General features: G+C 42.2%; 1 protein-coding gene across 1 annotated transcript; it reads left to right on the forward strand.

The window, feature by feature from the left end:
* Positions 1-2,661: 2,661 nt before the first annotated feature.
* LOC138750487 (microtubule-actin cross-linking factor 1-like) lies at positions 2,662-33,342 on the forward strand. Its single transcript, XM_069912558.1, has 8 exons — positions 2,662-2,996; positions 13,372-13,581; positions 17,802-18,030; positions 18,263-18,579; positions 19,442-19,609; positions 22,287-22,410; positions 23,937-24,032; positions 29,476-33,342. Exons 1-8 carry the CDS (start codon positions 2,799-2,801, stop codon positions 29,481-29,483), a joined length of 1,350 nt encoding a protein of 449 aa, XP_069768659.1. The 5' UTR covers positions 2,662-2,798; the 3' UTR covers positions 29,484-33,342.
* Positions 33,343-72,089: the final 38,747 nt, after the last annotated feature.

A 72,089-nucleotide genomic window follows, 5' to 3' on the forward strand; every position in this document is an offset into this window, starting at 1 on the left:
CACCGGGGGGAACAGGAAACTTATCCCGCATTGCCCTTCCTATTGCCGTAGCATGGTTGGCAAATGGCTCAGCGTAATCAAGTGCAATCTCCAGTCATTCCATGTCAACCATACTGACTGGGGGGACCTCGCCGAAAAAATCGCACTGCATGGCATTCTGCGATTCGCAGTGGAACATCACAATGTGCCAACGACTACAAAAAGTTCCGTGAGGGCAGAAGAGCGACAAGACACCGTGTTCATGTTCACTTGCGAAGGGATGGGCCACGATGTTGTCAATGAATTGAACAGGAGACTGTGCAGCCGCAGAGGCTGAGGGAGCATAGGAGGAGAATTCACAGACCGTGGCTCTGAACAGAGATTGTTTTGATTCCCTTTCTACTCCAATAGCTCAGTGCTTAGAGCACTGGCCTTGTCAACCATTCCTTGCTGGGGCCTCATTTCTGCAAGGGGTGCTGGACAAAGTGGTGACTCTCCGTCTGCCTAAAATAAAAGGAGTCTTGAACCTTGAACCTCAGTCAGAAGTGAGGAGCTGTTTGGAAAGGCTGGGTGCTGAAGCCTATCAGCTCCTCTCTGAGCGGTGAAATGGATCGGTTCCAATTTGCAATCGTAGCAGTAGGTCTATGGTGGATGCCATCTCACTGGCACTACACAAAGCCCTGGAACTCCTGGACAGCAAAGATGCATACTTCAGGATGCTTTTTATCGACAACAGTTTGCCATTTAACACCATCATTCCCTCAAAATTGATCAGCAAACTCCAAGACATTGGGACTCAACACCCCACTGTGTAATTGGATGCTGAATTTCCCTCTCCTCCTGTCCACAATCAGTGAGGATCAGTAAGAACATCTCCTCTACAATCTCCACCAGTACCAGAGGGCTGTGTTCTTAGTCCCTGCTTTCTCTCTATAAACTTATGACTGCGTGGCTCAGTACAACAAAGCCAATGCAACTGATGCTACCATGGTAGTGGATTATATATAATGGGGCGATGAGACAGCATACAGGAGGGAGAATGAAAACTTGGCTGAATGGTGCACGAACACCCAACTCCCACTCAATGCCACCAAAACCAAGGAGCTGATTGTGGACGTCAGGAAGGGAAATCCAGAGTTGTATGGTTCAGTGATCATCAGGGGATTAGTGGTGGAGAAGGTGAGCAAATTTCAGATCTTGAGAGTCATTATCTTGGACCCAACACACAAATGCCATTGTGAAGAAAAGACATCGACACCTGTACTTCCTCAGGGATTTGCGGAGGTTTGGTACGACATCTGAAACCCTGGCAAATTTCTACGGAGGTGTGGTAGAAAGTGTGCTGATCGGCTCCATCCCAGTCGGGTATAGGCACATCAATACCTTTGACTGAAAAGCCCTCTGAAAGGAAGTGGACACAGCCCAAGACATCACAGGCAAAACCCTCCTCACCAACGAAAACATCTGGAACTCTGCCATCGGAAAGCAACAGCAATCTTCAAGAATCCACACCACCCAGCACACGCTCAGGAAAGAGGTAGCCACAAGACCCACACCATAAGTTTCAGGAACAGCTGCTACCATCAGACTCCTCAACAACAAACTCAGTCAGGGACTTATGTAAGGAGGGTACTTTTACACTTCATTGATGTTTTTCTCTCTGTATCGTACAGTCGGTTTGTTTAAATTTCTTTATTTGTTTACATCTCAACGTTGAGTCAGTTTTATATGGCATTGCCAAGAAGGTTAATTCTGCATGGCCCGCAGCAAAAACTATTTCAGGGATCGATGTGACGTCATGTATGAACTCTGACAAAAAATCTGAAATCCGAAATCGGAAATGTCAGATGTTTTACACGTCTGGACATGGCAAAAGAAACCTTTCCAATGCACTGTTGCCAAAAGTGACTTTAGTTAGGGAATCTTCTGGGGTTTGGAGCCTTCATAATGTGACAAAGACAAGGCCATTTCCTAACCCCTGTTGATCTAAGTAATGTGAATAAAACATCTGGGATCCTAGCTCCATGAAACAAGCCTTAGAGAAGTTGGGTCACTCTATGGTGCCATGTTCTCCCAGAGTAAATCATGTCTGATACCAAACTTTTTTTCCCCTCCCAGAGCAGTTTAATGATTTTGGGAGATGTAATGGTGTAAAATAAACATTCCATCATCTGGAATCCAATGAAGTGGTTCAACCACATCAGAAATGACCACAGCCAGAGTGAGTTGGGGCGGGGGAGTGAATTTGTCCAATTTGCGAAAACATTCACCACGTGTCATTTTTCTTACAGACAGGCCAGATTGGGCTGTCTTATCACACCCCCTCATAGAGGAGGGTATCAATCACTTCCCCGATCTCCTTATAGCCCCCTGGCACCCGATCCAGGTGGGTGCAGACTACCTGGGAGGGAGGGGCAATGACAAGAGGAGTCCACCTGGCTGCCCCGACAACAATGGTTGGCGGGAGACCCTCAAATATAAACTGCCCCTTGAGTACATTCATTCCGAGAATGTGGGGGGGTTGGGGTCTCATTGTGACATCATAGCGAGAGAGTAAATATTGGGAGATTACCATGGTTTCACTTGTCTTTCTGTATTATTGTGTAACAATAAACCCATTGATGACATCACACAGCCAGCAAACCCAGTTGCTGAGACTGCAGTCGTGTTCATTGTGAGGGTTGAATGTGGTGCGAGCGCGTGGCACAGTCTTTGCCGAATACCAGGGCTTTTTGGCCAAGTGAGGCTCACGGTGGTGACGTATTTGAATTACTACATCACACGTCACTGGAAACACCTCGCGTGTGACTTGCAGGAGAATGGGCAATGCCTTGTGCTGTCTACGAGTGGCACGAGTGGCTGGGGAAGAGGAGCAGAGTAGGAGATCCCTCACTCCTCGGAAAAGAATGACGTGCAACTGCTGCAAGAAGATCAGAGGCAGGTGGTTTCATTCCCGAGTTGCTGCGGAGGAATCGTCAGACTTCAATGTCGACCGCAGGGAAGAAAACACGCAGCAGGTACTCTCGGTCACGTGTGAAACCTTCTATGAGGCAATGTCGAAATGAACATAAGTTGTACTGTGTGCACAAGGTTCATTACTCACGTAAACATCAGACACTCATCCTATAAGGAGAGTTTGGTGTTTCGCAGCTAATTATCTCCAATTCAGTGTTGGTAAATCAGTTATGCTTTGTCTTATCTTTTTCCAAAGCATCTACAGATTGGGTGCTTCATTTATTCTGAAACTTAAACAAGGTCATCAACAAGTGAATCCTACTTGGAATTTATACATTCCTACTTAATAAATGGGTCCAGATAGTCTTATTTTTGTAAATTAAAATGAAAAACATTCTCTTTCCTTTCACAGCACAAAGGATCCCCAAGCTTTAAAGTGTAAATGATAAAACTGGAATTACTGGATATTTCAATAAGAACAGAAAAGGCTGGAAACTCCCAGCAAGTCAGGAGGTGACCAACCTGCTGACTATTTCCAACATTTTCTGTTGTTACATTTGAAGTATAATTATTTTTAATATTTCTTCTGGGAACAATTGGCTGTCAAAGGCAGGAATTAAATTCTCTTTATTGTTTTGGAGTAGGGAGAGTTTAGTGCTTTTTTTAGGAAGGAATATATGGGTTGGCACAACATCAAGGGCTGAAGGGCCTGTACTATGCTGCAGTGTTCTATGTTCTGTGTTTCTGCCATGGTGATTTAAGAGTAAATATTAACCAAGGACCCCCAGAAGAATGTACCCTTTCCTTTGGTTTCTGCCCTGGAAGAAAGACTGATGAAAGACTGGAGTCCTGGTTTTCTGGCTGAAATCAAAACAAGAGTGTTCTTCGTAAAGATGCACCAAGAATCTGTGGTTTGCCTTTCATCAAATTCAAGTCAGAAACCTCAGCCTTGAGTGTATAGGTGTAAAATCTGAATGTCTCTGGGGATTGACCCTGTGCCATGTGTTCAGTTGCAATGCCTTCAGCAACCCTTGAACCAATGTTCATTGGGCCAATCCTGAAAGGTGTTTTGCCTTGCTTTTTCCAGATACTTTTGTTTTGTTCACTGCCATGGTTCACATGATGAAGATAATGCTTTGCAGTGGATTTGAAAATAGTCATTAAGTTTTAACTGTGACTTTTACCTGCAAGACCACATGCTTGTTCTTGGTAAAATGTTTTTATTGAGTTTAACATATAAGCATACATACAGAAATCTGAAAACCACGTGACAATTCATTCCATTACGAGTAAGGACACGCGAAGAAAACAAAGTTAATGAAACTACATTCAGGATGACTTGTTAACCTCCAAAACAATTACACTCCAACTCCAATCATCCAAAATCAGATTCGCTGAAATCCTCATTTATCCAAAAGTTTACAAAAATTCAAATAAATGAAGATATCCAAAACAAATCAGGAATCTTCATTTATCTGAAATATTTTTCAGAGACAAACTAACCTCTCAGGTTGAAAAAAAAATTATTGCACTTGAAATTAGAACATCGATTGTTCTCGTTTCAGGTAACTCCCTCCCCTCTCTTTTTCTATTCCTTCTTTACCTTCCCCTATTGACTTTTCTCTCCAACTCTCCCATCAAACTGCACACCACTCACTCCCAGCAAGTGGTTGGAAGAATTCCTTGTCCTGCCGTCGTCCAGGAGAGCGGCCTCTCGGCAGCAGCCGGTTGGTCACAGCCCTTTCAGATAATCGGAGTTGTAATGTAATAAGAAATAATCTATATGGTGAACCCATTTATTGAAATAAATTGTACAAAACAAAAGAATAAAAAGAAAAAGAAAACAACTCGAAAAATTAAATCTAAAAAATACATCTAATCTAATGCCTCTCTCTAATCAAGGTTACCTTGCAGACAGAGTAAAATGGGGATTTTTGTTTAAGGTATTGGAAAAATTTAAATTTGGGCCACTCTTTATTGGTTGGGTGAAGGCCTTATATAAAAATCCATTGGCTCGAGTGGTGACAAATGGACAAGTATCTTCTTCCTTTATATTATCTAGATCAACTTGACAGGGTGTCCTTTGTCACCGGCTTTATTTGCTTTGGTTATTGAACCGTTAGCGCGAATGATTAGACAAGATAGTGATATTAAAGATATTAAGGCGAATGAGGAAGAGTATAAAATGAATTTATTTGCTGATGATGCTTTGATATATTTAACAAATCCTACGCAGTCGTTAGGAAGGTTACATGCAAGGTTGGAACAGTGTGGTGCATTATCAGGATATAAGGTTAATTGGGATAAGAGTGAAATGATGCCTTTGACAAGAATGGATTTTGCAAACTGCAGATATTGTTACATTTAAGCGGTTGGATAAAATTAAGTATTTTGGGATAAATGTAGATGATAATTATAATCATTTATATGAGTTGAATTATAGACTATTATAGCATAAAATTAAATTAGATTTAAATAGGTGGAAAGATTTACTGATAACTTTAATAGGGCGATGTGGCGGCGCAGTCTCCCATGGTGTATAACGCCACATGGCGGAGCAGCCATGGGAAGATGGCGCTGTCAAGGTTTTTTCCCTGCCTCAAGTCACCTGCCCAGCGCACGCCTGGGGCAGCGATTCTGATATCACAATGCACGAGGTGACTGAGCTTAGGCTGCCCTTAAGCGGGCGTGGGCTGAATTTGAATAAAAACGTCATTAATGGCTTTCAATGTGGTGGCTGAGTCTTTCTTGGTTGTGTCCATCACGACAGTGTTTTAAAATGAATGTTTTCCCCCGTATTCAGTATTTTTGTCAATCAATTACATGTGGGATTCCTAAAAGGTTTTAAGGATTTCCATGTGCTGGGAAGATCTTTATTATGAAAAGGTAAATTGGCAAGAGTATCTATACAAAAATTGACTTGGAGTTTTATAATTACCACATTTTCAGGATTATTATGAAGCGGCACAATTCAAGTTTATTAATAGAATGGTTGGATCACAACAATGTTTACGTTGGGCTAAAATCCAAATGGCTCAGCTTCATGAACAAAGAATGATACAGTTTATTTATAAATGGAATGCTCAACTTTTCCAAAATTATCCTTTACCGGTGTTAAAACATTTCATGGAAATATCGGACCAACGTTGCTATTGGTGCTGAGGGCAAAATTTCGGCTAAAACCCTTTGTATTAAAATAAGCTTTGTATAAAAATAAATCACGTATTCCTGAATATTTGGGAAAAGAAAGGTATTATCTTGGCCGAAGATTGTTATGAAGCTGGAAATTTTGTTTCATATCAATGATGGAATGAAAAATATGGATCAGGTCCATGCTTAGTTACCAACTTTGTTACTAGATAATTTTGGACACAGTTTGAGATTACCTCGAAGGAAGAGATTTGAATGTTCAATTATTGAAGGAGGGGAAAGGGGATTGATTACACAAATGTATGCTTTATTACAAAATAAGATGCCTAAGTCGGATATTTATAAAGTGAGAAGTAAAAGGAAGAAGGATCTGTCGGTTTTAATTTCTCAGGATGATTGGATGACATTATGTGAGGACAGTGTGACTAAGCCAGTAAACGTAAGATAAAGATTCGTTCATTATAATTTTATTCATCAACTTTACTTAACACCTGAGAAGTTGAAGAGGTATAGATTTATCTCTTTGGATATGTGTTTTCAATGTGGGGAATAGATAGGGTCTTTTTTACATTCAGTATGGTTAGGTGATCAGGTGAAACCCTTTCTGAATGGAATTATGGAATTTTTATTGGGACATATGAAGTAAAATGGAGTTTGGAAATGAAATTGGATACATTTCAAATTGCATTTATTCAGTTGGAATAGGCAGTAGCGAGAAAATGTAAAGCTATAACCTGGAAAGATTAAATTGAATTAAGTATTCAGAGATGGGACATGGAACTGCAATCATGTATTCCATTGGAAAAGATAACTTACAATTTACGCCATGCGTCTACCATTTTTGTTAATGTGCGGGTCCCTCTGTGAAATGTATGGGTCTAAATATGTCATGGTTTATTGGTGACATCAAACCCGACTATGATGGTTTGTTTCTTTAGTTTGAGGTTGTAGAGGATGGGAGGGAGCTAAGAGAGGGGATGGGAGGGGGGTATATATGGGGAAATTATTGTATGTTAATATGATGTATTTTATTGTGGATTTTGAATTTGATTTTAAATAAAGTATACAAAAAGAAGGTTACTTTGTAGACCACATGCTAATAGTTCCTTTCATTGTTGTTCAATAACATCTGATCCTTTCCTGCTTCTAAACTGTATTTCTGTGAAATCTCCACACAGCGGCTTCTCTGTGTATTTCCGGCACTACCTGATCCAATGCACTAATTGATAAAGTGGTGTCTGCAACCTATCTTAAGGAAGGCTGAGACGACCACAGATCGCTAGTGATTGTTGTTTACTTTCAAGCAAAGTTGGCTCGGCCAAGGGTTCTTCTCAGATCTCTGAATGTGCAGTGTGACAAGAGTTTTAGAGGTAGCTTGGAATGAATTACTCGAGCAGCTTCCACACACACACATTTGAAAAGCCAGAATTTTAGCAGGATTATTGCATCCTGCTTTTTGCAAAGGAGCAACAAAGTATCCACATACAGCTTGCCTAGGAGAGCATGTGGCGTTAGCAGGCAGAGTTAGAACAGCTTTGCTCTCAGAGAGGGAGGGAGTGAGAGAGAAGGAGTCAGAGAAATCTGTTCCAGAGGGACAAGCTGCCAAACTTTGGAAGGCTGCCTGGTCAAAGGAGAAGACTGGTGGTCTGAAAGATGACCTGAAAGAAAAAGGATCATCCGGAGAACCCTGAAGGGGGCAAGTTCTGTCAGAAAGACTAATTAAGAAGAAATCAGTTGCAGATGCTCTGGAAATGGAATCTCTCTCTCTGAAAACCAGCAAGAGCCCTTCTGAGTGGTAACCATTTGTCTGTTAAACACCAAAGCTTGGTGAACTTTGTTAATGCTAATGTATGAGCACTGTTGCAAGAATTGCCTGCAACCAGTGAGATTGGACTGTGATCCAAAAAACTTTTCTAATCTTCAATACACTTAGTATTTGAGGGCGGATTAAGTGGGTTATGTAGGTTAAGTAATAAGTTAAAGTTCAATTCTGTTTTCATGTTCAAATAAAATTCTAAACTACTTTTGTTTAAATAACCCTGTGTTGTCGTGCATATCTATTGCTACTGGTTTTTGGGGTCATCTGGACTCCGTAACATTTTATGGGGGCTCATCCTTTAGGATTTGAACATTGCAGTTTCATGATTTATTAGTTGATTGGGATGTTTTTGCAGGCTATTTTTACAAGCTAACAGAAAGCTTGTGTCTGGAAAAACTGCAGCAATGGATGTTGATACATTTTTGTTACAACCATCACCTGCAGAACTGCAGAAGGTGAGAAAATAGGAACTGATGGCTATTTCTGAGGCATTGAAAATTGTTGAAGTTAAACATTGGATGAGAAAAGTACAAACGTAGAGGATTATAATAGTGAAATATTACATGTGAAGGAAAATTTGTTGAGGAAGACTCACAAAAGGACATTCCAGAATAATAGGCATTTTCAGAGAGCTCATGTGGACCAGATTAATAAACCTGTTCATAAGGTTAGGATGGAGCAGGATAGTAGGGCTGAAATAAAGTCTGGAGAAAATGTTCAGAAAAAAGATGAAGGAAAGGTAGGAAAGGACAGAACTTCTGTATTTATATGCCATTTGTGTAAGAAAGCTGGTCGTGTGACTGTCTAGTCTTGAAACAGAAAAGGTAAAAACAGGTTTAACCAGAACCATGTATACAGAAACAGTGGAATTTAAGGAGAGCAGAGGTGCATAACCTGATCAGTAGGTCATGGATGTTTTCAAGCCTTTTGTGTCAGAGGGCTTTGTCTCAATAAAGGAGGGAGAACCACAGGTTCCAGTTAACATTCTTAGAGATACTGAGGCTGCTCAGTCATTGTTGTTAGAAACCGTTTTAACTGTGGATCAAAGGACAGACACAGAGGAGACAACTTTGATTAAAGGTGTTGGAGATGAGGTAGGGTCAATATTGCTTCACAAGGTTGTGCTAAATTCAGAATTAGTCAAAGGAACTGTTGTAGTAGGAGTTACCCATGCAAGGTGTCTCGTTTTTGCTGGGGAATGATTTGTCAGAGAATAAAGTTGGGTCAGTTTTAAGATTGACAAATTGGCCTAGTAAGGATGTGGTTAGAGAGGATGGTGAGATATATCCTGCATGTGCGGTAACTAGGTCTGTGACTAAGAAAATGATGACAGCTGAAGATGATCCAGTTGGGGGAGTCACGTGATGGAGTAGTGGCCGGTCAGGGAATTCCAGCCCTCTCCGGAAAAGTTAAAAAAAAACGCACAAAACACAAAGGTACAAGATTAAAATTTAAAACAAAGTAAAAATAAAGGTGAGAAGAAAATGGCAGCGAAGAGAGAAAAGTCGAAAACAACGGGAAGAAGAGAAGAAGAAAGAACGTCGGAAGAAGAAGGTGAAGGCCTTACCTGTCCGAGGAGGCCCGCCGCGGAGAGAGAAGCCCGCTCCCTCAGGTCAGTGGAAGTCCCGGGCTCGGGACTACAAAAATGGCTCACAGAGCCGAGTAAAAGTGCGCAACCGCGCAAGAAAAAAAACACACTGACGGGAGGGGGAAACAGCTGCGGAGTCCATCTCCACAGCTGAGAGAGACACCTGCAGCACAGCAGCTGGTGCAGAACAGAGACAATAACAACAACAAGAAAGAAGATGGTAAAAAGAAAACAAGGAAACAACAGATAGTCAATCCAGAGGAAGAAGAAGAAGAAGAACAGAAAGAAGTGGAAGAAGAAGAGAAAGGCAAGACAATGGATGTATCTTTTTTCAAAGAATATATGGAATCAGTGAAAGAATGGCAATTACAAGAATTTAATGAGATAAAAAGAAGAATTAAGAATGCAGAAGAAAATTGAATAAAATAGAAATGGTCATATCAGAGATAGGAAAAAGAGTGGAGAATGTGGAAGAACGAGAAATAATCGTAGAAATGGAAGTAGAGGACAAAAGAGAAATTAGAAGAATCTAATAAAAAAGTTAAAGAGGCACATGAGCTGTAAGCTCAGAAGACAGATATAATGGAAAACTACATTAGAAGAAATAATATAAAGATTGTGGGCCTTAAGGAAGATGAAGAAGGCAAGAATATGAGAGAATTTATAAAAGATTGGATCCCCAGGGTCCTAGGAAGACCAGAATTACAGGAAGAAATGGAAATAGAGAGGGCACATAGAACATTAGCCCCGAAACCACAACCGCAGCAAAAACCAAGATCCATTTTAGTAAAATTTTTAAGATATACAACAAGAGAAAATATATTGGAGAAAGCAATGAAGAAAATAAGAGAAGACAAAAAGCCACTGGAATACAAAGGTCAAAAATTTTTTTTCTATCCAGACATAAGTTTTGATCTCCTGAAGAAGAGGAAGGAGTTCAATACAGCAAAAACGATCTTATGGAAAAAAGGATATAAATTTATGTTAAAGTACCCAGCGGTACTTAAAATAGTTATTCCAGGGCAACAAAACAGACTATTCTCGGATCCAGAGGAAGCACGAAAATTTGCAGAACAACTACAAAACAAGCAGAGAGATGAAGACATGTAATGAGAGTAAAAATGACCACGAACTATATGTATGTGTGTATATGGGTATATGTATGTATATATTATATATATATATAATATATATATATTTTATATATATATATATATATTAATATATATTTATTATATATATATATATATATATGTAGATGTGTATGTATGTGTGTGTATACATGAATGTATACGTATTTAGAGGAAAATATATAGAGTATAGATAAGAATTAATAAGGGAATGAAAGGGAATAGAGGGAATAAGGAGGGAATTAAAAGAGTGACCTTTGTTACATATGAAAATTGAAATCTTTTCCGGTGGGGGGCTGGGTGGGGATGAGTTATGGTCACTGCAAAATCAGTTGACATTTGCGAGTGAATTCGCAAATCCAAATGGAGAGGGGAGATGTGTTTGCCCAACAAGAGATAAAGGGCAACTCAGGAGGGGGAGGGGAGAATGGGGTTAAAGAAGTTTTAAATAGGAGAATAAGGAAAATGTTTGATGTTTTAGAAATGTTGTCTTATAAAGTGTTCAAAACAAGAAAACAGAAATGGATAAGAAGGAAAGATGATGATGGAGAAACGGAAAGGGAAGATAAACAAAGTATGAAATGGCTACGTTGAACTATATGACTTTAAATATTAACGGAATACATAACCAAATCAAAAGGAAGAAACTGCTAAATTTACTGAAAAAAGAAAAAATTGATATAACATTTGTGCAAGAAACACATTTAACTGAATTGGAGCACAAGAAATTAAAGAGAGATTGGGTAGGTCATGTAACAGAAGCGTCGTACAATTCAAAAGCAAGAGGAGTAGCTATATTAATCAGTAAAAATGTACCAATTAAAATAGAAGAGGAAATAATAGATCCAGCAGGGAGATATGTAATGATAAAATGTCAGATATATTTGGAGTTTTGGAATCTACTCAAGGTATATTCACCTAACGAAGAAGATCAAAAGTTTATGCAAGATATTTTTTTGAAGATAGCAGATACGCAAGGGAACATATTAATAGGAGGGGATTTCAACCTTAATTTGGATACAAATATGGATAAAACTGGGAAAAAAATTAACAGAAAGAACAAAGTAACCAAATTTATAATTAAATCGATGCAAGAAATGCAACTTTTGGATATATGGAGGAAACAACACCCAAAGGAAAAGGAATATTCATATTATTCGGGTAGACATAAAACATACTCAAGAATAGACCTATTTCTGTTATCAGCTCGTAAGCAAGATAGAGTAAGAAAAACAGAATATAAAGCTAGAATATTATCGGACCATTCACCCTTGATATTGACAACAGAGTTAGAGGACATCCCTCCAAGAATGTATAGATGGAAATTAAACTCCATGCTACTTAAAAGGCAGGATTTTAGAGAATTCATTGAAAGACAAATTAAAATGTACTTTGAAATAAATACGGAATCAGTGAAAGATAAGTTTATACTATGGGATGCAATGAAAGCGTTCATTAGAGGGCAAATAATAAGTTATGTAACCAAGATGAAGAAGGACTATAATCAGGAAACAGAGCAGTTGGAAAGGGAAATAGTAAATATAGAAAAAGAATTAGCAATGAAGGAAGATACAACTAAAAGAAGAGAATTGGCAGATCAAAAAATAAAATATGAAACACTACAAACATATAAGGTGGAGAAGAACATAATGAAGACAAAACAGAAATATTATGAACTAAGGGAAAAAACGCACAAAATCCTAGCATAGCAGCTTAAGACAGAACAAGCTAAGAAAATTGTATTGGCATCAAGGAAAAAAGTAAACAAATCACATATAATCCAACGGAGATCAATGAAAACTTTAGAGAATTCTATGAACAATTATACCAAACTAAAAACGAAGGGAAAGAAGGCAAAATAGATGAATTTTTAACTAAAATTGAACTACCAAAATCACAAATAGAGGAATAAAATAAATTAACAGAACCATTTGAAATAGTAGAAATACAAGAGATAATAAAAAAAAACTACCAAATAATAAAACACCAGGAGAGGATGAATTCCCAATAGAATTCTATAAAACATTTAAAGATTTATTAATTCCTCCCCTCCTGGAAGTAATCAACCAGATTGACAAAACACAAAGCTTACCAGATTCATGTAAAACAGCAATAATTACAGTAATACCAAAGCAAGGGAAAGATCCACTCGCACCAGCATCATATAGACCAATATCATTACTTAACACAGATTATAAGATAATAGCTAAACTATTAGCAAACAGATTAGCAGATTATGTACCTAAAATGGTAAATCTAGACCAAACTGGATTTATTAAAAAAAGACGCACAACAGACAATATTTGTAAATTTATTAACTTAATTCATGCAGTAGAAGGGAGTAAAGCGCCAACAGTAGCAGTTGCTTTAGACGCAGAGAAGGCCTTTGAAATGAAAGGGGAGGGATTAGACGAAGGGGCCCGAGAAATGAAGGCAGTGTTAGGGAGACATGAGCAGGGAAATGATGAAGCGGAATTCCGTCGATGCCCGTGTGTGTGTATAGGAGGCTGGTCTTTAGTATTTTCCATCCTTTTCGTATTGATCCAAGACTGGGCAAGACCACGTGTTGCCCATGTGCATATTCCGATGAAATGGTGTGGAATGGCCCCTGTTTATAAACAGGCATCTTCCACTCAAGTGGTTTCACATCCTCCTCAATCCCAAGGGTTTGCAAATAGATGAGGGAATATGGAATTGCTGCCAGGAAAGTACAACACGTCTTCAAACTAACAGGATTTTGCAATTTGTAGGAAACAACAGAAGATCACCTACAAAAACATAAGAAGACAGTAGGTGATCTTCTGAAATGGTTGGCAGTCGAGGGTCACTATGGAGTTCATATCACCGAAGACGAATTCTACGCATTAGGTGATGGTTTCCAGCTGGAGGAAGAGGACGATGCGATGTGGTCATTTGCTGAGATGGGCGAAAGACTGAATGACCACCAGCAAGGCCTGAAGGTATGAACACTTCCAGGTGTTTTGGATAAATGTATATTCGAATAATTGTAAAAATATTTTGGATTGGACTTTTCATCAGAACCTCTGATCAGTACAGATTTGATGAAAGGCGACTGACTAAATTTCACTTAAATAATGACTAACACAATTTCCAAATGAGGTTGAATTGAATTTTGACGATCTTCTCCCAATCCTATTCAAAGATCTAGCAGATCCTCTTTCTAACTCAGTCCTACTTTCTGTTCTTTGCTCTGGCCCAGTCACGCAAGTGATGAGAGATGACGGGAATATGATTAACTTACTTGTGAAGGGGCAGTGATTGACGATGGTCACAGAGACCCTTCACTAACAATCTCACCATGGCAGCTTCTTAACAAAAACTCTTCACCTCAGTAATGCTGTATTCACATATAATGTGGATATTGATGTTGTAAAGGGAAGAACCTCCTCCCCTATTTTGATAACTCCAGCACCCACTCATGTGATTAACTCTTTATAACCCATTGAATGGGCCATGCAAGCTATTCACAACCAAAAAGGGTTGAGGAAGCATACACCACCGGAATGAATTCTGGCGTAGCAACGTCACTGTTCGTCCACTCAACCAGGCCAGATCCTTGTGCAGATCTAGGGATTGGTTTGGAAAAGAGAGTGAGTAAGGCTACACCCCCTCACTACCACAATTTTCCTGTTGTTGAAGCAACTGTTGGTGACAGCAGGAGCAGAAAGATCCATCCCATGTTTCTCCAGGGGCTCCCTCAATTCTGATGTGTGGTAGCACCATTGTGCTAAATGGGATAGATTCAGAATAAATTGACAGCTGGAATCACAGTGGCCAAAAGGTACGATGGGCCTTTAACATTTGCAGCAGGAAAGTGTTACTTACCATCGTTAGTTCTCCCATTACAACCAAGACAAGTCATCACCATGGTTTAATGGGGAATTCAGATGCACATGAGGTGCCAGACTGATAATCTTACAACATTGGACAGTGGGCAGGCAATGCAGAAAAAAAAATAACATTCCAAAGACAGAATTAACCGCTGATGAAATTTGAGCTCTGTCGTCATTCCAGCTGGATCATGAACAGTAAACAGGAAAAGAGGGACCAAGGGTCACCTCATTCTCAGTGGAGGTAGGCCTCAGCTTCTGAATAACAAAGTTGGGGTTAAGACACTTTCTAGCATGTTCCATCAGGTTCTTCCGACACCATCACAGAAATCACTTTCACCCCATTTATTTTACTTTGGAACACCAAGTGCAAATAGGACTAGACTGAAGAAGTTCAGTCCAGATTTTTTTGCACCTCTTGTCACAGTTGATGCACTGACATCTTTCTGACAAAGTGGCAAATTCTTCTGGTATCTGGTCCATCTACCAAAAGCAGACACAGCCATACTTTAATAATCAGCTGCCCGATGGAAAGTGTGGCCCACACACTGTGACATAAAGTGGCATTGTTCACCAATAACCTGCATAATGGTACTTCATTTGGGTGTTGTCACATGACTCCAGGTCTCCTTCTCACTGTGGTCCTAACATGGACCAGCCATTTTGAGTACTGTAATAACCAAAGCAGATCAGAGGCTACCTGTCAAGCAGTAGGTGGCGAACCTTTGCTCCGCACTTGCCTGGATGAGCACAATTCCCAAAGGGCCCAAGGACCTCAACAGCAGAGCAAAGCAGTTGGCTTGATTGGCCCTCCATTCATTCTCTCCACTGAGGTGGTCCTGTATCCTATCAACGGAGTGAACGACATCTACTCGACTCCAAGAATATGTCCAAAGAGGTGCCACCTGACATGGACAGGGACGTGCGGTAGGTCTGTAGGAACATTACTACCTGCTGATTCCCCTTTACACTCCTATCCCTTCTCAGGGGCTAAATTCAGAACTCCCAACCTTATAACTTTGTAGAAAGACCTTGACAAGTAGCATGACAGCTATTCAAGAAGGTGGTCCATGATGATATTGCCGGCAGTGAGGCAGAACTAATCAGTTTGGGCCCTGGCAGGGACACCTGCATCTTGAAGTACTAATGTGAAAATGATAATAACCCAGAATGTTTTCACTAAAATGGGGATAGATTTTCATGTTTGTCATTCCTTAATATGCAGTGCTCAAGTCAGATTTTCATCGTTAAAAAAGAGCAAAGAACTTTAAACATTTACCAATTGGTGTTATCTTCTTTTCGTAAAGCATTGCTTAACATATATGCAAATTATTGCCCTGTGTGTGCTTGACAGCCTGGTTTGTTTTGGAATAAGGCGACTTGAATAAAGTCTTGTCAAGTCCAAAGGATGTTGAACAAAATGGTAAAGATAAATACAATAAAGTCACCGTTATGTCTCTGTGTGGGAGGCTTCTTAAATAACTTAGAGATGCAAGATTCAAATAGCAGAAGAGATTTTACTTATTGATGCCTTCCACCATGCCAGGAAATGTTCATACTCACATAGACATGCACCCCACATTGGTGCACGACATTTACGACAGTGAGATGGGTGTGTTATCTCGTCAGGATCATGTGAACTCTTTTGTAACTTCCTAGGAATACACCCTTCTCACTGTGGTAACCGTCGTGCACTACTGGGGGGCACCTATACATGAGTATGAGTGTGAACAGTTTCCTGAGATGGTGGAAGGCATCAGTAAGTAAACTCCCTTCTGTTATTTGAATCTTGCATCTTTAAGTTATTTAAGAATCCTCCCAGGTAACACGGAGACAGAACATGTTGGCAGTGGTCGGTCTAAGAGAACAAGAATAAAACTATAAAATTGATTGGAAGTGACTGAAATCTGAAGGGGAAGAAGAGAAAAAGTACACCTGGAAATGAATGGCTGGTGCAACAGCAGTTCACCCAGTGATGGACGGGAGGCTGAAGACATTGTTGAATCGTTCAAAACGTTTCAGCAGATGTACAATTTAGTAGTGAAAAGCTATTTTAAAATTGCAACAGCGAGGAGAAGGTTAGTTCTATACATGTCTGGACAGGGGAGCCAGGCCGTGACTTATTTAAAAGCTGAGAGCTTACGGGGTGGAGAAAAATGATCCAGAGCAGATATTTGCAAAGGTTGTTTCTCACCTAAAACTCAGCTCTAATCCTAGACTTGAATGCAATGAATTTCAAGGTTTTGTGTAAGAGACTGATGAGACTGTTACTAACTTCCTTACTACACCAAAAATTAATGCTGCAAAATGCAGATGGAAGGATATAGAGGAAAGATTAGCTGATCCACTAATATGCCCATCCTGAATGCAAAAGTCTCTTATAGGGAAGGATAGCTTGAAACTGGCCAAAGATATAGAAACAGGCAGAGTCTTCGAATCCACGAGGACACAAATGAAATCCCTATCAATGCAGACCTACCCACAGCAAAGAGAAGGAAGGGTTGATGCTATAAAAAATACAATCAGAAAAGTGCCACCCCCAGGACCTGTAGGAAGGGCAGCAGACAACACCCCTCCGTGACCAAAATGATTGTCCCGCATATGGTTCTGAATGTGGAGCCTACGGCATAGCAAACCACTGGGCGAAGATGTGCAAGTCTGGGGTGAAGGAAACAGTGATACCAGTGAAGAAAAAAAGACAAGAAGATCCACCATCTCTTGAAACTGTTCACACACTCATATACATAGACACCCACCCCACAGTGGTGCACGACAGTTACTACAGTCAGAAGGGTGCATTCTTACACAGTTACAAACTAGTTCACATTCTCCTGACTAGATCACAGTCAACTCTAGTTAGATTTCACGTGTTCTCTTTTACATCATGAAACAATATTAAATCCCTGAATAGAAAGATAAGGATGAGATCATTCAAATGACAAAAGTTTAATGTGCTTAAGTTTAAAGTAAGTCTGTTTGATGGGGAAGGGACTGTGTACAAATACTGAAGGAGAGGATTTATTTTCTTGTCAGTCAAATTAAATATGGAATATATTCTATTCCATCTCAGCAGGATTCATCCTTTGACACAAGCAAAGAATTGTAGATCAAGATAGTTGATTAAACCTCCGAAAGGATAAAACCGTTTAGGTTTCTAGACTTGAAATACGTTTCCTGTGTGTATTTAAGGGTGTTTTGGTACCCTGATTTTTAATAAATTGGGAAACCTGAATATTTTATTTCAATTGCAAATGCAATAAATAGAAATCTTACCTCCCCCAACACAACTTGGAGCAATAAAAATGAACCTAGGATTGTTTCTTTTCTAGGAACATCGCCAAAAGTTGTCCCGGAAAGAGCAAGAGTTGGTTTTGGCCACAGAGGCAGCTCAGACTTTCCTGGAACAAAATGTCCAGGACCCTTTGCGAGACGAGGAAGTTGCACTGCAGGAGAACTTGAATGTCTTGATGGAGGAGTACGAATCCGCTTTATCAAGTGCAGATTCTCAATTAAATGTGATTGAGGATCTGCATCTAGAATTGCAGAAGTTCCGAAAAGGTGAGGGAAAGTATTCATTTATTTTCCAGATTACTATAAAATACTATTTACTGAGAGTTGAAAAGAATTCTAAGTAAGACAACAGAAAGCTACATGTGGTTTGGAATAACCCCAACTTGTAATTATTACAGGATCCTGTCAATGTGTCAAAGTCTAGATAATCTGGTATTTTTTGACCATTCTGAATGCTTTAAAACATTTAAATATTTGACCATTATATTCCTTTAAACAGATCACGATGAATTTGAAACATTCATGATTCATTTGGAGAAGGAACTAACAAAGATTAAAGCTGGGGAATTTGACTCCACGTCATTGACATTCAAACTTAAGAAGCAGCAATTCCTCTTCAAAGATCTTCAATTTCACAAAGGGGATCTAAGACACCTCAGACGATCTTGGAAAAGTGTCTTTGATGCTGCCTTTCACTTTGAAATCAGGAATGCAATTGAAAGCTACAAGATCCAAATTGATCCTGATGCCATAAGCCAACATGTGGAGGAGACGGTTGAGAGCGCCGATGCTCGCTTCAACACACTTCGATCAGAAGTATGACATATCTTCATTTTTTTTTAGATTAATAGCATTTAAACTCCAATTTTACTTAAGATCAGTAACTTGAGAGCATTTTGATAGACTGAGCAACTTGTGTAAGTTTTAGTCTTAGAAGGGTGGCTCTGGAAAAGGTTTGCGGCTGTTATTAATAATACCCATGAAGAACAGGAACAATGATCAAATCTTTCCAGTATTGTGGAGCTCTCTTGGTGGCCGAACTCACTCAAGTTGGACGGAGACCATTGCAGAAAATAAGTCGTGATCTCATTTCCTTTTAATAAAATCAAATGTCGAACAGATCATAACTGGTGAAGATTTTCCAGACTGGCCTCCCACGTGTATTTGTCACTGAACAAGGTGTAATGTGTCCAATCCACAAAGGTCACATCGCTGGTTCAATATTCCTAAACTCAACGGTGAGGCTTGAATGGCATAACAGAAATGCAGCGTGTTCGGCTGGAACAAGCCCAGCCCCAAAAAAATTTCTGTCTAATCTTCACTGACACACTAAATTTGTGAAGGTTTTCAATGCTTCTGATATATTCCTGACAATCAGTTTATTTTGAAAGCAAACTCAAAATATTAATTAAAAGAATTATTGACATAATAAGAAAATGGAACAGTACGGCAGGGTAACAGGCATTTCACCTTTGGTGAGAAGTGAACATTGCCTTTTTGTCTGTGACCCTCAAAAAACTTGATGCAGGGAACAAAAAAATGATAGTTGGCATAAGTAATGGACCAGTAATGTATCGCTTGACCCATTTTGGATCGATTGGACACTCGATATTTGATAGCATCACAAAATCGTACATTTTAAAAATCCACATACTCATTCATTTCTTTCACTCTATAGTGCATTGGACTTGGATCCCGTCTTGGCAAAAAGTTGTTTGAACAATGGCAAGAGAAGGCAGATGAGCTGCGTTTGTGGCTAGAGAGAATTGAAACAGAAAGACGAATGGTTCAGCTGGAGGCCATCTCTAATCCAGAAATCTTGCAGCAAGAACTTGAAAATATCATGGTAAATTAAAGTTGTTATTTCATAAATCACTGTGTAATGTTGCTTATTCTAATTTACGAGTAGAATAATGAATGCTTTGAAATAATGTTAATGTGCACATCCAATAACAGTGGTGAAGGCCACATGGGAGGTTGTAAGTTTGGCACCTGAAATAGGAAGTTGAGCTCCATTCATTCCACCTTGATCAGGTTTTAATGGGAGCCTGATGAAGATCCAACAGCCAATTTGCTTCCAGATGGTGGGGGCAAGATTGGAAACTGTAACAAAGAAGCCAAACAGTTCTGCTCTCATTGTGTGTCTATTTTCAGTATGGGTTTCCTCAGACCTTATCCATGTTTAATGGGGGCCTGGTGACTAAGGGAATGGTGGCAGAATTTTGGACGACCTCCAAGATTATAACAGCAGAGCAAAAAATCTCAGCAAATCATTAATGGAATCATCAGGTGCAGAGACGATAACTCCATAGATGGGGGTTTCAGGAACAGGTGAAGGGAGGTGGGAGGCAAGTGGTGACTTGGAGCACATTTGGAGGTAAGATTTGTTTGCAAAGTGGCAGAGATTGATTTATTTCAAAGAAGTATTCGAACCATAGAACCTTACAATATTACAGAACAGAAACAGGCCCCTTTGGCCCTTCTTGTCTGTTCCGAACCCTTTTTCTGCCGAGGCCCTCTGACACACCCAGTCCATAGCCCTCCATACCTCTCCCATCCATGTACCAGTCCAAATTCTTTTCAAATTAAAAATTGAGCCCACAGTTACCACTTCAACGGACATCTTGTTCCACTCTCCCACCTCTTCACTCTGTGTGAAGACGTTCTCCCTCACCTTCCCCCTACATTTATCCCCTTCACCCTTATCCTATGTCCTCTGGTTTGTATTTCACCTGCTCTCAGTGGAACAAGCCTACCTATATTTACTCTGTCCTCCATATCGTTTTAAATATCTCTCTCAAATCTTCCCTCATTCTACACTCCAGGGAATAAAATCATAACCTGTTTAACCTTTTCCTACAACTCTACTCCTGAAGTCCAGGCTACATCCAAGTCAATCTCTGCACAATTGCCATCCTTCCTGCAGTTAGGTGATCAAAACTGCACACAATAATCCAAATTGGGTCTCACCAATGTCAATTATACTTTATACTTTGATTTATCAAGGTCAATGTGCAAAAAGTTCTCTTTTCAACCCTATCCACATGTGACACCATTTTCAGAGAATGAGGTATCTGTATTCCCAGATCCCTCTGTTCTATCGTACTCCTCACTGCCCTACTGGTTACCATGTATGTCCTTTCTTGGCTTGTCCTTCAAAATGCAACACCTCACACTCATCTGCATTAAATTCTATCTTCCATTTTTCAGCCCATGTTTCCAACAGGTCCAGATCCCTCTGCAAGCTTTGAAAATCTTCTTTGCTGTCCACAACACCTCCTATCCTAGTGTCACCTGCAAACTTGCTGATCCAATTTACCGCATTATCAACCAGATAGCCTTGCTATCTTCATTGAGGATAACTTCACTGAGGTTTTTTCTTGCATTTTCTATACTCTTCAAGCACCTCATTTGCTCTGTGATGTCTATACCTGCTGCACACCTCTCTACTTCCAAATGATTCCTAAGCCTGTTAATCTTGACAGGAACATGCAAAGTCTGTACTTTCCAAATTTCACCTTTGTAGGTCTTCCACTGACCCCGCACATACTTTTCCAGGTCAACACCTTCTCAATCCTTTCTCATTTCCTCAAAATTGGCCTTTCTGCAATTTAGAACCTCAACCCGAGTCCCAGACCTATCCTTCTCCATCATTAACTAAACTAATGGCATCATGTTGACTGGAGTTGATGTTTGAGGAATTGGAATTTGAATCAGAAAGACAAATCACTAGTTCCAGTTTTGCTTTTCTGAAGTGGAGGGCTTTTCTGCTCATGCAGTCAGAGAAAAGTCGGACCATTTATTGCAGTAAATGGCCTGGGATTGATGGTCATGGAGAAAAGCTGTGGTCCATTAAGTGCTCGTGGGAATAGCAGTTGCAAACGGGTCAGATTGCTGAGGGAGAACACATATTTACTTTTGAAGGATGATGGATTGAGGAGAGGGGTCATCCGGAGTAAAAGTAGACGGACGGGCCGAAAAACGATAATGCAGAATAACCCTCTGCAGCCAAATCTATGTCCATTAGTGGTGAAAAGCCAAATGAGTTCTTCAGCATTATTTTATCAATGCTGATGTAAATCTAAGCATCAGAACATTTTTAAATATTTTCTTGTGACCTTGATGGTTTGCAAGGGGACTTCAGGGCCGGTCAAGAGATGTAGACAAGATAAAGATGATGAGCTCAACAGCATCAGAAAATGCTCAAACATCAGGCGTATTAAATACCTCGAAGTATTAATGAGTAATGAGTAATGATCAATAGAAAGTTTGATCTGGTTGTTTGAGAAAATTCCAATATCCTGTGGTTATTGGGTCCTTGAAAATGTTTGCCTCCTCACCCCAAAGCAGGCCAGAGAGTTGTTGGTATTTATGATAATTTATAGAATCGTCTTCACAAGCTGTTTATCTCCTTGACCCAAAGACAATATCGAAATTAACCAAAGTATCGGCAAATCTAAGATATACAGAAAGAAATATTAATTTTATTGTGAATGAGTCATTGTGTCATTTTGAAATCACAGGTCCTTCAGGGAGAAATTTCTGAACATGAAGATGGTGTCGAAAAGTTACAGGAGGCAGCAAAGTGCCTGCTGTCCTTGAGCATTGACGTTGTTCCAAATGTACTCCAGCTTCGAAAGACCACAGGTACCATTTCAACATTTGCTCCTTAGATCAAAAAATGGTTCTCTAAACAAATACAAGTGATGCTTCCAGCTGGAAAATTAGACATTTTCAAAATGTGCAAATTACCAGTGGGGACCCACCAACCTCTTTGAACTATTCTAAAATATTTCTTGCAATTGATTGGATTTCAAATGTTGAATCATCTTTACCTAGCACGTCATAAATAGGCTATCATTTCATAAACAGCTCTGAAAATGACCATTAACTAAAGAACTGTGCACACTTCAATAAATGTTTTAATAAAATGCAGTATTTAAGAAAGTTCAATAGAACTTTCTCCAGTGAATTGTGGTCAGTGATTCAGACTCGTAGGCCAGAATCACAATAGTATTGCAAAATGTGTGTTTATTGAATGAAATTTCTGCTCGAGTGGTGCATCTTAGAAGTGTTGGGTCTTATAAAATTGTTGCATTGAAGGTACTGAATTAAGAACCATACTTGGAGCATTGGTAATGAAAATGGCGGCAAATGGGAATTCTTGCAGTGAATTCGTTGAAAGTGATGCTCTGCGATTATTTAATAAAGCAGCCAGGCTCCAGTCATGCATACTTGTCCGTGGCTCATCAATTGAAGAGGAGATTGAATGATTGGAAACCAGACAACTTCCAATCATAGAAACAAGACTGGAAATAGGAAACAAATGTTAAAATATGCCAGCAAGGCAGTGAAGTCACGAGCTCCATCGAAATGTTAATGTTGCTTTTCTTTTTTCCAGATGCTCTATCAGCTCATTTATTTTTATACATTTTTGTTTTCTTTCCTAAATCTCAGAAATTCTATATTTTCTGAAGAGTGTGTTTGTCTTGTTGATCAGTTATTAATAGAAATAGAGGGTATGTAGAAATGGTAGAAGGTTAAGCAGCGGCCATTTACCAAGTAGGAACATCTGGCAAACATGCAGCCAAGGAAGTGTTTAGGGCTGTGATGGCTCAAAGACCCCCAATGAGAGGGGATTTCTCGTGCTGTGCTGGGAGGGCACTGAAGATCCATGCATCTGAGCACCCGAAGGGCGGGATACAGTTCTGGTGAGAACGGTTGCAGCTGCTCTCAGAGTCTTCTCTATTCAGCTTTGATTGTTGTTCCTGCTCCTCCCTGGCCCCAGCTCCCCCCCACTTCACCTGCTCCTCTCGATGAGTAAAAGGCCTTGAATTCAACATGTTTTCAACAAAGAGTTGCACAACTGTCCCTCTCTTTCTCTCTCCATTTCCTTTTGCAAATGTCCCTTCCTTTTCACTGTTCCTCATTTCACTCGTCTGCTATTTCACGCTGATTCCCTCCAAACTTTTTTGATTCCTTGCTCACATTTTTGCCCCTACTTTTTGCTCGTCATCTTCTGTTCTGCATTGCTTTAAATATTACTAAACCCACAGTTCTCCTTTCTCGAAAACAAAAAATGTGTTTGTTGGGATGAAAACACCGGAACCTTGTGGTAAACCTTTGAAGAAACTTTTAAATGTATGTGTAACAGAACCTTGTGTTCATTTTAGCTACCATCGAACAGAGATTCCAGCGTTTGCGTGAGGAAACATCAGAGCAGAAGAGGACGTTGGAACGGACAAATGTCCAAGTGGAAGATCTCGAAGGTTTACTTTTACCTGGCACTTCTCACCACTGCGATTTTGGAAATGTTTTATTTCTGGATTGATGAAGCAGGGTCGTTGACCTAGTTGAGAAACATTGCTATTTTGCACACATAACTGGTCCCTAATAGCAATGCAGGAATGACCTAATGATGTTGATTGCAAGATAAATCTTGGCTGGGACAATTACAGTCCGGATACAGGACTTCTCGGCCCCTCGAGTCCACACCGATTTAAGTGAGCTCCTCTAGCCCCACTTACCCGCTCCCTGTCCGTATCCCTCCAATCCCCTCACATCCATGCAGCTATCCAACTTGTTCTGAAATGACACAAGAAGTTACATCCCAGACCCTGGCACCAGGGAGACAAACTACCAATCTGTTTCCTTATTCGTATCCACAGAATCCCCAATTTGTCCTCCTGACCATCGAATCCCCTATAACTATTACCCTCCTCTTCCTTTCCCTACCCTTTTGGGCAACAGAGGCCGACCTTATGCCAGAGATACAGCCATTGATTGCTTCCCCAGCCTGAATGCTCCTCAAGGAGGAGTACAATTTGTTGAGTGCTTCAGTCACAGGGGCCCCCTCCTGTATCTGTCTCTTCCCTTTTCCCTCTCCTAAATGTAATCCACTGATCCTCCTCCTGTGGCCCTGTTGAGACCACCTGGCTATAGCTCCTATCTATGACGGCCTCACTCTCAATGACCAGGTCGAGGTCATTGAGCTGCAGCTCCAATTCCCTAACACGGTCCCTGAGACACTGCAGCTCAGTACACCTAGTGCAATCGTGGATGTCCAGGAGGTCGAAGACTCCAGGACCTTTCACATCTGACACTGAAAAGAGCAAACTGCTCTCACACTCAACCCTTCTCTCTCCCCCTCACCTTAGAAAGAGAAAATAACAAAAAAATATAGTCTTACCTTAATCTAGATACTCGACCTCAGCCCCTATACGGTGAAGCCTCTCGAGCCAAAGCCTCGAAGCCCCACTCTTTCACCAGGCCACTCTCTCATTGGGCCACTCCTCTCTGGCTTCTCCTTTGCCTTTTCCTCCTTTTATTGGCCTTGACCAATTAAACCTGTCACTCTCAACTCGCTCCTCCTCCGAACACTGCCCAAACTCTGGTCTCCGTCTCCTCCGACTCGCTGCTCGAACCGACTAGGCCCGAGGCCGGGTAAAGAACAGAATTTATTGTACGATAGAATCTTGTATGTTCTTTAAAAACCATATAGGATGTGGTTTAAGGTCTCATCCAAACCAATTGCATCCACTCATGCAATTTGATTTCACTACTTCCCCAATGTGCCATTTAGAAATGCACAGAATGACGTGGATGTTGATTCTCTTCACCATCTGAAACAAGTAAATGGGTTCTTACAATTGAAGCTCCTGCCTCGCATGTTCGAAGTTTGAAAAAGATCAAAGCTGGTGCATAGTTTCATGCATCCACAAGTGTATAAAAAATGGGTTGTGGCAAATCAACGGCAATTATCCATGCCTGCTACATCCAGGCATATTTGAAGATTGGAGCACGACTGCAACACCATGTCAACTGTGGCGGATTAACTACCACTCCAGGCTGAGCTTTAGTAAAGCCCCCCTAACCTTGCCTCCCTGCCCCACTCTCTGCTGAATCAAATAAAGTGACATTAAGTTACTTTAAATTACATATTAGGGGTCTCCAAAGTGTTCGATATCGACCCTTGGTGAAGGGGTGGGGGGGTGGGTTGGAGAGGCAGCAGCGTGACCCAGATGTGTGGGGGGGGGGGGTGAGACAGCAGCACCACTCACGTGGGAAAGGAGAGTGATAGACGGCAGTTTGACTCGGGTGGATTGGAGAATGGTAAATGGAGTCCCCTTGTTTAAAAAAGGTAATAGGGAGAATCTTGGGAATTAGGGTTAGTCTTACATTATTGGTGAGTAAACTAATGGAAGGGATTCTTAAGGATGGGATCTATGAAGATCTGGAGAAATACACTCTACTCAAGGATAGTCAGCATGTCTTTGTGAAGGCAAGCTTTGGCCTCACAAATCTAACTCAGTCTTTGGAGGAGGTTACAAAAGAAATTAATGAGGGTAGGGTGATAGATGTGGTCTACGAGGATTTTAGCAAGGCATCTGACAAGGTCAGTCACAGGAGACTCCTTCAGAAAGTCCTGAGTCATGGGATGAGCGAAAAATTACCTGCATGAAATAAAAGCTGTCATGTCGGAAGAAAGCAGAGAGTCGTAGTGGAAAGAAAGTATTCTGCCTGGAGGTTGGTGCCGCAGGGATCTGTTCTGCGAACCCTGCTCTTTGTGATTTTCATGTCACCTGGATGAAGAGGCAGATGGATAGGTCAGTAAGTTTGCGGATGTCACGGAGGTTGGTTTGGAGGAGTTGTGGATGGAGATGAAGGCTGTTAAAGGTTACAAAATGATGAAGGTGGGATGCAGAGTTAGGCAGAAAAGTGGTAGATGGATTTCAATCCAGATAAGTGAGAGTTGATGCATTTTGGAAGGACAAACCAGAAGGCTGAGTCCAGAGTTAATGGTCGGTTACTTAAGAGTGTGGATGAACAGAGGAACCTTGGGTTGCAAATCTACACATTTCTCAAGGTTGCCGCACAGTTTGATAGGAGAGTGAACAAGGATTATGGTGTGCTGAGATTCCTTCATAGGGGGTTTGAATTCAGGAGTAGAGTGGTCATGTTACAAATCTATAAATCTTTGGTATGACTCACTTAGAATATTATGTTCAGTTCTGGTCACCTCATTATAGGAAGGAGAGGGGACAGAGGAGATTTACCAGGATGCTGCCTGGATTGGGAAACAATTCTCATGAGGCAAGGTTCGCAGAGCTGGAGTGTAGAAGGATTAGAGGAGACGTGATAGAGGTCTACAAGATCTTCGACATCCTTCCGTGAATTCAGGGACCAGAACACTACGTAATATTCCAAATGCGGCGAACCAAAATTTTATACAGCTGTAACTTGACTCACCAACTTTTAAACTCAGTGCCCCAAATCATGAAATCCAGCAGGCTGGATGTTTCTTTACCATCCTCTCCACCATGTTGTCTCTTTCAGGGAGCAGAGAGCGTTCAGCTCAAAATCCTTCTCTCCATCAATGCTAGAAAGGATATATTGTAGACTTTCCCTTGCATTTGACCTCACCCCTCCCAAATCCAGCACCTCACTCAGGGGAGGGAGAGGGGAAGAGCAGGGAGAGGGGAAGGAGATGGAGAGGAAAAGAGAGGGAGGGAGTGTTGTCGAGGAAGGGGGAGGGATATAGTGAGAGGGTGAAGGGAAGAGGAAAAAGAGAGAGAGTGGGGAAGGAGAGGGAGGGAGAGTTGTCAAGGAAGGTGGTGGGATAGAGGGAGAGAGGGTGAGTGGAAGAGGAGGAGAGGGAAAGGGGAAGGAGAGAGAGGAAGAAATGTCGAGGAAGGGGGGAAGGATACAGGGAGAGTTTGAGGAGAAGGAGAGGAAGTGAAGAAGGAGAGGGAGAGAAAAGGATAGGGAGGGAGAGTTGTAAAGGAAGGGGGAGGAATATAGGGAGAGGGTGAGGGGCATAAGAGAGGGGAAGGAGAGAGAGAAGAACGGAGTGGGAGGTAGAGTTGTCGAAGAAGGGGGTGGGTTAGAGGGGAAGAGGAGAGGGAGAGGCAGGGAGAGTTGTCAAAGAAGGGAAGGGATTGGGGGAGTGGGTGTGGGGAAGAGGAGAAGTAGATGGATAGGGGAAGGAGAGGAAGAGGAAAGAAGAGTGAGGGAGAGTTGTCGAGGAAGGGATAAGGATTTTGGGAGAGGGTGAGGGGAAGAGGAGGAGAGGGAGAGGAAAGGAGAGGGAAGGAGAGTTGTCGAGGAAGGGTAAGGAATATAGGGAGAGGGTGAGGAGAAGGAGAAGGAGAAGGGAAAGAGGATGAGGGATAGTTGTCAAGGAAGGCAGAGGGTTATAGGGAGATTGTGAGGGGAAGGGAAGGAGAGGGAGGGAGGGAGAGTTATCGAGGAAGGGGGAGGGATATAGGGAGAGAGTGGGGGAGGAGAAGAAGATGGAGAGTGGAAGGAATGGGAGAGGGAGGGAGAGTTGTCGAGGAAGGGGAGGGATAGTGGGAGGGTGAGAAGAAAGAGAGGGAGAGAGGAAGGAGATGGAGAGGGAGGGAGACTTGTCGAGGAATGGGGAAGGATATAGGGAAGAGTGTGAGGGTAAGAGGAGAAGGAGAGCAATAAGAGATGGAGAGGGAGAGGAAAGGAGAGAGGGAGAGTTGGTGAGGAAGGGGGAGCGATATAGGCTGAGGGTGAGGGGAAGAGGAGGAGAGGGAAAGGAGAGGGAGAGGAAAGGAGAGTGAGGGAGAGTTTTCGAGGAAGGGGGAGTAATGGGGTGAGGGTGAGGTGGAGAAGGAGAGGGAGAGGGGAAGGAGAGGGAGGGAAAGGAGGGGGAAAGGGAGAGGGAGGGAGAGTTGTTGAGGAAGGGATAAGGATTTAGGGAGAGGGTGAGGGGAAGAGGAGGAGAGGGAGAGGAAAGGAGAGGGAGGGAGAGTTGTTGAGGAAGGGTAAGGAATATAGGGAGAGGGTGAGGAGGAGGAGAAGGAGAAGGAGAAGGGAAAGAAGATGAGGGATAGTTGTCAAGGAAGGCAGAGGGTTATAGGGAGATTGTGAGGGGAAGGGAAGGAGAGGGAGGGAGGGAGAGTTATCGCGGAAGGGGGAGGGATATAGGGAGAGAGTGGGGGAGGAGAAGAAGATGGAGAGTGGAAGGAATGGGAGAGGGAGGGAGAGTTGTCGAGGAAGGGGAGGGATAGTGGGAGGGTGAGAACAAAGAGAGGGAGAGAGGAAGGAGATGGAGAGGGAGGGAGACTTGTCGAGGAATGGGGAAGGATATAGGGAAGAGTGTGAGGGTAAGAGGAGAAGGAGAGCGATAAGAGATGGAGAGGGAGAGGAAAGAAGAGAGGGAGAGTTGGTGAGGAAGGGGGAGCGATATAGGCTGAGGGTGAGGGGAAGAGGAGGAGAGGGAAAGGAGAGGGAGAGGAAAGGAGAGTGAGGGAGAGTTTTCGAGGAAGGGGGAATAATAGGGTGAGGGTGAGGCAGAGAAGGAGAGGGAGAGGGGAAGGAGAGGGAGGGGAAGGAGGGGGAAAGGGAGAGGGAGGGAGAGTTGTTGAGGAAGGGATAGGGATTTTGGGAGAGGGTGAGGGGAAGAGGAGGAGAAGGAGAGGAAAGGAGAGTTTTTGAGGATGGGGAGGGATATTCGTAGAGAGTGAGAGGTAGAGGGGAAGGAGAGGGAGTGAGAGGGAGGAAGAGTTGTCGACGAATGGGGAGGGATAGAGGGATAGGGGATTAAAGGGTTTCTATTGTCTCTGAATCTTTACGAAAAAGTGAAGATGATTTTGAGCTGAAGACCATTGGTCATCTTCGCGTGATCTTCCTCAACTCTGTTCATCTCTTCCCTTGAATGACTTTTGTTTCCGTTGCTTGTAGATTCGTGAAGCGCAGAAGGGAGGACAACAACTTGTGGTGGAAGTCGAGCTGGTAGCAGGACCAACAGTCAATAAGGCAGCCACACTTGGAAACACAATCAACATGTTCAGGTATTTCTACATCCAGTCCTGGAGGATCTCAACAAAGTTCAAGCAAGATTTCTGCCAACACCTAAAAATTCGATAACTCCAAAAAAAATGTAGTGAACAGATCCAACCTTTGTACACGTCATTCATCACCCACACCAAAGCCTTTAACTCTGCATCAAGGAAACAACTATAGGACACCCCTTCTAGTATTAGATGAACTGAAATGGAAGTACGGATCCTGAGGCTCTTCAACAAAGGCATATTGGCCACAGTCATGTTCAACATGAGTACTTGGGAGCCTTTTTGCATGAAGTGAAGAGTAAACAAGGATCCGTGTCAGGTCACTCGCCTGAGTGCTACTGGTACCATGTAACCCAGTACTACCTGTCGCATGGTCGAGTGGTCGGCGACTAAACCGGCTCCCCCACCAGGCTTGCCTGGTGAGGAGGGTGGCTAGACACCCTGCAGGATGAAAAACAAGACCTGTCAAAGGGTGGATGAACCATGGACAGAAAGGTCTGGCAAACCATCATCTGAGAGGGAACAGCAACCTTCGAAGCCAGCAGATGTGCAGAAATAGAAGAAGATGAGAGGAGAGGCCGTAGCAACCCAAGCCTGATCTGCCATCTGGAACAACCTGTCCTGAATGCAGAAGAACTTTCAAAGGCAAGATTGAACACAGAAGCCACTTGATAGCAACGAGGAGGAGAACTTTCTGACAGACAGCGCAGTATTCAAACTGAGGTCCAGTCCTGACCACTGGCCATGTAAAGCCATTGCCCTAACCACTACATCAACCGTGACACCCTGCCGGCTCAGAGAAGCCGGCTGGAATCTCGAGCGTCTGGAGGAATCGATGTGTCAGGCAGCAGTGGGGAGGGGTCGGGGATCAGCGGCGGCAGTGGGGAGGACTCGGGGATCAGCGGCAGTTCCTACCACACCCCCACACACACACATACACACTCGATTCTTTGAAAGATTTTATTTAATATTCTCAAATTACATAAAGAAAATCAAATACACATAAAATAACTGTAAACTACATCCACTCCCCCTTACTAATACAATAAAAACCAAAAAAAGAAAAAAATAACCAAAATAAAGAAAAAAAAAACAACCTCTCCTCCCCCAAAACCTTAGAGAAATGTATCAAATATTCCCTGATTGGTCTGCCAACATTACAACATTGATTTAATTTCTATAGCCATGTGTTTCAAATATAAACAACACATATAAATAAAAAAGAGTAATTACTTACATTATATGTTAATTTTTCTAAATATAGACAAGACTGCAATCCGTTATGCCATCTTTGCAAGTTTATATTCTTCCATGTGACAGCTATACATTTTCTCGCTACTGCTAACCCAAATCTTAACAAAGCCAAATATGGTTTAGGCATTTTGAATCAACAAATGGAACATTAACATAACCCAACAAACATATTTTTGGATCCATTAAATATCCCTTTGAAACAAATTCCTCAAAAATTTTATAATTTCCTCCCAAAAATGCTTAATTTTCTTTCACGACCAAACTGAATGTACAAAAGTAACTTTCTGCTCTCTACATCTAAAACAGAAATCTGTTAAACTGAATCCATGTCTCTTCAATTTCTCAGGGGTTGAATATAAATGATGCAAAAAATTCTAATTGACCATAGTATACCTCACATTAATTAACTTGGTAACACCGTCAACACACAGTTTTGACCATTCCTCCCATGTCAAAATAATATTTAATTCTTTCCCATTTGTCTTTTTCCATTTTCTCCTGCAACAACCTATACATATCAGAAATAAAGCCTTTTTCACCTTTATCTGCAATTAATAATTCAAATTTCTTTTGACCTGGTAAATTTATTTCCTTCCCATAATTCTTCTTTAAGTAATCTCAAAGTTGGTAATAAACAAAGAATTTGATGCAATACCATATCTTTCCTCCAACCTTTTAAATGAACAAAACCTCCCTGCTTCAAAACAATCTATTACATTCACTAATCCTTTAATTTCCCAATCTTTTAAGTAAGGATTCTATCATGAAAAGGGAATTAATTTATTCTGATATAATGGTGATCTTTTCGAAACTATTCCGATAGAATCAAGAATTAAATTGCGATTTTACCAAATATTCATTGTATGTCGAAAAACGGATAATTTAAATTCTTATAACAATAAAGGATTCCATTTATAAATAAAATGATTAATATTATTTTCCAAAATCTGAGCCATCTTTATCTTTGCCCACCTAGAAGATTGTTCATTATCAAATAACCAATTAATAAACTTCATCGGTGCCACCTCATAATAATTATAAAAACAATGTAATTGCAAACCACCCAATTTATAATGCCAAGTCCATTTTTGGTAAGAAACCCTCGATAATTTACCTTTCTATAAGAATAACCCAACTATGCAAGGAATAGATTGAAAAAAGTATTGTACTCGAGCATAAATGTTCATCTTTATGCAATTCACTCTTCCTATTAAGGTCAGTGGTAAATCTTTCCACCTATCTAAATCAATTTTAACCTTATTTAATAAAGGTACATAATGCAAAATAAATAATTCATGATCATTTTTATTTACAACTACTCCTAAATATTTAATTTTATTTGACCATCTAAATTTAATAATTTGTCTACAATCCATAAAATCTTCTTCTGCTATTGGTAAAACCTCACTCTTTTCCCAATTAATCTCATATCCCGATAATTTACCATACTTATTCAACAAGTCCTGTGATAATTTTAGTGAAGTTTTTGGATTAGTTAAATATACAAAAACATCATGTGTAAATAAGCTAATTTTATTTTCATTTTCTCTCACTTTAAGTCCTCTAACACCAAAATCATGTCAAACAGCCTGAGCTAAAGGTTCTGTCACCAAAGCAAGTAAAGCAGGTGAAAGAGGAAAACCCTGTCTTGTAGAACAAGATAAATTAAAAGATTTTGAAATCTCACCATTCGTTATTACCCTTGTCGTAAGTTATGCATATAAAGCCCTAACCCAACCCCTAAAAAATGGAACAAAATTAAATTTTTCCAATACTTTAAACAAAAACTTCCACTCAACTCGATCAAATGCCTTCTCAGCATCCAAAGATATATCCGTTGGTTGATTATCTTGTTGTTTTTAGCATTAATTAATGAAATCAATTTAACTATATTATCTGATGACAATTTAACTATATTGTCTTTGACAAACCCTACCTGATTGTTACGTAAAAAAATTTGGCAAATAATTCACTAACCTATTATCTGAAACTTTTGACACCAATCTATAATCAACATTTAATAATGATATCGGTCTGTAAGGTGACACTTTTAAAGAGTTCCTTTCTTTTTTTAGGTATAACTGTAATCAATGCTTTTGAGAAAGATTCTGGAAATACATCCATTTTAGTTGCTTGTTTCAAAACATCTTTATATAATGGAAATAATAAATCATTAAATTTTTTATAAAACACCACCTTAAATCCATCCTCTCCAGGAGATTTCCCATCAGGCATCGATTGCAAAGCTTCTCTCAATTCTAATTCAGTAAATAAAATATCTAAATTCTTTACCTCAAATTCATTCAACACTGGCAAATTTAAACTAGATAAAAATAAATCAATTTGATCCATTTTTTGATAACCCTCTGACATATATAAATTTTCATAAAATTTTAAAAATTCATCAGTATTCATTTATGTAATTTCTCCATTCTTCCTAATAGCATTAATTGTCCTTGATACTTGCTCAGTTTTACATTGCCATGCCAAACCATATGCATTCTTTCTCCCAATTGATAATAACATTGTTTAGACTGCAAAATCATTTTCTCATATTTATACATTTGTAAATTATAACGTAATTTCACTTTAGATAAATTTATCCTTTCATCCTCTGTATAATTTTTTTAAATTTTTTTCTCCAAGCCTTCGATTTCCTTTTCCAAATTTAAACTTACGAATAAATAGTTTTTTTCTCTCTTAGTTGTATAGCTAATAATTTGTCCCCTCAAATATGCTTTTAAAGCATCCCACAAAATAAATTTACTTTGAACTGAATTTTCTTTCATTTGTAAATAAAAAATAATTTGATCTCTCATCTACTCAATAACTTTTCATTAAACCTCCATCGATAAGCTGTCTCAGTTAATTCAGTCCCTAAACATTTAATGAAGGATATGAGAATAACCTACTTTTATATTCTGCAAAATTAAATCTACCTTGTAAATGCACAGAAATCAAAAATACATTTATTCTAGAGAAAGAATTATGCCGAGCTGAATGAAGTGAATAATCTTTCTCAGTTGGATTTAATTTCCTCCAAATTTCCACTAAATTTAAATCCTCCATCATCTTAAACAGTCTTTTGGCCATTTTAGTTTTTTCAACAATTTTTGGAGATTTGTCCAACAAGGGATCCAAACAACAGTTAAAATCTACTCCGACTAAAACATTCCCATATGCCTGATTCGTATTTAAAAATGTCCCTGAAATAAATGTCTGATCATCTTCATTTGGTGCATAAACATACATTAAAGTCCAACTTTCAGAAAAAAATCTTCCAGTTAACAATCAGTACTCTTCCAACATTAGCAAAAAAAAATCCACAGCAAAAAGTTTTTTTTTATTAACTAATATCACCACGCCTCTAGTTTTAGAGTTTAATGAAGACAAAATGACATGTCCTGACCAATCTCTCTTCAACTTCAAATGTTCTTTTTCTGTCAAATGAGTCCTTTGCAAAAATACAATATCTACTTTTAGCTTCTTTAAATTTTTATTTTTTCTGCCTTTTTCTCCATTGATTGTAATTCAAAAGATACATTTTTACGTATCAAAATAGCTACATCTTTAGCCTTAGAATTAAATGAAGAAGAATATACATGCCCAACCCTGTCCCTTTTTAATTTCACGCTTTCCTTCACATTCAAATGTGTTTCTTGTAAAAAAGCAATATCAATTTTCATTTTCTTAATATACGCCAAGACCCTCTTACGTTTCATCTAACTATTTAATCCTCGAACATTAAAAGTAGCAAACCTCAACTTTGACATATCTACTATTATTACTAAATACCAATAATATCTTTATATAAAAACTCAAATTAATGTATATAGGCCCTCCAATAAAAAAAAATCACAAATTAAAAACTAAAAAAAAATTAAAAATAAAAAAAATTAAAAAATAAAGAAAAAGGAAAAAAAAAGAAAATCCCCCCCCAAAAAAACTACCAGAAGGTAGTAATCCCCTAAACAAAAATTGGGTGTGGGTCACCCACCAGTGGCTGATGACTAGTAAAGAAAGTCCAAATCTCTCCTTGCCCAGCCAAACAGTCAGTAACATCAAAATATTATAAGAATAAAAGAAAAAATAGAATAAGAAAATTCTTTTAACCCAAAAGACTCCAATCTTGAAAATCCCATTTCAGAAGTTAGACTCTTTCCATTCCTGTTTTTTTCCCATTTTTGCCATTTCTTCCTTTTCCAGAGCTACCAAAGTTTTCTTTAGGAGATAATGCTGGACTATGTCTTTGTCCTCTTATATCTGGCCATGAGTCAGCAAAAATCATTGCTTCACAATCAGTTTCAAAAAACCAAAATTGATAGACTCCGTAAAACACCTTCAACACTGCAGGGTAACGAAAAGTAGACTTATAACCTTTATGCCATAAAACTTCTTTAACTGGATTGAATCGACGTCGACCTGATGCATTTCCAACAATGGAGACATTTTCCTGTGTGCTCCCTCCATTGAAATCAAAAGGCTTTCTACTTCTTGGGAACACGCACCTTCTTCCGGGGAATGGGTAATTCCAGTGCCATCCTTCATTTGGTAGCAATAGATTTTTTTTCACCCCCCACAGGAAATCTTTGGGGTCTAGGCAATGAAGAAATTGAGCCAAGGGCTGTTTCAGGTCGTCTAGGCCCCAGATCCTCAGCACTTTGAAAATGTATATTCTTATGAACTTGAGGTTTAATCTTTTTACCATTAGTGGCCAAAATAATTCCTTGATACTTTAAACTAAAATTTAAAAAGTTTAAACTTGAAAACAAAGGGTTAAAAAACAGGTATTTAAAAATCTGGCCAGAGAGGTCGAGATTACATGTCTAGACTCTACGCTATCTTGCCACGATCCCTACTTTTAGCTTCTTAATATAATCTATCACACATTGCCTTTTTATTGGGTGATTTAAACCCTTAACATTAACAATTGTAAAACTTAAATTACTTATTACAACTTACACAATGGCACCCAATCTTTCACAATTAACTTAAACAAAAATCCTCAAACAACAACAAAAAACACTTAAACCCCCCCCACGAAAAAACTGCAACACACTCGAGACACATACCCCAGACACATACCCCAACAATCACACACCTCCCACACACACACCCTACACACAACCCCCAACACACACGCTCCAGACACACACTCCACACATACAAGGCCCGACTCACACCCCCCACAATCACACACCTCCCACATGCACACCCCACACACACATACACATCCCAGGAACACACCCTCACGCTCACAAACTCCCACACATACACTCTGCGCACACACACACACACACACATATCCCCCATACACATACTCCCCCACACACAACCTCTGACAGATATACACAAACATCCTCCGACACTCATACACACCTTCCACACCCTCACTCCACAAACACCCAATGCACCCACAGTCCCCTTCCCACACACCACACCTACACATATACCCCGACGCACAACCCAGAAACACCGCCCACATACACCCCTCACACACACCTTCACACATGGCCACCTCCCACACACAACTCACAAAATCAACTCCCAGCCACACATCCCACACATAAACGCACACTCACACTCACCCGATACAACCCCTAGACAGATAAACCTCCCACACACATACCCGTACACACATCCTCTCACACTCAGTCCCCCCCACACACACCCACCCACACCCCATATACCTCTCACACACACCCCCAAACACACACACACCTTCACACTTGACCACCTCCCACACACAACCAACACAAAATCAACACCCAGCTACACACACACATATACGCACACTCACACAATACAACCCCTACACAGATAAACCTCCCACACACATACCCGTACACACATCCTCTCACACACAGAGTCCCCCCCACACACACACCCACCCACACCCCATATACCTCTCACACACACACCCAAACACACCCCATTTACCTCTCACATACACCCCCAAACACACACACCTTCACACTTGACCACCTCCCACACACAACCAACACAAAATCAACACCCAGCTACACACACACATACACACACACTCACACAATACAACCCCTACACAGATAAACCTCCCACACACATACCCCTACACACATCCTCACACACACAGTCACCCCACACACACACCCACCCACACCCCATATCCACATACATACTTCCCATCCCCAAATATGCACCACCACACATACCTTAGAACATACCTTAACATTCATACACTCCCACAAATACATGCACACACAGCCACTCCAAAATACTTACCACACACACATTCCGCATGCACACAACCCCACACATCTGCCCCAAAAAATATGGCCCCAATGGACATCCCCCACTCACTCCCCACATACACACCCCACACAATCATAACCCTACAGACTTCCCCACAAATACAATAACATACCCGTCCCACACACACCCAACACAAATCACACACACACCCATTCATAGACCTCCACCCATCCCCCAAACACATACCCCACATACGCCCTTCCATATTCACCACCGCATTCACACCCCTGCACTCACATCCACACACTCGCACCCTCCACACTTGCAACCCCTACACTCACACCCCTGCACACACAACCCACACACAAACCCATTCCCACTCATGCCCCCTACACACTCCCTCTCTCGCATGCACTGCCACACTTATTTCTCCGCACACACACCCTTCACACCCTTGACACAAACATTGCCAGACAAATCCCACCATGCACACGCGCTAATGCGACCCTGCACAAACACCTTCCCACACAAGTCCCTCACACATGCACTCCCACTCACATGGCCCTACACACACATCCCGAACCACATACCCCTACACACACACACACACCCCATAAATACACCCACACACACACTCCCTCATACAACTCTCACACATACACAAACCCGCAAATCCACCCACCCACACCACCCCACACATATTTCCCCCACACTCATGCGCTCACACACACACACATTCCCTCCACGTATATATCACACACACACACACACACACACCAACCCTCCATATGCAAACCCCACACAAGCCACACTTCCCATACCCACACACACACCTTCTATATTCAAATCCCACACACACACAAACCCCACTCATAAACACCACACAAGCACAAAACCCCTAACACACACAAACTCACACACAAAAACACCACACAAACACAAACAACCCCCACACTCAAATCCACCCCACACACAAACCCACCACACACACTAACCCACCACACATACACACCATACTCACATCCCCAAACATCAGAGACTTACCCAAATTCCCCACACACACAAACCCCAAAATAGCGCCCATGGTGGAAGTGAGGGCATTGGTGCCGTCGCTGACCCATGGGGAGGTGTGGGTGAGGGCATTGGTGCCATCGTTGATGGAGGGAGGGGGGTGGTGCCGTCGCTGATGGAGGGAGGGGGGGTGGTGCCTTCGCTGATGGAGGGAGGGGGGTTGGTGCCGTCGCTGATGGAGGGAGGGGGATTGGTGCCATCGCTGATGGAGGGAGGGGGTGGTGCCATCGCTGATGGAGGGAGGGAGGTTGGTGCCATCGCTGATGGAGGGACGGGGGGTGGTGCCATCGCTGATGGAGGGAGGGAGGTTGGTGCCATCGCTGATGGAAGGAGGGGGGGTGGTGCCATCGCTGATAGAGGGAGGGAGGTTGGTGCCATCGCTGATGGAGGGAGGGAGGTTGGTGCCATCGCTGATGGAAGGAGGGGGGTTGGTGCCATCGCTGATGGAGGGACGGGGGGTGGTGCCATCGCTGATGGAGAGAGGGAGGTTGGTGCCATCGCTGATGGAGGGAGGGAGGTTGGTGCCATCGCTGATGGAGGGAGGGAGGTTGGTGCCATCGCTGATGGAGGGAGGGAGGTTGGTGCCATCGCTGATGGAAGGAGGGGGGTGGTGCCATCGCTGATGGAGGGAGGGAGGTTGGTGCCATCGCTGATGGAGGGAGGGAGGTTGGTGCCATCACTGATGTGTCAAGGGGTGCAAGATGACGTCGTCATTGACAAGTATGGGGATGGAAGCAGCGCTGACAAGCGGGGTGGGGGCGCATGCAATGCTTGCCATGTCCTATATACGTTGGTGCCCCACACAGACACTGACACACACACTCAGCCTGCCGCACACACCCACTCACACATACACAACCCCACACACACCCCAAACCCACACCCCTCACACACTCCCCATACACCCATCCCCCACAAACTCACACCCCTCACAACCACACACACACCCCTCACACACTCCCCATACACCCATCCCCCACAAACTCACACCCCTCACAACCACACACACACCCCTCACACACACCACACATAACCCACACCCACACCCCTCATACACACACCCTCACACATGCCCCACAACACACACCCCTCCACACCATCTCTCCACCCATCCCACACACTCTCACCCCCCCACCCACACATCCACACACTCAGACACCCCCACACTGCCCCCTACACATATTCTCACAAACACACATCTACACACACTTCTCACACACCCCTCCCCCACCCATCCCTCACACACACACACACCACATTAACACACTATACACACACCCACCCCCCACAACCACACATCCCTCACAAACACACACCACACATAACCCACACACATACCCCTCATACACACTCCCACACACATACCCCACAACACACACCCCTCCACACCCCCATCCACCCATCCCACACACTCTCACCCCCCATCCACAGACTCAGACACCCCCACACAGCCCCCTACACTCATCGTCACATACAACCCACACACTCCCACTTACACACACCCCACACTCACCTCTCACACACACCCACAAACACATTTCCCACACACTCAGCCACCTTCCACACTGACTCCACACAACACACAGACCACACACAATTCCCACACACACCCCACACACCCACATACTTACACACACTTCCCACGCACACTCCCACTTACACACACACCCCACATCCCCACACTTACCAAACACTCACCCCACACAAACCTCTCACATCCACTTCCCACACACTCAATCCACACACTCAGACAACTCCCACAGTGACCCCACACACACACATCCACACTCCAATAGAATCTCTTTTCTCCCTCTCCCCTTAATCCCGTCTCCGAACCAGATTCTTGTATTAAAAGTAGACTTTGTTCCTAGACGAATATAATATGGGTCTGGAAGTCAGGTTTTAGAATGAAAGGTTCTGAAAATCGTTCAGGATAGGTCCCCCCAATTATTTCGGGGCAAATTGGAAGATGTTCTTTTATATCAGCGACATGTTCTTTCAGTGAGATAATTTTGTCGAGTTCCTTCCATTTGACGTCGATGTTGTGCTTTGTACAAATGTCTGCATATATTTGTTCACTTATGGAAAATGGAAAGAAGGAAATGCACAAACGCACACATACCCACTCCCACACCCTCCCACATGCACACATACATACACACAACCTCCCTCACACCCCTTCTTACACACGCCCACACACATACCAACCCAAAAGGACCCAAGCACATACACTCCACACATATCCACCACACAATCCTACCCACACACCCCACACACAACCCCTCACCCATTCCCTCCATAACCCCACATGCAGACCCCAAACACACACCCCAATCCCACAAAACTCCAGACACACATCCCAATGATTTTGGGGCAAATTGGAAGATGTGCTTTTCTATCAGGGACGTGTTCCATAAGTGAGTTAATTTTGTCGAGTTCCTTCCATTTGACGTCGATGTTGTGCTTTGTGCAAATGTTCTGTATATATTTGATCGTTGATATATTTGTATATATTTGTTCACTGTTCTGTATATATTCTGTATATATTGTATATATTCTGTATATACTTTTTCACATGTAAACAAAAGCCCCACATATCTGCACACACACCCTCACACACACACCCTCCCCCACACCCCTTCTTACACACACCCACACACATTCCCACCCACAAGCAACCATGCACATATAACCCACACACATCCACCGCACAATCTCACCCACACACACCACACACATCCACTCACACGTTCCATCCAACACCCCAATACCCGAACATGCAGTCCACAAACACACACCCAATTCCACACAACTCCACACACACATCCCAAATCCCACACACAACCCCAACTATTTCGGGGCAAATTGGTAGATGTGCTTTTATATCAGGGACGTGTTCGATAAGTGAGATAATTTTGTCGAGTTCTTTTCATTTGACGTCGATGTTGTGCTTTGTACATATGTTCTGTATATATTTGATCGTTGATATATTTGTATATATTTGTTCACTCTTCTGTATATATTCTGTATATATTGTAAATATTCTGTATATACTTTTTCACTGTAAATAAAACCCCCACATACATGCACGCACACACACACTACCACACACATCCAAATGCCAACAGACACTCCCACTCCCTCACACACACACACACACACACACACACACACACACACACTGTCCCTCACACCCCTTCTTACACACGCTCACACATATACCCACCCACAAGCACCCATGCACTTATACCCCACACACATCCACTACACAATCTTAAAAAATCAAACAAAAGATGAGAAACAATAAATCGGATTGACCCGACAGGACGGAGGAACTAAGGTCGTTTGGAATCAGCAGATGCGATAGAATCTGCAATCTCCGTCAGGCCGAGGGACCTTGAAACACCACACAAGTACAAACTAAACTGGATGAGAGGGTCCTTGCAGAGAAATGGATTGGAGTCAATCCACAGGACCTTCAGAGCAACAGAGAGGATCACTGGAGTCTCCCTCTTCCCCATCAGTGTGATCTAGCAGGATCCTTGTCTGAAGAGGCCATGCCAAATCCTGGAGAAGCCCTTTGACCCTGCCCACAGCATCTCTCAGCTGCTCCCATCAAGGAAGAGAAAGGAGGATCAGAACCAGCATCAGCAGGATGAAGAACAGCTTCTGTGCAGGGGTCGGGAGAAGGTTGAAGCACCAAAGGAACTGCTCCCACTCACCATCCGAGTGCAAACAGAGAGCGCATGTAAAATGTTCAATGATGGGAATGTATGGACATGATACTAAGGGCTGAAAGAGACTTGGAACAGGGTTTTTTGTGGTCGATCATTTATTACGAATAAAGTCTTACACGAAAGGGCAAGAGGCAGCTAAGGTTGTTCTTTCCACACAGATCTACTGTTAGTCCTCTAATTCTATGGGAACTGTCGCAGGGTTGTAGCTCCCAGTTGTTGGGATAGGCTGACACAAAGTGGTAGGTCCAGGTACTAATGAGGATGCCATCAGATGGTTCCCCACCCCCCACTCTCTCCCCACCACCACTGCCAACATCAGTTCTTTGTATTACAAATAAAGATGAGTGAAACACAGAAGTCTGCAGACGCTGTGATTATAGTTACAAACACACCGACATGCTGAAGGAACTCAGCTATTCTTTCCAGCATTCAGGCCTGAGCCCTTCTTCAAGGAATAAACAGAATAACCCAGAAGCAGGAAATCTCAGAAAGGCTCAGAATTCTGGTTAGGGGACAAATCCAGCCCAACAAAAGGTGTTAATTGGATGTGATAGGGATGAGGTTTTTCATAGCAGGCCGAGCGACCATGTGGTCAGGCGGGCCGAATCGCTATCCCAGTCAGTTGGTACAAGATGGCATAGGCCCCCCTTCCCTTCTCACGAGAAGCATGCGTTTGGTGACACATGTTGCCTGGGAGATGTCGCCACATCCTGGTTGCAGCAACTCCGCAACGCACTGACATCACTCCCCTAGACCAGCGCACCCCAGAGAGGAATGAGGTCGTCCCCTAAAAGCAGCACGAGAGGTTCATATAAAGGCAGTTATTGGTTCACTTCATGCTGTGTGGAGTGCTTCATTTCAGTAGCACCACCTTTTTCAGCCACGACAAGACCATGAACAGGCTGTCAGCAAGAGAATGGGATGGGGAATTGAAGCAGGTGGCCACTGGGAGATCCCCGCTCTTGTGGCGGACATGGAGAAGTTTGTGTTTATAGGATAGCTATAAATTCCGATGAAAATACAAGTCTTTAGGCCAGCAAATCTTCCAGACAGGGATCAATGATCAATTCTTCCCAACAGGGTCCCAACCTCCAAAATCTGTGATGTCTTCCTTAATATTTTTAACACAATAGCGCTAACTGACTACCGATTGAGTCAATGTGCTGCCAAAAGGCAGCCCATTCATATTTGGTTTCCCGCCCAAACACAGCTGATTGAGTCTATTACCTATCAGATGTGAATTGTCAAAAGCTACAGTAAGCGTTCAGTAACCTTAACAACACCTTCCAGTGCCAGCTTGAAATTGTTTCTGCCCAGAGGTTTCGCCCACCATTGTTCACAGACGAAGGTGAATGCTGCTTGTCAGTGACACACGGGTCTCTCTGGAGGTTGAACTGATCCCAGAGCGCTGAGTTCTGGAGAAATGACCACACCAAATTTGATGTTGCTGAATGGAGGAAACACTTTCGTATGTCGCATGGCACCTTTCACTTCATGCTGGAACTCTAAGAACCTCACCTGAAGCCGCATAGACCAGGCGCAGCAACCAGGGAGCCGGGATTTCGATTAGCTGTGGCTCTGCGCTGGTATGCCACCCCTTGTGAGTATCGATCCATCAGTCCCATCTTTGGAATAGGCATCAGCACCGTGTGCATGGTGGTGCAGGAGGTGACGGCCGCCTTGACGAAGTTCCTCGGTAAACGTCTCATGCCCCTGCCCATTGGAACACGTCTCCAGGAGACCAATGACAGCTTGGTGCAAAGGGGATACCCAATGTGTGCCGGTGCCATTGATGGATCACATATTCCCATTATTGCCCCCAGCTTGCATGCTGCAGCCTACTACAATCGCAAAGGCTGGCATTCAATGGGTCTGCAAGCGGTGGTCGACAACAGATTCTGGTGAGCTAAGCTTTTATTGGTCTTTATCACATCACATCTCAATGTCTATAACTTCACTGTGCTTTCCATTCACGTTACAGCTTCTCAGATGTGTTTGTTGGCCGGGCAGTACCCATGATGCCTGAGTGCTTGCCAACTCTCCTCTGTATAGAAAGGAAGAGGACCAGGGCGGATACCACTTCCCACCTGACGTGAGTGTTCACCCTACAAAGCTCCATGTGTCAATCTTATGTATGCTTATTGTGTCAACGGTCATGTGTATGAATTAACAACATTCTCCATTGTTGTGCCTGCAGGTGTCCAAGGATGTTAATGGAGTGGAGGTTCCAGCGCATCTTGTGGGTCATCTGGCATATCCACTACGAAATTGGCTGATGAAGGGGTTCACACAGCACCAAGGACTGGATCTGGATCAGCAAAGATTTAACAAGGCCCTTAATTCTGCAAGGATAGTGGTGGAACATGCATATTGCCGTCTAAATGGCTGCCGGTGGTGCCTGTCCAACCGTCTGGATATCTCTACCTCCTTAGTCCCAGGTGTTGTGTTTGCTCGCTGTGTCCTGCACAATATATGTGAGATTAACAAGGAAGCCTTTCTGTCAGAGTGGACGTTGGTTGAAGCAGATGGTCCTGCACCCATTAGCACAGATTGTCGCAATCAGCAAGCCCATGGGCACCAGGCCATCCATTCTGCCATTTTGTCCATCCTGTAAGGGTATGACCCTGCCACCTACCTCCTAATCTCCACAACTTGTTCCCCCCTCCACCCTCCCCACCCAATGCGACAACATGAGCCTACTGCTTGGCATGTTATGTGTTCTCGTGAAGTAATGGTTGCATATAAATGAGACTTGTGTGCTTGTCAAAAATGTAATAAAAAACATTTTTTGAGAAATCTTATTGCTTCATAAATATCTGAGTTCGATATAGCAATGTAAACATTTCACATTATGTTTAAACTAGATGTAAACCATGGAACGGACAAATCACATTGCAAATACACTCCACACTTGAACACCGCAGAACAAAAACAAAAATGGTAAACACAACAAACACCTCCACCCGGCACCACAGCATTTCTGTGTTGTGCCGATTATACCTCTCGGAGGAGGGTTACCAAGTTCATTTGGCAGGCGCATCCTGCGCATTCAGGTGGCCTTCCGGCAGCCCATATTGCCATTATATGCGGCTTTACAAGTGGGGCATTTGGCCACCTGAAAGTGCCTTTTCTAAGAGTTCCTGTATCTGGCTCATTCTTTGAAGAAGGGCTCAGGACTGAAATGTTGGGAATATATCTTGATCTCCTATGGACACTGAAAATCCGGGCTCTGCTTCCTGACCTGCTTTTTCCCGCAGTTTTGTATAACTTATATTCCAGCAGTTTTGTATAACTTATATTCCAGCAGTTGCTGTGGTTGAACTTTTACTGATTTAATGAATTGTTTTCATCAGAATCTAAATGTGCTTGAGTCCACGGACAGCCATGTAAGCAAGGGAATGGGATAGGGCATTGAAATGGGTGGCCACTGGGAGATCCACCCTCTTGCAGCAGACAGAGTTGAAGTGCATTAAATGCACCCAATGATTTGATCACTGCAGCCACCAGTTAAAAAATTCAAGAGGTTCTGCAGTCTGTGTGTCAAGAAATCCCTCTGCACCTCTGTTTTTAGTGGGAATCCTTCAATCCTGAAGTTGTGCTCTCTCGTCCTTGACTCCTCCAACATGGGAGATAATTTTACCACATCTACTGTATCCAGGCTTCTCAACATTCGAAGTGCTTCTTAGGACCCCTACCACTCATCATTCTTCTGAACACCAAGGAGTATAGTCCAAGATCCATCAAACCTTCCTCATATATTAATCCCTTCATTCCAGGAATCATTCTTGTGAATCTTCTGCAATGCCAGCACATCCTTTCTTCAATAAGGAGCCCCAAACTCTCTCTGCTACTGCAGGTGCTGCCTCGCCAGTGCCTTCTTAAGCCTCAACATCACATCCCTGCTCTTATATCCTATTATTTGCGATATGAATACCAACATTCCAATCAGCTGATTGACCACCAACATGGAAGTTAACCTATGGGGCATCCTGCACGGCGATGCCAAGGTCCATCTCCCCCAGAATTTTGAATGTTCACCCTATCCAATAATAATCTGCCCTTTTATTCCTTCTCCCAAAGTTCATGACCAGACATTTTCCTACTTTGTAATTCATTGGCCTCTTCTTTTTACATTCTCCTAATGTATCTGTCTCTCTGCAGCCTTGCTGTTTTCTCCCAGCTACCTGCTGCTCTGTAACGGGTGAAGAAAAAGAGATGGCCCCCAGAATTGTTTCCCAGCATTTCTGCACACCTGCAGAAAGCCACATAAATCAGCAAATGCCTTCTGGTCGTTCCCCCTGATAGTACAGATTCTAACACCAATGTGTATCTGTCCAGAGTGTAGTGTAGGATGACTGTGATTGGCTGAGAGTGTAGCCACACCTACTGGCAGGTCTTAAAGGATTTCTCCTAGCCAGACCAGGTCATTCTGGACTGGTCGACCCACTTATGATATGCTCCAGTCTTTTAGTTAATAAAAGTCTTGGTTTGGATCAACAAGTGTTTGGTTCTTTCGACGCACTCTGCAATGTTCCCCCTTCCTGCACCTTTGCTCTCCGAGATGTGTCACCAGCAGTGTCCTTTCCTTCTGTTCCTCAAAATAGATACTTTATTTTCATATTTCAATATGTGCGCAACTCGGAGTTCACAATATTAGCCAAGAGCTGTTAAAATTCCCAGGAAAACATTGCAAATTATAAAATCTTCTCAAACAATGAAAAACCATGTACAAAAGTGAAAACAGTGACTCCTGGTGGGCCAGGTAAAAACTATCGGGAGATACATAAAAAGGTGCCTTTTTAGAATCTTTTTCTGCTCATGTAGAGAGGGTTTTGAAGGTTAATTGGAAACTATTTTCAGAGGCTTGGACATGGATGAATTCTTACGGACTGAATGAAGATGATGTTCACTTTGTTCCTGATGCATTTTTATATTTGAATCAATCAATGAGAATATTATGGTTGGAGAAGATTTTAATTGTTGTTTGGATCCATTGTTGATTAAATCTCGAAAAAATTGTGAAAAAAAAACAAAATGGCGAAAAGAATAACTGAGTTGATGGGGGATTTAAATTTAGTGGAAATATGGGAACGGAGGAATCCAACCGAAAAGGATTTTTCCTTTTATTCTGCACGTCATGATTCGGTTTCAAGAATAGTTTTTTTTTGGTATCAGCCCATTTGCAGGGTCGAATCAGACAGGCTGAGTATAAGAGTAGGATTCTGTCAGATCACTCATTATTGTTAATTTCACGTAGTATCGCTGAGATAGTGGAAACTTGTTATTGTTGGTGATTTAATGAAATGTTGTTAAAAAAAAACCTGAAATTATTACGCTTGTAAGAGATCAGATTAGGTTTTTTTAGAAACGAATAAGGGATCAGTTCAAAGTAAGTTTATGTTATGAGATACTTTAAAAAAGATATTTACGAGGTCAAACTATTACTTACACAGCAAAAGTGAAGAAACAATATATAGCAGAAATTCAGGACTTAGAGAAAGAAATTGCAACATTAGAGAAGACATTTCAGAAAAATTCAACTGAGGATAATAAAATACAGATGTCCAAATTGAAGCTTTGTTATAATACAATTGTGAAAAAATAATTCAATGATGGAAACAGCTCTACTATGAGTTGAGGGAGAGAGCACATACGGTTTTAACTTAGCAATTGGAAACTGAACAAGTGTCTAGAATGCAGTTAGGAGAAATTCAGAGATAACATAAACCACAGGATATTAATGATGAATTTTGTACATTTTATCGGGACTTTATCTGAAGGGAATTCGGATATGGAGCAGATTGATTGTTTTTTGTCGAATTTAAATTTACCTTTATTAGAGGAAGAGGATATTAAGACTTTGGATGGTTCATTTACTGATTTGGAACTTAAGGAGGCGTTACAATCTATGCCAAGTGGAAAATCACCTGGAGAAGATGGATTTACATTGGAATTTTAGAAAAATTTTTATGATTTGTTATTTCCGGAATATTCTGATGTACTGAAGCTCGCCACTGATACAGGTTTATTTCCAGAATCGTTTTCAAGGGCATTAATAACACTCATCCCAAAGAAATACAGAGATCCATTAAAAGTTGTGTCATACAGACTAATATTAATAAATAATAATATTGAATGTAGATTACAAAATTGTAGCAGAGGTTTTAGCAAACAGATTGGCTAACCTTTTACCGCAATTAGTACATGTGAATCAAGCAGGATTTATCAAGGACAGGTATTCAGCTGATAATATTACTAAATTAATTACAATAATTAATGCTTCAAGACAACTCAACCAGACAATGATATTAGCGCTAGACGTGGAAACGGCTTTCCACAGTGTGGAGTGGAATTTTTATTTAAGGTGTTAGAAAAATATAAATTTGGACGACTCTTTACCAGTTGGGTTAAGGCATTATATACTAATACTCCTGCTCGGGTGGTGACAAATGGACAGATTTTGCAGGCATTCAATTTGTTTAGATCCACTAGACAGGGTCGTCCGCTGTCACTAGCCTTATTTGCATTAGTTATAGAACCAAGCAATTAGGCAAGAAATGAATATTAAGGGAATTACAATTGGTGGGCAAGAGTATAAAATTAATCTGTTTGCAGATGATGTGTTGATATATTTGTCTCAACCTAAGAATTCTTTCGAACCATTACAAAATTTGTTGAAAAGATACGGGGTAATGTCAGGCTATAAAGTAAAGTGAGATATTACTAATATCAGATGGAGATTATTCAGATTGTAAACAACTTATGAAGTTTAAATGGTCAAATAAAATTATTTGGGCATAATAATGGATAAAGAGTATCAAAATTTATACAGCTTAAATTATGTACCATTATTAAATAAGATTAAGTTTGATTTAAATAGATGGAAGGAGTCACTGTTAACACGGGTAAATTGTATTAAAATGAGTATATATCCACGCATTCAGTATTTGTTTCAATCTATTCTGAGTGTTATACCGGGAAAGTTCTTTCAGGAATTAATTTCAGGAATTAATCAGATTGTTTCTTTCTATGAAAAGGTAAGTTGTCTAGAGTCTCTATGCAAAAGTTGACATGGAGGTATGTATTGGGAGGTCATCAATTCCACATTTTCAAAATTATTATCAAATAGCACAATTAAAGTTTATGAATAGACTGTTTGATATTGACCAACCTCCGATGTGGGTGAATGTGGAGATGGATCAAATACAAGAAAGAACAATACATTATTTTATATATAAATGGAATCCTCTGCTTTTGCAGTAGTATCAACTGACAGTATTGAAACATTTGATAGGAGTATGGTATAAATGGAATCAGTTTATAGGATCGAAAGGTAAGATTTCAGCTAAGACACCATTATATCAGAATCAGACAATTTCATTTTCTATGAATAATTCTTATTTGAAAGATTGGGAATCAAAAGAAGTGATATTATTGGAGGACTGTTTTGAAGTAGATTCACTTCCTTGGTTTAATAGACAGAGAGAAATTTGGAATATCACAAAATACTTTATTTGCTTACTATCAAGTACAAGATTTATTATTAGAATGCTTTGGTAGAAATTTTAATATAACCTGGTCAAATGAAATTTGAGAGATTAATTGTTTATAAGGGGAAAAAAGGGATTTTTTTCCGAAATGATGTGTTATTACAAGAAAAGATGAAAAAGGTAGATATACTTAAAATAAAGGATAAATGGGAGAAGGATTTATGTGTTCCTATTTCTGTGGATGAGTGGTCTTACATGTGTTTGGTTAGTGTTATGAAATTAATTAATGTACAATATAGTTTAGTTAATTATAACTTTCTGCATCAGTTATATTGAACTCCTGAAAAACTGACAAAATATGGATTTAGTGGGTCAGATTTGTGTTTTTGATGTGGTGATCAGACAGGTACTTTTTTTTATACTCAGCGTGGGAATGTTTAAAGTTGAAGCCCTTTTGGTAAAAAGTGATTAAATTTTTGCGAGTTCTTTTCAAATAGATTTATATGTGGATCCATGGGTATGATTACTGGGATACATGAATACAATTATGGCAAATTTACGCTTGGAGAAACCTCAAATTGCATATATTCGTTTAGAATTAGCAGTGGCTAGAAAATGTATAGCTGCAACTTGGAAAAATGATGTCGAATTGAGTATTTATAGATGACACAATGAAATTCAATCATGTATTTACTTAGAGAAAATAACGTATAATTTGCAAAATAATTATTCTTTTTTTATAAAGATGTGAAGTTGGTATTTGGAATGTATGGGTTGAGATGTTAAGTAAAAGCCTTATACATGTTGCAAGATGTAAATGGATGTCACACCGTAACAGTCTGTTATGATACGATGCTATTGAGTTTTTTAATATAAGCTTCGTAGGGGTGAGGGTTATAGGGGCTGGGATAGATTAGAAGGGGGAGGAGGGAGGTAGCAGAGGGTAGTTTTAGATTAAACTTTGTATTTTTTCTTGGTTCTGTAAAATTCTTCAATAAACTTCCAAAAAAACTGCATCGAGATAAATGTCGAGCCAGGCTCATCCATTGAACAGAAGACAACATAACACATCAATTGCCTTCTGGTTTTTCATTCACTCTACTCCAAACCTTACAATTTTGACTCCATGGGTTTCCTCTGGGTACTGACGTCCTCTCACATCCTTCAGGTAGGTGTAAATGGCAGCTTGATGATTGATGTGGATTGTTTTATATTTTAAATACAACATCTATATTGTACATGTAATGGCAATATAATTCAAAGAATTAGACTCCACTACAAAACTGGGAGGAAGGATGTGAACCTGAAAGATTTAGTTATGGTCACTGATTCTTAAACAATTTGGTGAGAGGACACACACATGGATATCGGGATGAACCCAGGCATGAGAGGTTTCAGAAAGGAGTAGAGACTGTTCTTGATCAATCAAGAAATTTTAGAGATCACCCAGTAAATGTTATGAGAAGGCACATGAGCGTGTGATGCCATAAAATGAGTTACGTTTATATTGCATATTCGGTTAATTTTTAACTTAGACATACAGCACGGTAGCAGAACATCTCATGCCCTGAAGCCATGCTGCCCAATTTACACCCCATTGACCTACACCCCCTGCACATTTTGAATGGATGGAGGAAACCAGAGCCCCTGAGGAAAACCCACGCAGATACAGGGAAGACTTTCAAACTCTTTATAGACAGTGCAGGACCCGAACCCAGGTCCGGTCCCAACCATTGGTGCTGTAAAGGTGTTGTGCTAATTTCCACACCAACCATGTCATCCTTTAGATGCCATCTTATTCAGAATAAAGAGTGTTTACTCTTTCTCTCCTTTAACCATCTTGAACACAATGGCAAACTGTTTCATTAACCTCAAAAACAATTGATCAGAAATAATCTATAGAACACCGTCAAACCCATTAACTGAAATAAATTAAATAGAAGGAAAAAAGAAAAAAAATTAACTGCTAAAACGAAAAAAACCTAAAAATTAGGTCTAATCCAACCTCTCCCTCTAATCAAAGTTATCTTATGTAATGAAGAAAAGAAGAATAGTGTAGAACCACTGGTAGCCCCCAGAGAACAGGCGATGAATGGCCAAACCACACATTTAGTTCCTCCAATTGTAGAAAAATTCTAGGAATGTGCCCCATTATTTCATCAATTGGAACTTTCTATCTTTAATATAAGATATGATTTTCTCTAAACTTAAAAGGACATTACATCATGTAATCACTGTGTATGAGTCGGGGAAGAATCATCTTTCCATTTCAATAACATTGCTCATCTGGCTATTAACGTAGCAAAAGCTCAAAATTTTTTCTGAGCTGCCGACGATGGTTTATCTGGATCATGAGAAAAACCAAACAGAGCAATTTAACGGACAAGTTCAAAATTGATCTTAAGAACCATTGATAAAGTTTGAAAAATGCCTTTCCTGAATTTCTCTAAGTTTGGGCATTCCCAAAACAGAGGAATTAAAGAGACTTGGAATTTTTTAAATTTCTCACATAGTGAATCAACATCTGCATACAAGCGAGATAGTTTCAGTTTGGACATATGTATTCCTGTACCACCTTAAATTGTAAAAATCAATGCCTAGCATAAAGTGAAGAGTCATTAATACAATTGAGAATAGAATACCAAGCTACTTCTGGAAATTTTATATTTAAATCTCATTCACAACTGCTCTTAATCTTGGATTTTAAAACCAATACATTATTATAAATTCATGCTATTAATCCACCATGAACATAAAGCCGTAAATTTAAAAAAATAGATGAAGAATATTAGTCTTAGAAATTCACGGAAAATCCAAAATCTTAGATTGAAGAAAATGTCTAATTTTTCAATGTCAAAAAAGAGTGATAACTAAGTTCAAAATTTAGTTGATAATTGTTTGAACGTGGCAAAATTAACTGAAATAAAGGGGTCATTGAAACTTTGAATACCTATTCTATACCATCCTTGAAATCTACATCCAACAAGGATGGTGGAAAAAGATGGTTATCTATCATAGGGTTGCCCAATGAAAAACCATTTAGCCCAAAACAGTTCCTAAATTGGCCAAAATTCTCAATCAGTTTTTCAATCATGGATTATGTGTCAAATTTGGAAAATGGTAATATCGTAGAACTTTTTTGGAAAACTGTAATTCTGTCATGGCCCATGAAGGGCGATTCACTGATTTTTCCAAAATTATCTAAAGCAAGCCTGATCCAAATGCTATACTCTTTCCATTTATTACATTCCCAGCAGAAGTTGGGGAATTACAACTAGTAACAAGGAACTGGCTCTGTTATCCCCTCTTCACACAGGCCGTAAAGTTCATAGTTGGAGCAAAGGTCTATCTTGGATCAAATGAACCGATAAAAACAGGATCCAAAGCAAGATTTAATTTGTTATTTTGGCCCAGTATTTAATGGCAGAAACTTGCTGAGCAGAGAGGGCTTTTATAATAGATAGATAATATTGAAATATTACAGACCTGAAGGGCTTTTATGTATTTATTAAATAAACAGAAAAGGGTTTAAAATAATCAGACAATAGTCCAATTTTATAAATTAGATCAGGGTATTATATTATAAGCCCAAAGTTAGGGTTGTACCTAATGGACAAATGTCCTCAGCATTCCCATTAACCAGGTCTAGTGGGCAGGGATGCCCATTATCTCCAGCTCTCTTCATTTTGATTCGAGAACCGTTGGTGGAAGATATTCACTGAGATCCAGACATTAAAGGATCGTGGGTAAATAAACCAGGAAGAAGATGAGATTAATCTATTTGCAGATGATGTCCTGATATGTTTGACAGACCCAGTAATTTCATTGGTAACACTACACTCTAAACTGGAAGATCATGGGAAGATCTTGGGATATAAAAGGACCAAAATAATCAACTTCCACGTATGTAAAAGGGAATTAATCAGGTGAAACTCTGGCCTGTGGTAAATCTGACATTTGTTGTTGTCCAGGTTTTCATTCTCTCTGTAAGTCACAAAGATATGAATCCTCATGATTTCATTATTAATATATTTAAGCACTGATGTACTATCAGGCCAAAACTCAGAATCTGCTAACTCCATCTGTAATTCTCTTCTTAACATAGTGTCCATTTTGCTCACCATAGCAGCAGCAGTCAATTCCATTCAAGGTCTGGTGACTGACTTTAATGGAGTAACTCTGGCTTTTCCCATTACAAATCCACCATGTACTCACACTTGGTTTTCACAGGACTCAGTAACTGACAGGATCAAAATCACCTTCACTACATCAGCAAAATGGTGTAACAGCAAACGTGGCCACTCCAAAGTCTGTTGACTTCAAACGTCCAAGTATTTGAAGACACTCAATCCAATTTCTCCAATCTTGTGCGATGGATTCTGAGATAGTTTCATCCCATCCAAATTTTCTTCTGCACAATTCTTGAAGAATTTTCTTTCATTGAATATTTTATTTAAATCAACATATATATGAAAGTTATAACAATTAAAATCAAATCACAATGTTACAGAGCTTACAAATATATGTTGATAATATATAAAAAAGAAAAGAAAGGAAAAGAAACTAAGATACTACTGTAGCGGCAGCTACAACCAGACAGGTTGAGTTCAGTGAGCAAAAATTCCTTTATTCAGGTTTGCATGGCTGGTCTTATGCTCCCAGCCCAGACTTGGCTGAGAAGCGTACCGGGGGGTCACGTGGGCCGCAGTTCACGGGCTTCTGAGCCTGGTGCCGAGGTAGGGGAGAAACCCGCGACGGTGCCATTTTGGACGGCTGCCCCACCGCATGCATGACATGAGGGGCTGGATCACATGCCTAATGGCATGCCGCCACACAGCCCCCCCAGAACCGGTGCCAATGGCCTTTTTTGTCGGGCAGCCTCGCTTCTTGGGTTGAGCCGCGACCACTGGCTCATTGGGGTTGAGGTGTGCTGGCTTTAATCTGTCCACAGTAAACAGTTCCCTCTTACATTAATGTCTGGTGTGAAGGTGGATCCTGAATGCTGGATGACTCTGTACAGCCCTTCATACAGTCTTTGAAGGGGTGCTGTGAAGGGTCTCATCTGATAAAAACATACTCTGCGGAATACAGCTCACTGGGCTGGTAAGAGGCGCGTGTGCCATGTCTGGGCGGTGGTGGGGGTGTGAATGACTCTAACTGGGCCCGGAGATGGGAAGTAAACCATGCGGTGCCTGTTGCAAGTTGTGAGGTGCATTGATAAACTCACCAGGCAGGGCTAGTGGTGCACCATAGACCAGCTCAGCCGATAACGCCTGCAGACCTTTTTGGGTGTCGAGTAGATGCCCAGGAGTACCCAAGGCAGGTCATGCACCCAGTTGGGGCCGGTGAGGCGGGCCATAAGTGCCAACTTCAGGTGGCAATGCAATCGCTCGACCAGTCCCAGTCTGTTGGTGAGCTGTGCCCAGAGTGAAGAGGTGAACTGCGTGCCACGTTTGCTGGTGAGGTGGGTCAGCATGCCGAACCAGGCAATACAATCGGTCAAAAGTGCTCGGGAGCAGGAGTCTGTGGAGGCTTCTCGATAACCTCAGGCCAATGAGTGGTGCAGTCTACCACCGTGAAAAGTTAACGGTTACTTCGGGAAACGGGTAAAGGGCTGACAATGTCCACATGTATGTGGCTGAACCATTCTCGGACGTGTTCAAAATCCTGCACGGGCACTCTGGTGTTCCTGTGTACCTTGGAAAGCTGGCAATGGATGCAGGTTCTGGCCCAGTCTGCAATCTGCTTTCGAAGCCCGTGCCAAATGAAGCATTCTGCCACCATATGAACCTTGGACCTGATGGAACGGTGGGAAAGGTCGTGGATATGGTGGAAGACATGCCTGCACCACTGCTGGGGAACCACTGGTCATGGGGTGCTCATGAAGACATCGCACAGGATGGTATAATCACCGAGAAGAATCGGGAGGACCTGGAACTGCTGGCCCGTGATGGCCGTCCTGAAGGCTTGCATCTCATCATCGGACTACTGATCCGGGGCAAGCTGGTCATAGTCTAGGCAGCGTGTCAGCGACCACATTGTCTTTCTCCGCCTTGTGCCAAATGTTGATGGTGAACTCCAACACAAAGGACAGGTGATGCTGTTGGCAGGCCGACCAGGGATCTCTAGCCATAGCGAGAGCCTGAGTGAGGGGTTTGGGGTGGGTATAAATGGTGAAAGGCCTCCTCTCCAAGAAATAGTGCAAATGAGGCACAGCAAGGTACATGCCCAGCAACTCATGGTTGAAAGCACTATACGTGTTCTGGCGGATGATGAAGTTGGCTAAAGAATTCCAGTGGTTTTCACTGTCCATTAACCTGCTGCTGCAGGATGGCACCAACGGAGGTGGCAGAGGCATCGATGGAGAGCAACATAGGAAGGTCAGTGTGTGGGGGGACGAGTAGGGTAGCCTTCACGAGGGCAACTTTCGTGGCCTCTGGAGTCCAGGCGTATCTTGTTCTTGGCCGCGATAAGGGCGAAGAGTGGCTGCATGATGTGTGCAGCGGCTGGAATGAATCGGTTATAGAAGTTGACCATACCTGCAAACTCTTGTAGCTCCTTGAGGTTGTTTGGGCGTGGAAACTCTCTGATTACAGTGACCATAGCAGCTGGTGTAGCTCTTTCGGTCGTGATGGTATGGCCCGGGAACTGCATGGACTCTTTTCCGAACTAGCATTTGGCTGGGTTGATCATTAGGCCGAATTTGGCAGTTGGGAGAAGAGGGTGTGCAGGTGAGACTTGTGTTGTGCCCAGTCTCTGCTGGCGTCAAGAATGTCATCCAGATAAATGAACACAAAATTAAAATCCCTGCGCACCATATCCATGAGGTGCTGGAAGCTCTGGGCGGTTTTCTTGAGCCCAAATGGGATGCATAGAATTTGAACAAGCTGAAGGGGGTGATGATGGTCGTTTTGGGGATTTCCTTGGGTGCAATGGGATTTGATGATACACGCGCACCAGGTCGACCTTGATGAATACCCTCGCGTCATGCAGATTGGCTGTAAAGTCCTGAATGTGACGGATGGGGTAACGGTCAGGTACTGTCATGTCATTAAGCCATTGATAATCTCTGCAGAGATGCCAGCCACAGGAGGCTTTCGTGACCAGGTGGAGCAGTGAAGCCCAAGGACTGTCGGAGCGTCGAATGATCCCCATTTCCTGCAGATGCGAGAACTACTCTTTCGCTATCTGGAGCTTATCCGGCGGGTTTAACAGTAATGTACAATAAACTGTATCAGATTCTGTGACACCAGGTTCACAATGGGGAGAATATTTAACAGTGATATATGGTAGACTTTGGTAGATAGTGTGACACCGTGTTCACAGTACTGAGAAGGTTTAACAGAGATGTACGGTAGAATAAGGCAGATTCTGTGACTCCGGGTTTACAGTAGTGAGAAGGTTTAAAAATGATCTATTGGAAAATATGGAAAGAATGGGAAAAAATTTGAATTGACGCAAAGTCTTCTCGATATTGAAGATCCGGAACAATCATTGGGACTGGAATCACTGGGTTGAATGTTTTTGTTTCAATACTTTGTGAAAGTCTGACTGGGGGAGTGGCTGACACTGAGTCCTTTAGTCACCTGCCACTTGTGGACTTTACCACACCCAGATTTTTAAGGAGCTACTACTTTTGAGTAGCTCGTTTGGGGATTGATTTTTCTCTTTTTTTTGGAATCTTTTAAATAGGTGGGGATTAGAATACTGTGAGATTTAGAAGGGGAGCATTATTTTATAATAGGATTCACATTCGTGGGAAGGTTTAACAGTGATATACTATGAAATGTGTCAGATACTGTAACACCAGGTTCACATGGGAATAAGGTTTAACGGTGATGTATGGTATGTTGAGGTAGATAATGTGACACCAGGAGTACAGTGGGGAGAATGTTTAATGGTGATGTATGGTATGTTGAGGTAGATAATGTGACACCAGGTGTACAGTGGGGAGAAGGTTTAACGGTGATGTATGGTATGTTGAGGTAGATAATGTGACACCAGGAGTACAGTGGGGAGAAGGTTTAACGGTGATGTATGGTATGTTGAGGTAGATAATGTGACACCAGGAGTACAGTGGGGAGAAGGTTTAACGGTGATGTATGGTATGTTGAGGTAGATAATGTGACACCAGGTGTACAGTGGGGAGAAGGTTTACCGGTGATGTATGGTATGTTGAGGTAGATAATGTGACACCAGGTGTACAGTAGGTAGAAGGTTTAACAGTGATGTAAGGTAGGGCTGAGGCAGATACAGTGACACCAGGTTCACAGTTGGGAGAAAATTTAATGGTCATGTACGGAAGACTGAGGCAGATACAGTGACACCATGTTCACAGTTGGAGAAGGTGCAAAGATGATGTACGGGAGAGTGAGACACTTATTGTGACACTGGGTTCACAGCAGTGAGAACGTTGAACAGTAATGTCTGATAAACTGTGTCAGAAACTGTGACACCAGGTTCACAGTGGGGAGAAAATTTATTGGTCATGTACATTAGACTTTGGCAGATACTGTGACACCGAGTTTACAGTAGTGAGAAGGTTTAACAGTGATATACTATAAACTGTGTCAGATACTGTGACACTTGGTGCACAGTGGGTATAAGGTTTAACATTGATGTACGGTAGACTGAGTCAGATTCTGTTACTCCGCATTTTCAGTAATGAGATGGTTTAAAAATGATATACAATAAACTGCGGCAGACACTGTGAAACCAGGTTTACTGTGGGAATATGGTTTAATGGTGATTAAAAAAATTAACTTTGGCAGATAAAGTGACACTAGATTCACAGTGGGTAGAGGTTTAATGCTGATGTATGGAAGACTGAGGAAGATATTGTGACACCGGGTTCACAATGGGGAGAAGGTTTATCAGTGATGTACGATAAGCTGTGGGAGATACTGTGACACATGGTTCACAGTAAGAAGAAGTTTTAATGGTGATGTCAAATAAACTGTGGGAGATAAAGTGACACCAGGTTCACATTGGGGAGAGGTTTAATGGTGATGTACGGAAGACTGAGGCAGATACTGTGACACCAGATTCACAATGGGGAGAAGGTTTAACAGTGATGTACGATAAATTCTGGTATATACTTTGACATCGGTTCATATTGGGGAGTACTTTTAACGGTAATGTATGGTAGAGTGAGGAAGATACTGTGACACCATGCTCATTGTATTGTTCATTTATCTTAATTACAATATCTAATTTATATGCTCATTTCTTTTTGTGGCAACTTCTAAACATTCCATAAACTTCAATTCCAATCAGATTTTGTTCATTTAAATAGGTCACCATTAAAAGCCAAAATCATTTGGTCTCTAAAGTACGCCTCACAAAATTAAATTCTTTACTTGGGTTTGGTTGCAACAGCTCTTCAGTTTGCTTCATTATTTTTTCAGTCCCTCGTTTTGTGTTTTCTTTTTTGCCTGTTCAGCTTCACCAAATGGGCATCCAACTCTCTCTTCTCAGCTTGACCCAACGTCTCCTCTGTAAACTTAAGCAAACCAAGGAGACCAAAGTTAAAATTTTCATATTTGCATTTTCAAAAACAAAAATGGCGCTGTGACTTGCAGTTTCACATCATAACCCCACTTGCTAAACTTGCAAGCAACTGCACCTCATCCTACAGCTGGAAAATTGCAATAGAACTGCTTGCTTCAAGCAAAGTTATTATTTGACTCTTTAATAATTTTTTGTAAATTTCAACAGACATAATATCATTTAACTGTTGTTTATGTGTCGTTGGAAAATTACCTTTCCATTCAATCAGATTTAGAGTTTTGAGTGCCGTATTTGAGAAAAGATGTGCTCCTGTTGGGGACGGTTCAGAGATGATTTACTGGAATGATATCAGGAATGAAAGGGTTAGTGTATGAGGAACATTTGTCGACTCTTTGACTGTACTGGTTGGAGTACAGAAGGATAAGGGGGACCTCAGAGGCATTTCAAATGCTGGATGGCCTGGGCAGAGTACATATGGCAACGATGTTTCCCATGGTAGGGGATTCTAGAACAAGAGAGCATAATTTCAGGATAAAAGGGTGTTGATTTAAAACAAATTTTGTCAGTGGGTTGTGAATCTGTGGAACTGAAGTCATTGGGTTTATTTAAGGCAGAAATTGACAGGTATTTGATTAATCAAGTAATCAAGGGTTAAGGGGAGAAAGCTGGGCAGTGGGGCTGAGTGGAAGAATGGTGGAACAGACGAAATGGGCCTACTTCTGCTCCTATATCTTGTGATCTATATCCTGCGGAAGACAAAGACAACCTCTTCTGCATCATGGTTTTATGTTATGTGAACCCATTTCCAATTGAATCCCATGTTACAAGTGGCCCACACTCCTCCGGAATGTTTGCTCTCATGTTATGCCATTTTAGCCAATTCAATAAGATCGCTAAAGACCGCTGCGTTTCTCTCAATGCAAATTCTACATTGACAGGACTACAGCTACCTCATTTTAAAAATTAGTATCGAGCAGCTCAAATGATATTTCTTGGTTCTTTTTTGAAAGGGTTAAAATAGAATCAAATAAAATAGGAGAGTGAAAAGCAGAAGAATTTATATACAAGTGGGAATCGAAATTAATGGTTGGTGATAAAGATACACCATTGTTGAAACATTTAATTAATATATGGAATAAAATAAATGATGAAATTGGTGTAAGTGGATGTACATCACTCAGAATAGCTTTGATTCAAAATCATCGTATCTTTTTCAAAGGATCATCAATTTCTGGATAGATGGTTTCGTAAGGGGATTAGAAATGTGGAAGATTGTTATGAAAGGGGTCAATTAATGTCATTTGAGCAACTGAGAAATAAATATTGTATAACTCATAGCAATCTTTTTTTCTATTTCCAACAAAGAGCATATTTGAAGGATAAGTTAGGACCAACCATGTCGTACTGAAATAGAAATTCCTTCTTGAGGAATTGTTAAAAAAATTACTTCTATGATGTCCTGTTTATTACAATTAGGAACTTTTAAATGAGGAGTTCATGAGTCAAGACAAAGGTGGGAAATGGATCTGAATATTGTATATGATAGGCTAATATGGGCAGATCCATATAAGGATCTCAATGTAAGATATAAATTAGTTCAGTATAATTCTTTATACATCAGTCATATATCAGATGTCAGCAAGGATTTTATCTGAAAGCAGCACCTGGAGTCAGGTGACTCAGGCAGTTGGATTTGAAAAGCTCTACAGGAAGCTGATTTGGCAATAGAGATCATGTGATCCAGGGGAGTTTATTCATTCACTTCAACTCAGAAGTCTGGAACTATTGACCAGAGTTCCACACTGCAGCAGTGAGGAAGGAATTCACAACTAGTTTTTCTTCTACAGCTACTTCTTACACAAGAGAAAATGAATAGAATAAAATCAGAATTATCAGACCAATGTTTTAGGTGTGGTAAAGGTGTAGCAACTTTCTTGCATTCAACTTAGCTTTGTCCTAATGCAAGATCTTTTTGAGGAGAATTACAGATTACAGAACAAATTACAGGAGTTGTTTTTCCGCAAAAACCCAACTTTCTATTCATTAGGAAATATTGAAGGAACAAGGCCCAAATTAAAACTATTCATATATCAGATGAAATTTGTTAAATTAATATTAGTAGTGATGAGGAGACGTATTGCACTTACTTGGAGATCAGATATATTTTTAGGGATGCCAAGATGACATTCAAAAATTCAAAGTTCTGTTCCTTTAGAAAAAAATTACATATAGCTTCAGAAATGTATACTCTATGCTTTTGCAAATTTGTCACCTGAATATTCAAATATTAGGCTTCAATTTGTAATAAGGTCTTTTCCATCCCTCTAGTCATGTGAGATTCTCCTCTAAGTTGTAAAATTTTTATTTAGATGTGTTAGATTTCCTCGCCACCGCAAACTCTGGGAAAGCGGAGGACTGGCACAGGGCACCAGAAAAGAAGACCACACCCCCACCAACATCTGAGAAGCAGAGGATTCAATCCACGGGTCGTTGACCATGGAAGCAGACCAGCGAGGCGTTCTGCAGCTGAAGGACCCACATAGGTGGCAAGCTGTTCGTGACTTGAGGAGAGTAACACACGCAGGCTGTGGGGTTCTGGGGAAAGCAGTCAAGGAACTCATACCAGGCCGTTGATTGCAAGAGATTGGTTGAACTGGCTAAAAGAGTGTCAGGTTTCAGCCCTGGGATACGAGTGGGTGCGAAAGAGTTCCTAATTGTGTCAGAAGTTCAAAACTGGAACTCGCATTGCCAATAACTTGGATTGGTCTGTGAGCATTGAAAGAGAATCCACAGACCCTCAGTGACTTGGCCCAGGGTCCAGGGTGGTGGGGGTGGGTGGGGGGAGAGCACGACTCTCTTTTGCTTCTTTCTCTGAGTGCAAGAGGCATTTCAGGCAATTTCTTACAATGGCGAATCTGTCTGCCTCACAGCAGGAAAAAAGCAATTTTGTGTGATATGACACTTTTTCATGACCTGACAGTAAATTGTCTCCTGAAATAGAGAGAGAGGTTCAAGTTTCAAACTATTACAAACTCCACTCACCAGACCTACCTGGATTATATCTCTTCCCACTTTATTTTTGCAAGGACGCCACTGATTTTATCACAACTCCTCTGCTCGATCTGTCCTGTGACAGACTCTATATTTTACATTGTATTTTGATATGTTTTTGAAAGAGATGGATTGTAGGAGTCGTGTAGGCCACAAACAAACACAAACACTTCACAAAACAGCTCTTATTTAAAATGCAAGAGCTTTGCTGATAGTGAGTCATTCAGATGCCAAGAGCTTTTGCAAAGACAAAACAAGGAGACTGCTTTGCTAAAGAATTTCAAAAGCAGATGTTTTTTGAAATTATTGTTTTTAAAGCAACAGATGAATGGACTCAGAAGTTTGGGTGCGGTGCAGTAATCTGGCTGGTTCCAGTTTGCTGTTCTAAGAAGGCCATGTGGTCTTGCAATCAGAGGGGAGAGACCAAATAGGCTTGAGAGAGAGAGAGAGAGAGAGACAGAGAGAGAGAGAGAGATGGCAAGCTGGCATCTTGTTGAAACCCCATTTTGAAAACGGGTTGTGAGTTCTCAGTTCAGCCTGTTGAAAAACCTTGTTATCCATTCAAGAGGAAATGGCTGGCTAGAAATTGTGTTTCACCTGATATAAGGGAAATAAAAGGAACTCAATGGTGATCTGCAGAAGAGGTTATCATTTGGAAAACCCTGATGGGGCAAGTTTCTTTGGCAAGATACCAAAGTGGCTGATCAGATTGAATCAGTTTTTGTGTGTCCAATGAGCAAGAAATCCCTCTCTGAAACCAACAAGAGACTTCCTGAGGGGCAACCATTAGAGACTTCCTGAGGGGCAACCATTTACTTTTAAGCACCTGAGCTTGGTGATAGACACCGGTGAACTTGTAGGAGTGTCAAAGATCTTTATACACTTTAAATACACCTGCGCTTAGAATTAGAAGCTGTTAGGCTGTTACATTAATAGTGATGTTTGATCCTGTTTTTGTTTAAAGAAAATTAAAAATGATGTTTGTTTAAGTATCCTTTGTCTTGGTGATTTTCTATTGCTGCTTGGTTTTGGGGTCCTCTGGGCCTGTAAAAGTCCCAAGGAGGTTTTCTACTCCAGAACAGCCAAAATGTCTTCAACAAATGCAGATTCCCCCATACTGTAATTGATAAAGTCTGCACCCATATCTCCAATTCTCTTTCTGCCCTTACTCCACCTCCCCTCCAGCAGAACAAGGACAGAATCTCTCAGGTTTCTCAGTTACCACCCATCATCTGCCACATCTGACACATTATCCTTGGACACTTCCAACTTCAGCACCATCCTCTAAACTGCTACATCTAACCCACTCCACTAATATCCTCTTTTCACATGGGCACGTCTTTCTGTGACTCCCTCAATGGCACTTCCCTCTCCACTCACCACTACCTGACACACTCCCCATTGGAACCGCAGAAATTGCCAAACTTCCATTCATCTCCACTCACTTACATCCAAGGCCAAAATCAGACCTTCCAGTTGAGGCAGAGTTTCACATGCACCCCATCCAACCTGACCTCCTACATTTGGTAGACTCAGTTGACCTTGATATCACCAAGACCAAATACATTTTGCTAAATACCTGTGCTCTGTGGATCTAAACATGAGCTTCCTGTGGTCTACCATATCAATTCTCTAACCCTGTCTGTTGTCCCCATCCTTCGCCAGGGTGAGGGCACACAAACTTCAAGAAAACGCATTATATTCCTCCTGGGCAGCCTTTAACTCTATAGCATGAACACAAATGTTTCTCATTTTAAGCAGTCACTCACCTGTGTCTGATTTCACTGTTTCCAGCTCTTGATCTACTGCCCATTTGAATAAAATTACTCCTTTAAGGTAGAAGAGTTGACAGTGGTGTTTTCCCCATATCGCTTGCCATTGAACAACTGGCAAAATTAAGTGGCAGTTGTTGCAGAATGAATGGTGTTATTGTTCAAAATCTGCCTGAGATCGAAAGTATTCTTGTACTGAATAGACATCTGGGCCAAATGCTATTTAAGGAGAATCTGTACCTGACTGGACATCCTGAAGTACAATGACTACTTCTATCCACTAAAGCACACATGTCAAACTCTGGTCCGCGGGCCAAGATATAATTATATTTGGCCTGCAAGATCATATCAAAAATGTATTAGAGGTGGCCAGCTGGCCGCCGCGCCAGTATAGCGAATGCACAGTAACCGCTGTGTCCCAGGGTGAGAGAGAGAGAGAAAAATCCTGGTTCTTGAAAAGTAATGGTGGGTGGTTTTATAAACACGCTGTCATGTCCCCCCGCCCACCCCCCCACCGCAGCGCGGCCTGGCCGGTGTCAGGGGAAGCCAAGGCCGCTTCCCAGCTTCCGGAAACCCAGTGGCACAGCGTTTCTTGGAGCTGCAGATGGAGTCGGGACGCCGGAGGGAAGAGTGGGGCTCCCCGCCGAGCGATGGGGGCGCCGGCCGCCGTGCGCCTTCCCACCGGACCAGCGGCGGGTGCCAGGAGTACACGTGGAGAGCGAGGCTGGTCGGGCAGGTAGGGTGGAACCCCCCGCCAATCTCAGGAGTGGCGTGGGCTGGATCGGGATTAGCCGCGCTCACCTGCTCCTCTACCGCTGACCGGGATCCCAGCACGGTCCTGAGTGCAGAGACTGCCCTGGAAAGGTCCTGGGACACCGGCACGGAAAGGAAAGGGGGTCCGGGAGAAACTCAGCAGGTCAAGGGTGTCCGGGAGAAACTCAGCAGGTCAAGGGAGGTCCGGGAGAAACTTAGCAGGTCAAGGGGTGTCCGGGAGAAACTCAGCATCAAAGGGGGATCCGGGAGAACTCAGCAGGTCAAAGGGGGATCCGGGAGAAATTCAGCAGGTCAAAGGGGGGTCCGAGAGAAACTCAGCAGGTCAAGGGGGAGGGGTCCAGGAGAAACTCAGAAGGTCAAGGGGAGGGGGTCTGGGAGAAACTCAGCAGGTCAAGGGGGGTCTGGGAGAAACTCAGCAGGTCAAGGGAGGTCCGGGAGAAACTCAGCAGGTCAAAGGGGGTCCGGCAGAAACTCAGGGGAGGCCTGACCTCGCCAGGACCATTGCCCATTCCCCCTCCCTGCCGCAGGCTGACCCGCGACTCATGGTGCATGGAACATATCTCATGGTACATGGAACACAACAGAGAGGACCTACTGCGGACCTCCACCCCCTAAAATGATGGAAATAGAAGAAGATGACAAAATTTTCTTGTTTATTTTCATTGGTGATGACATTGTTCAATGGGTTTATTGTATATGTTGAATGTTTAATGGGTTTGGAGGGGGGTGGGAAGGAAGGAGGGAAGGGAGGGGGGAAAAGGGGAAAAATTACACTGTGTATATTCAAGAGGGAAATGTTTGTGTGTATTTTGGTTGGTTCATAGTGTGAAAAATAAAAAAATAAAAATAAAAATGAAGTTAAACTGAAGGAATATCTCACATAATAAATTTACCTCACTTGCACAGCAATATCTCACTACAGAACTGACTCACATAAAAAGGTCACACTGTGGAAGTCACGAACAGAACCATCTCACACTAAGCTACACATTTACTTCACAAGGTTACACTGTGGGACTCACTGACTGGAATGTGGAACTCACTCACATAATAAGGTTACACTCTGAAAATCATTCATATCACCAGGTCACACTGTGAAAATCACACATAAAATTTTCAACATCAAACTCGCTTAACAGAACAAGGTCCAACTGAGGAAATCGCTCACATAACAAGTTTACACTGTGGGAATACCTTACATAACAAGGTCACATTGTCGAACTCAATAACATACCAATTTTACACTTTGAGCCTCACTAATTTGATAGGTTGACACTGTGGAATTAACTTACATAACAATGTCACACTTTGAAATGCACTGACATCACCAGGTCACACTTTGAAATTCACTCACATAACAATTTTACACTGTGGGACTCACTAACAAAACATTTTCAATGTCGAAATCCAATCAGTTCAGAATGTGGGACTCACTCACATAACAAGGTTAGACGGCGGGTAAAAAATCACATCACCTGTTCATTCTGTGGAACTCATTCAAATGACATAGTTACATTGTGGAAACTTCTTCAATGTTAAAATATGGGAATTTATCACATAATAAGTTTACAATGTGGAACTCACTAGCACAGCAATATCACACTGTGGAACTAATAAGGTCACACTGTAGAAGTCACCAACATAACAAGGTCACACTGTAGAAGTCACCAACATAACAATCTCACACTGTGGTACACATTTACTTAACAAACACTGTGGGACTCATTAACATAACATGGCTGGAATGTGGAACTCACTTACATAACAAGTCGACACTGCAAAAATCATTCATATCACAAGGTCACACTGTGAAAACCACTCACATTACATTTTCAACGTCGAATCCGTTGACATAACAAGGCCAAACTGTGGGACTCACTCACATACCAAGGCCACACTGTCAAACTCAATAACATAGCAATTTTACATTCTGAGACTCACTAACTTGACAGGTTGACACTGTGGAATTCACTTCCATAACAACGTCACACTTTGAAATACTCACATCAACAGGTCACATAGTGAAAATTATTCACATAACAAGATTACACTGTGGGACTCATTGACATAACAAGTTTACATTTTTTGACTAACACATAACATGGTTATATTGTGGAATTCATTCACATAACAAGTTTATCCTGTAGGAATCCCTCACATAACAAGGTCATACTGTGAAACTCACTCACATACCAATGTTACACTCTGAGACTCATTAACTAAACAGGATGACACTGAGGAATTCACTTCCATAACAATGTAACACTTTAAACTGATTCACAGAAGGTTAGTGTAATAACCAGGTTACACTCTGGAACTCACTAACATTACATTTTCAATATTGAACTCACTGACACAACAATGTCAAACTGTGGGACACACTCACATCACCAGGTCACACTGCGAAAATAACTCACATAACAAGTTTACACTGTGGGACTCACTAACATAATGTTAACAATGTGGGATTCACTAAGAAAACAAGATTACACTGTGGAACTCACTCTCATAACATTTTCAATGTCGAACTCACTGATATAACAAGTTCAGAATGTGGGACTCACTCACATGACAAGGTTAGAGAGTGGTTATAAATCACATCACAAGTTCATTCTATGGAACTGTAATGGAAGAATTCGACCAGATTATGCAAGAATGTATACATGTGAATCAGAAGACATGATCTAAATTCCACCATGAGGCCCAGAGATGCAGTTGTATTTTGCTAGTTGCAGACTGTCAGGAGACCTTGACGATAATTAAATCAGTTATTCAAAGAGATAAGCTATGAGTAAACAACTTTTGGGTAATATAAGCCATGTTCCCACTGCTGAGGTTTGGGACTCTCTGAAGGGTGACAATAGCTCTCAGCAAGAAGAAGAACTTCTAGACTCCAACCAACATCTCAGTCGGGGGAGGTGGAGAACCTGCTACCGGCGCCCCGACAACCTACTACAAGTGTGCGGTCGTTGCCTCGCTTCAGCAGTTGGGACCAGTCCAGGCGTTGAGGGGTTGGGGAGGGGAACGGGCAGGGGAATGAGGAGGGCTACGGGGTAGAGGAAATGGGAGGTGAACAGAGGAAGGCATCCTTACCCCCTCCCCTCACCACCCGTTCCTCTGCATTTCCCCTGCCTCTCCTCTCCTCCTTGCAGAAGAAGCCGGGCCACATTGCAGCCAGAACCTCCCTGTGGTTCCAGAGCCTCCATTTCAGGAAGTGACTTCGACGCTCTTGCTGGACAGACGTCTTGTCTCTTGATTCATTCTATACCATTGTTATTAAATTAAAAAATGGGTTGGCTTTTTAAAGCTTGAACGCAAAAGGCTGGTCCAGATAGACAACATACAAACAAGCCCTTCGGCCCCTCTCTCCTGCTGGCCAGGCTGTTGTAATCAGTCCATATTCCTCTCCCCTTTTTCATTCTTTGCTCCCATCCAGCTCATGTTGCCTTGTCAATCTCACGGCCTGTGAGAAGAAGCTATTTCCCTGCCTGGCTGCTCTGCTTTTATTCCTCCACATCTCCTTCCTGATGGCAGGGGGTCAAAGATGCTCTGTGCTGGATATCTATGAGTCTCTTTACAGATCCTATTCCTGCAAACAATCAGGGGACCCTTGTCTTGAGGTTCCACCCATGTTGCCTCTCCCTCAGCACTCTCTTGTCAGAACACAACTGCATCCTCCTTCCCCTCCTCCACCAGGTCTCAGTACCCCGCTGACAATTCCAGTCAGCTGCCATGTCTATGCCCTTCCCCACCTAAACCGATGGATCGACCAGCACCTTCTCTCCTCAAGAGTCCAAGGAATCCACTCTCTCGCAATGTTCTGCTATCAAATGACCTGCATCCTCCTTCCCCCTTTGTTTCCTCCCGTTATCAGGCACCTGGATGGACCCCAACCTGTTGAAACTAACCGTGTTCACTCTGATCTCTCTGTGCCTCTGCCCTCCATCCTGGGGTCTTGGTTGTCATGTATACACCAACTCAAGGAGATGGTGAGCACTTTGGAGACCCCCAGCTCCAGGAGACCAGGAGCAGTACAGAGACCCCCAGATCCAGGAGACAGCGAGAACCACAGAGATGCCCAACTCTTATCAATCGGCGAAAACCTGATAACCAGGTGCAAGGTGCAAGGAACTCTCAGTACTGCTGCACATGGGACAGGTGTGGCCCATCCCCACACCTTCACCCTGGCAATTCCGAAAACAGTCTTCCTCTTCATGTGGGGGTCCAAAATGGGTAGAATCTGGAGAAGGACCATGTTCGTCATCAATCAATGGGTGCAAGGGTGTAACCAGCATGGCCATGATTGTGTGTGGCTGTGCGTGGAACCAAAGAGCAAGGGCACCAAAAGCTGCTATGTGCTGAGGTTCTACCTGGCTCAGGTTTTGCGAAAGATTTGTCTGGCCCTGGTGACACACAATGTCCCAGTCAGCAGGACTTTGCCACATCTCCTTCCTGGGAACTGATTCATCGACAAACAATTTTGACCACAAGGCCATCAGGCAGTGGTCAGCAGAGAATTGCTGACACAATGACTCTAGGACTCAATGGGATACATAGGGGTGGTTCCCTGAGCAGAGCATCCAGAGACAGATATCCAGAGCTGTGGAAGACCAGAAACTCGGTGAAAGATGCCCTTTGGTCTGCCTGAAATCCAGATGGGAGTAGCAAACACTATGACATCTGCCCAAAGCAAAGGGAGGAAGGTTTAGGGGAGATATCGGGGGTATCTACCCAGAGTTGTGGGTGCCAGGAATGCCTTGCCAGGAGTGGTGATGAAGGCCAAAACATTAGGGGCTTTTAAGGGGTTCTTAGTCACATTGAGGGGCTGAGACCATGGAGGATATTCTCCAACAGCAGAGGGTGGCAGTAACCACAAGATGTCAAAGTGGTGGCAATGAAGCTAAACATAGACCATCTAAGGTGACTGTGCGCCTGTCTGCAGGAATTTGGACTAACTATAAACCTTGCTTAGTGCCAGTTCAGGCTGCAAATGTTTGGCGTCAAATCAACAGGCACATAACTAAACCCCTCCTTAAAAAGGTAGAGGCTGTTCAGTGCTTCCACAAACCTCCCTCCACAGTGAAGGGGGCTGTAGGAATTCACCGATACGATTAATTTTTATCACCGATTCATACCGGTAGTGGCCCGCATCTTGTGGAGAAAGGTAAAGACATTACCTGGGACAATGATGATTTGTAGGGGTTCCAGAAGGCCAAGGATGCACTGGCCAACGCCACACTTCTGGTACACGCCAGGCCAGAAACACCCAAATTCTCACAGTAGATGCTTCCAGCACAACAGTACGAGGCACACTGGAACAATTCATCGAAGGGCAATGGCAGCCCCTGGCCTTCTTTAGCAGACACCTCTGGCCACCCAAACTCAACTACAGCACCTTTGGTTGAGAGCAATTGGTGCTGTTCCTGGCAGTCAGGCACTTGAGGTATTTTTTGGAAGGTAGACAATTCAGAGTCTTCATGGACCAGAAGCAATTAACTTTTGCCTTCCATAAAGTGTTGGACCCGTGGTCGGCCAGGCAGCAGCTACTCCTCTCATATGAGTCTGAGTTCACTACAGTTATTCAACAATCATGGGTGATGCACTGCCTCACCTTGCAACCAAGTCTGTCCAGGCCCTGTCCCAGGGAATAGACTATTTCACCCTAGGAAGGTGACGGCAGGAAGACCCTGAGATCATTGCATGCAGGACAGCAGTTTCAAGGCTCAGGCTGGAGGATGTTGCCATCGAACCTGATAAATAGACGCTCCTCTGCAACATTTCAATGGCAAACCCTGCGTCATCATGCCGGCAGCATGGAGATGACAGTTTTTTGATGAGGTGCAAAACCTAACGCACCCAGCTATCAGTCCTGTCAAAATGGCTGTCAGTAGGTTCGTCTTGCAGAGCCTCCGGAAACAGGTTGTCACTGGGCCAAGACCTGAACACTCTGCCAAATGACCAAAATGCAGACATACGTGAAGGCATCACCCCCAGACATTCAACTCATACATACGTGAAGGCATCACCCCCAGACATTCAACTCAGCACCACATAGGTTCAGCCACGTCTACATTGACATTGTAGGGTCATTACTGGCCTCCCACGGGGCGTTATCTTCTCACCATGATTGCCTGCTCCATGAGGTTCCCCGAGGCGGTCCAGCTGGCTGACACAACCACTTGTGTCCTCCATTAAATTGGAAGCAGTTATAAATATGTAGGAGTGATTGATAATAAATGGTCTCCCTTGTAGTTGGGGTACAATGTATTTCTTGAGATCAGAGGATTCCAGGAGCCAGCACAAAGTGATCCTGTGTTTCCCAATGATTTGATAGTTGGGGTATTAGAAGTGGATGGGCCGAAGGGTCTTCTGCTACTTCGACTGCCTCTCTTTTCTGTCCTGCGATGCTGATTGGGTGCGGCTGTGTGTTCCCTCGCTCGCTGATTGGTTGCTTCAGTTGCGCGAGCCAATGGGCTGATTCGGTGAGGCCGCTATTGGATTGGAAGCTGAAGTCGGGTTAGATTGATGGGCGGGTTCGCGGGCTGATTGGCTCTTGCTGTGAGGAGGCGGGACGTTGGTGACGGCGTCGTCTGCTCGGGGTCCGTCGCGTCGAACGGGAAGAAGTTGGCGGCAGCGCCGGGACCTTCCTTAGCCGCGCGGTCCAGGAAAGCGGGCGACCCGCAGCCCGCCGGGCCACATCTGGGATCGGCCGGTACCAGCGGGGTATTTGGTGGAGCCGAGGCGTCGGTGCAAGGCCTGGTGGCGCCAACAGGGCGAGGCCGGAGGTCGCGGGGTAACTGGCAGCGGGAGGGGGAGGGGGCAAGAAGGAGGTTTGCACGTGCTTGATTGGAGCATGCGCGGTGGGTTCGCGACTTGGCGTTCGGTTCGCGCATGTGCGAACTGACGGCACTAAGCGAACCTTTTGCGCAAGCGTCATTTGAGTAGTCGCGCATGCACACAGAAATTAAGATGGCTGCCCCCTGCCGATGGACACTGAGTCACAAAGTTAATTCGCACATTTTGGGTCTTACGTGCCCTGTGTCTCTGTTCTCGTTTGTCAAATCATTTGATTTTAAAAATAGGCGCTTAGACTTCAGGGCTCCTCACATGGGGGCAGAACTCCGACTTGCGACCATTGTGGGATCTGTCTGATCCTTTGGGCTCCATTACGGTCGCAAGTCGGGGAGGGCATGTCGGGTCATTGGGTCGCTTCGCAATGGATGGAAAACCAATCCATTTTCTTTGCTTCCAAATGCTCATAGAATGTGTCTGATTCCATCCGTTTTTCCTGTTGTAGAATCACATTCTTCATAAAGTTAGATGATTTTTTAAAAGTTGTGTCACTTGAACAATAATGCTCCAACCCTTCTGATCCTGACGTGTTTAAAATGTAATGTTTCTCAGTTACTTGTCCGAATGCCTTAGTCACATTGAGGGGCTGAGACCAAGGGACTTTGGTGTTAACAATACAGAGTAAAGATTTCACCAATCCTTTTGAATGTATGATCTCTGGGATTTCTGGTCGTGTTTTCTATTTAGGTTGGTGTATCTTGCAGACCTGTTTGGTTGCAGCAAGTAAGAAGTTATCGCGTAGTAGCATTCGCGGCGGCA

This window comes from Narcine bancroftii, unplaced genomic scaffold (assembly GCF_036971445.1).
Source record: "Narcine bancroftii isolate sNarBan1 unplaced genomic scaffold, sNarBan1.hap1 Scaffold_154, whole genome shotgun sequence".
Classification (NCBI taxonomy): domain Eukaryota; kingdom Metazoa; phylum Chordata; class Chondrichthyes; order Torpediniformes; family Narcinidae; genus Narcine; species Narcine bancroftii.

Coding starts and splice junctions, on each gene's coding strand:
- LOC138750487 (XM_069912558.1), top strand. CDS start 2,799: ATGGGCAATGCCTTGTGCTGTCTACGAGTGGCACGAGTGGCTGGGGAA. Junction 18,031..18,262: donor ATTGCAGAAGTTCCGAAAAG/GTGAGGGAAAGT, acceptor TCCTTTAAACAG/ATCACGATGAATTTGAAACA. Junction 19,610..22,286: donor AAGAACTTGAAAATATCATG/GTAAATTAAAGT, acceptor TTGAAATCACAG/GTCCTTCAGGGAGAAATTTC.